The 72,089-nt window shown below is 38.6% G+C and overlaps 2 protein-coding genes across 4 annotated transcripts; both read right to left on the bottom strand.

Annotated features, from left to right (window-relative positions):
• Positions 1–13,131: 13,131 nt before the first annotated feature.
• Positions 13,132–14,496, bottom strand: Hus1b (HUS1 checkpoint clamp component B). Its single transcript, XM_090357142.1, has one exon. It carries the CDS (start codon positions 14,440–14,442, stop codon positions 13,609–13,611), a length of 834 nt encoding a protein of 277 aa, XP_090213268.1. The 5' UTR covers positions 14,443–14,496; the 3' UTR covers positions 13,132–13,608.
• Positions 14,497–24,971: 10,475 nt separating this feature from the next.
• Rab3ip (RAB3A interacting protein) lies at positions 24,972–51,971 on the bottom strand. Of its 3 annotated transcripts, none has more exons than XM_090328236.1 (11): positions 51,822–51,971; positions 43,266–43,546; positions 41,819–42,077; positions 39,079–39,174; positions 37,467–37,544; positions 36,666–36,869; positions 33,360–33,488; positions 31,600–31,712; positions 28,583–28,682; positions 28,428–28,497; positions 24,972–25,320 (listed from the first exon to the last, which is right to left on the bottom strand). In XM_090328236.1, exons 2-11 carry the CDS (start codon positions 43,514–43,516, stop codon positions 25,238–25,240), a joined length of 1,383 nt encoding a protein of 460 aa, XP_090184362.1. In that variant the 5' UTR covers positions 43,517–43,546; positions 51,822–51,971; the 3' UTR covers positions 24,972–25,237. The 3 variants fall into 3 exon arrangements, with proteins under 3 accessions (XP_090184362.1, XP_090184363.1, XP_090184361.1); XM_090328237.1 differs by having other exon boundaries at positions 43,266–43,541; positions 51,822–51,928; XM_090328235.1 differs by lacking the exons at positions 24,972–25,320; positions 28,428–28,497 and having other exon boundaries at positions 28,592–28,682; positions 33,365–33,488; positions 51,822–51,905.
• Between the last annotated feature and the right edge of the window lie 20,118 nt (positions 51,972–72,089).

Below are 72,089 nucleotides of genomic sequence, written 5' to 3'. Positions count from 1 at the left end.
GAATTTCAATGAAAGCTTTTAGGCTAAGGATTATAGGTACAGAGAAAAAGCAATAGAGAGGTTATTCTAAGCAAAATAAAATGCATTATGAAATTCCCTAGTGAAATCCCTTGGTCCTATTAATATACACTAAAAGAAAAAACTAAATGACAGTTAAGTTGACCACGCTGTGCTGGGAGAAGGCCATGGGTACCAGCAGGAGGGGAAGGGAACTAATGAAAAGAGTGAATGATGAATAGTCGAGGTTTATTTGAATGTATGAAAAACAAAATAAGGAAATCTACTGAAATTGTTTTAAGAAGGGTATGTGGGATAAGGGAGCAAGGCTGGGATACTTTTGTACAAGTGGGTAGAAATGTTACAATGAAACTGCCCTTGTATAAGGAATGGATGCTAATGTTTTTAATTTCAAACAGTGTCACCTCTTCCCTCCTTTCTCTCCGTTTTTCCCTCTCAAATCTCCTTGCCAACAAGTTGTCTAGTTCACTTTCAACACAGCATCCAGTGAGTTCCACTGCTGCATGTCTTCAGCCTTTGTCCCTCCATTTCTGTGCTGCCCTTTACCCTTCCTAAAACAAAGAAACTTATACACAAAACAAATGGCACAGGTATCAAAAACAGCAACAAAGGGAATAAAACAGAAAAGGAAAGAGAAAAATAACCTAGGAGAGCATCACAAAAGCTCAACAGCTATGTGCGTCTGGGTAACAGTTGCAGCTAAGATGGAGAAAGCAGTGGGAATTACATTAGAATTAAATCCGATTAAGATATTAAAATTTAGCATAAAATGTCTCTGAACATTTTTCTCAATGAGGTTCCCATCAAACATTGATTATAAACATCCTCAATAATTTCAGCTACAATTGGGATGTATAGAGAAGACACACTATACAAGTATAGACTACCAGAAAGGCGGGCAAAGCCATAAGACAGTATGAAAGTGTTAGAATCTGATTTTGTCTGGCAAGATTGATGACTGTCTCGGACAAGATGTAATTTACTAGAGTTAAGGCAGGCATGGTACACATACATATAATTCCAGCATTCAGAAGACTGGAGTAGGATGATCTCAACTTTAAGACCAGCCTAGGCTCCACAGTGAAACCAAGTCTCAAAAAAAGTAGCTTTTAAGCATGTAGCTTTGCATTGACTTCTCTAATGATCATACACAAAATCTTGCCTATGATAAAGTCATAAGTCATTTAGTTGTTTTTTAATGAGGAAATATTAGACAAAATCTTATATTGGTTATAATAATGAAATTATTGAATATAAAATTAGGATGAAGCTAGGCACTGGTGGCTCACACCTGTAATCCTAGCTACTATATTAGTAGGCTGAGATCTAAGGATCACAGTTCAAAACCAGCCCATACACCAAAGTCCATGAAACTCTTATCTCCAATTAACTGCCAGAAAACCAGAAGTGGCGGTGTGGCTCAAGTGGCAGACTGTTAGTCTTGATCTGAAGAGCTCAGGGACAGCACCCAGGCCCAGAGTTCAAGCCCCCTAATCAAAAACAACAACAACAACAACAACAAAACTAAGATAAGTTTCTAGTTCTTATATGACAGGTCAAATATTGATGACAAGAGAGGAATTCAAATAGTAGAACACCCAGAGGAGGTTTACCAGTGAAAAGAATCACAAGTCAGTCCAACTGAGAAATGGTTGATAAAGAGGAAGAAAGGTTCTTGGTAAGCTGAAGGAACACATTGTGTACTTATACTGTGTGAAGCATTGTACATTTATTTTCTCCTAATCTTCACATCCATCTTATTCTACCAGACAGGTACCATTTATTATCTTCATTATTCAGAAACAAACAGTTTTGATGAGCTTAAAAATTAGTCAAGTTGCACAAACCCAGTTGTCATTCCATGGACTTAGGTGTTTTCTACATATCGCACATATCTTATTTCCCATAGGATCATACAAATTAATAAGAGAACATAGGGGGACACTGAAGGTTAAGAAAAATTTAAACATTACTAGTAGAAGTTAAACATGTTAAATGATTACTAATATTGTGAAATATCTCACAGAGGGGAGTTTGGTTGCAAAGAATTGATGTTGACTGAATTTCTAAGACAAGAGAAGAGTATCTTGAAGTTAGGATACAGAGTTTGATTACAATCCATCTAATAGAGCCATGTCAAAGCTACCCTTCCTGGATTCAAGAACTCCCCTCAAAGTTAGTTCGGTGAGCAGGAAAGAAAGCATGATGACATTTTCCACAAAAATCAGTGCATCTAAGTTTCCTCAACACTGATATTATTGAAATTCTTATGAATATCTTTTATTGCCTTTTCACAAACTTAAGAGTCTCAAGTTAAACAATAAATGATTGTTGATTGACTCAATGTCTTTGGAGAGCTGCTTTGTTAAAAATTCATATGGGGATTAAAAAATGGGAAGGCTGGGCCAAGAGTTTGACCTAGTGGTAGAGTGCTTGCCTCGCATGCACAAAGGCCTGGGTTCGAGTCCTCGGTTCCACATACATAGGAAAAAAAAGCTGGAACTGGTGCTGAGAAAGTCCAAGGACAGTGTTCAGGCCCTGAGCTCAAGCCCAGGACTGCAAAAAATAAAAATAAAAAAAATGGGAAGGCAGAATGATGCCCAATGTAAAATATAATTTCTATTATGAGAAAAATATTTTAGTATTTTCACTAGATGATTTGTTAAGTATATATACATTCCACCTTTTAAATTAGTGATCTGGAAAAGAAATTAAGCAGAATCCTCTGGACTTTTGGGGTATGTGTGAGTCAGTTTCTCCAGTGGGTTTAGATTCACACAGCTAAGCCTTTTTCTAACCTTATAGCATGAAGATTAAACTTTCATGCTTCATTCATTTTCTTGACAATAATAACCCTTAATATTTATATATACAGAAATAACTAAAGCTCCTGAAGGGAAAGCACAATTGATTGGATATTCTTTAACTATAGAAAGCTGGTACATTTTCTTTACGTGGCATAAGAACATGTTAAGAAATCTCATTGATTTTTATAGTACAAGATGTACTTTATAATGCAAGAGTATTATGGTATATTAGTAAGTCTAATACTGCCAAAAAGCTGAAAAGGAGGAAAAAATAAGGACTTGAAACTGGTAACTCATGCCTATAGTCCCAACTCCTCACACCAAAAGCTAGATCATTCATCTTGTTTACACACACACACTATTGTTCCAAAGGACATTTATTCTCAGCAGAGAGCCTTGACTTGTTGTTACCTCATGGAATTATAATAGTTTGTCAGTTTCTATTCTGTTTCTTCCCACATATAGAACATTTTACATGACTTTTCAATAGATTTGTTTCAAAGAAACAAGTTTCCCTAACTCAACAAGGGAAGAAAATAGTGGATCATTATCTCCATTTTGCATTTATAAACTCCCATAAGAACATAAAATGATATGGGAACAAAGGGCAGTACAAGTTCACATAAGATTCTAATCTGCTTTGATACTGATTTAATATAGATGAAGAGAGACATTGCCATGCAAATTTTAAAACTGTTTTCCATATGTGCTTTTACAAGCTTTTAGAAATATGAGTTATATTGGAGTTCTTTATAAATTCTTAAGCTGTAATCTATTCTTTTTGAACTTCCAGGTTTTTATCTACTTATTATCAGTGAATCAAACCCACAGATGTAATTAAAAGTTTGATCTCATTTAAGGAAGTTGAAGATTCAATTTAGTTATGAGCCTTAAAATTCCAGATTCACAGAACCTGTCTATGGCTTAACTGAAGTCAGTGGTTACCAAGGTTAACAGATAACATATTTTCATATGAATTTAACCCCACCTCAGCCTTTCCTTAGTACTATGTATAGCTAAAAGGACTGGTTCTTACTATAACTGAAGAGATGATATGATCAAAGTACATATATGTTAGTGAATACCACAATGTAATCCCCTCACTCTGCACAATTAAGGTGTGATGACAAAAAAGAAGAGAGGAACAAAAGGTGCATGGTATCCTTAATATGTGGCTATTAGATCCAAACAGTATAAGAGCGAGGACTCAATATTTACATACCCAATGCTATGGACGTGGTATTGGAAATATAAACACAACTACATAGACATAAAAATCTATGACTCTATATAGACCTAATGTTTTATTACATAGATTAATATGTATCTATGACATACAAACCCTCAGCCTAATTTTAATTATGTTCTAAAATCTAAGTGCCAGTGACTGTACATAGATTCCCTTCTTGAATACTTGTTTAATACGTTATTTGAAATATGATGTAAAAAATCAATGTTAATAAATTCCTTAATTTAAAAAAGTAAGAGAGAAAGAGAGAGAGAGAGAGAGAGAGAGAGAGAGAGAGAGAGAGAGAGAGAGAGAGAGAGAGATAATTCTTTGAGAGTAAGAGCATTACAGAATATGGCAAACACAAAAAAGTATCCTAGAAAACAAACTTGCAGTCTCTTTGCTGCAGAACTTCTTATAGCTTTATTGTGCAATGATCACCAATGCTTTAGAGAATGCAAGAATATGACCCTAAGAACAGTGTATTTCTTTCAACTTTGATCTGTAAGGAACTCCAACTAAGCCTTCAAAATGGGGTTATTTTCACTATTCTGGAAAATGTTGATTTCAAGACCAACATGGAAAAGTTGAACCTTTTGCAATACAAGGAAATACTCAGAACTTTGTCCCTGTTGCTTGGCAACTAAGGGCTATAAATGGATTTTATGATTATAAAGTCTCTAGAATTAATATGAGCATGGAAAAGTTACAATAACTCTCTGGAGACAGGAGTATTTCCTTGAAAAAATTATGGATGTACCTTATACTCATTATTGTTTCAAAAGAAATAAAGTAAGCAATTTCATTTTTATATTTGCAATATAATTAAACTCAATAACTACAATTTAATCATTAATCCTCACTACCCTAAGAAGAAGGTATGATCATCTGCATTTTACAGATGGAAAGAAAAATCCCTAAAACTCAGAAGCTAAGTATTTAGCTCAAGATTACACAACTGAGAAGCAAAAGTACCAGGACTCAAAGCCAAATCCACTTGAAAGTTTATACCATGAACCAACATGTCATAGTGATTACTAGCCAGCATTTTTCCAATTTTTAAAGCTATTGATAGCTTTAACCCTATGAAAGTAACATCAATTATAATTAAGTCACATGATATTCTCCTTAGAACACTGAGGTGCCAACTGCTCACAATCCAGAACAATTTTATATACAAATTGGAGAGAGAGAAAAACAGAAAGCGGGAAGAGAGAGACAGAGACAGAGACAGAGACAGAGACAGAGACAGACAGACAGACAGACAGACAGACAGACAGACAGAGACAGAGACAGAGAGGCTTGATTAAACAGGATCAGCATGTTCCACAAATACTGCAGTAGATATTTTCTCACAACGAAATTAGGACACAACAAATCAGTGTGTATGATAGGTAGGAACATAGGCAACTCCTATATTTCTGTGCAAGCCTAATACATTAATGGTATTGCCCTGGACAGGGTTTATAACTTCTCTGAGTCTGCTTCATTGTTTGGACATGATGATGACAGGTATCTTTGTTGTATTGTGCATATTAAATATTAAGAGGGCTGGGTATATATCTCAGTATTAAGAGTGCTTGCTTACCATGCGTGAGGCCTTGGGTTTAAAAAGGATATAAGATATAGAAAGAAATTAATACAGCTAAACGCCTTACATAAAGTCAAATATTGTCTAAAAGACAGTGGTTTTCTCTCACAGGAAAGCTGCTGCTTCAGGAAGCTCTGTTATAAGAGTGAATATTTTTTCTTATTATTAATACCACAAATACTACTTCACTGGATAATAATTATACATTAGGCACGATGCCAATAACTTCACATATTTCATCTTACTTAATTCTTACACATCTCCTACGAAGTGAATATCATTCCCATTTATATGAGGAAACAAGCATGCCCAAACATTTGCCAAGTAGCAAAGTACTGCCAAATATGCCACAGAATAAGAATATGAAACCAGATGCAAACCTATGCTATAACTGCTCAGTCACTCCATTATCACATATGCAGTCTGGAATCAGGAGCTTGAGGGTAGGGGGTGATTTACAAAGATGTCTGGTTTCTAGAACTGAAGAGAATGGCCTGTTAACTAGGCTCATGCCTGTAATCCTAGCTACTCAGGAGGCTGAGATTTGAGGATTGTAGTTTGAAGCCAGGTCAGGCAGGAAAGTCTATGAGACTCATATCTCCAACAAACTACTCAGAAAATGCCCGAGTGGTGCGGTGGCTCAAGTGGTAGAGCACTAGCCTTGAGCACAAAGAAGCTCATTGAAGCTCAGTGACAATTTCTACGCACTGAATTCTAGGCACTGAACTCAAGCCCCAGATTCAGAAATAAATAAATAAATAAATAAATAAATAAATAAATAAATAAATAAATAAATAAAGGCCCAAGTATTGATCCTGCTTCTCAGCTCAGCTCAGCTCATGACCCTGTTTGATTTTTAACCTGAACATCTTCCCTATGGACTTTAGTTTCTTTTTCAAAACAATTAAATGGTTACTTTATTAACCATGAAGTATTTTAACAAGCTTAGGAGAAGGTTTGATTTTGAAAGCCACAAGAAGCATTAAGAATAATACATAATACTATTTAATTTAAAATCTCAAAACACAACAACAACAATAATAGCAACAAAACTTAGTACACAAAGCCTAAAAGCAATCTATGTTAGGGACAGAAATATGGACTTTGGTTTCTAACCCTCTCTATTCCAGGTAACATCTCTGCCATGTTTTCCACTGAGCATCACATCACCTCCATTTCCTACTTGCTAATAAAGAATTTCTTTGAAGGAAAACTAGAGGGTCTCTACCAGAGGAATAATCACCACTATGAACGAAAGGTTCAACAGGAATCCACATGAAATGCATTCAGAGGAGCTGAGAAAACTCTCTCCAGAGTTGTTTCTCATATTAAAATAGCTGTAAAGGAAAGGAGTACAAGCCAGATTCTATGGACAGCATAGTAAAGGCCTCTGCTCTTCCACAATAAATATTGCTTGTCTATTCATTTAACACATTTAAATTTATTACCAGCAGTTTTTAGTAGTAGTCTGTAACACACTGAACCTGCAAAGATGAATACAACAAAGCAAAGTCCTCACTCAGACTATTCACTGTCTTCTGAAGAGACGGGCAGAAAAAAGGGACAGTAACAACTCACAATTATGAGTGTGACGGGTTCTTTGCATAGATACAGTCTAACTTACTGTCTTTGTCCAGAGCTTACTAAGTGAAGAACCATCCAGAAGTATTCTGGGGAGAAAGCACAGTCAAAGCCTCAATATCATAAATGCAGAGTATTTAAGAAAGTATGAAAATCTCCGTGTACGTGACGTGTGGATAACAACATTACTGTTGGTGCTGTGGCTGCTGCTGCTGACAACAATTAGTAGTAATCTAGGTACTCATTTGAGCCTCAGGCATGTCAGACATTTTAACATTCATAACGCAGTGGGTATAGTCAATTATCAGTTTTAGAAATACAGACCTAAGGAACAAGGAGAGAAAGTAACTCTCTCAATATTACACAGCTAATGAAGGGTGGTATCAAAATTAGAACTCTGAAATCTCTTCTCGTTGCTAGCTTAAAGACTTCAGCTCTTATTCTTCTCTGGGCTTTGTCACTGTCTCTTCCTGTTTATTCATGGAAACTCTCTCCTATTTACTTCTTCTTGGTTCTCATCCAGCCTTTTTCCTCTCTCTTTCAGTCATCTACCCATTTACCCGTGTGTGTGTGTGGGTGTGGGTGTGGGTGTGTGCCTATGTGTGTGTGTTAAAATGCTTCTGCCTCGGGCAGAATCGAGAGGAAAGTGTGTTAAAAAGTGAAAAAGAAGTGAGGATGGAATAGAATAGGTATTCAGGAGAGAGGGAGAGGGAGAGAGGGAGAGAGAGGAGTTTTTGGAGAAAGAAACAGGTGAAGAGAGATTGTAAACCTTCTTGCTGAAATTGATACTTAACTTTCACCTTCCTTCAAGGAAGTTCTATTACTCTCTCCTTCCCTGTGTTTTAACTTCTGTAATAGTATTGAAGGTTTCATGTCAGCTGTTCCAAGGATCTCTTTAAAGCATCCATTTGAGGCATAGGTAATGAATGTTGGCCCACTGTCAAGACATTCCTCCTATCAGACTCAATACCAGCTCATACTCCAGAAACACCACTTCAAGTGTCTCTGGCATAGGATTTTCAGCACAAAAGAACTACTCCCTTTCCCAGTCCTATCATCTTAAGAAGTCTTCTGTTTTTTATTCCAACTATTATAAAACTAGTTGGGCCAAGAGCTGGTGACTCATGCCTGTAATCCTAACTGCTCAGGAGGCTGAGATCAGAAGATCATGGTTCAGCCTGGCCAGGAAGCCTGAGCAATTTTTATCTCCAACTAATCCCAGAAAAATCCCAGAAGTAGAGCTATGGCTCAAGTGGAAGAGTGCTAGCCTTGAGCAAAAGAGCTTAAGGATAGCTCCCAGTCCCTAATTCCTACACACACACAAACTAGTTGGCAGATGTTAGAAAACTTTTGTTTTTAATTGTTGTCATTACAATATTGCTTTGAAATAAGCACGGACAGATGTTGTTTTATGTCAGAATATAAAGAAGAAACAGCAACTTTTATTAGCCTTTAATCCCTATTAAATTACCTTTTCTCATCCCTTAACATTTGGAATGGAATCAATTTTTCTCTTTAGACTCTGACTGCTGGAATATTCTCTAGCCTAGAATGAACTTCCCCTTGAGGGCGACGTCATCTTTGCTGGTTGCAGGAGAGGAGAGGGAAAAGTAGCAGCCAGAAGCCTAAGACAACTGTGGTGATTTCTAACCAATTCTTGGTACGAACCTCACTAGACATTTGGTGAAAGCCATGGCACTTTTCCTGTAACTTCCTATCCATAAATACATATTTCTGCTCAATTTCACATGGCTCTCCTTCCCTTCCCTCCACTCCAGAAATTAACGCTAGTCAAGAAATCTGGGCACTGAGAAACTTGTCTTGCAGGAAAGAGGTAGTGGAATGTGAACTCAGGGCTTTTTGCTTGCTAGAAGTACACTTTGCCATTTGAACTACAATGAAAGATAAATTAATTAGGACCCAGCCACCCAGGACAGCATCTTAGCCAATTCAGATGCAAAAAAAGACATTGTGTCAAAATATCTTGCCTTTGACCTTCTCTAGATCCCTGGAATTTCAATAACTTGCTCGTGATCCTGATGAGATTAGCAGAAGGAACTAACAGCCAAAAAGAATGTTGTGAGACCAAACTAATGAAGGGTTACCTTTCCCAAACTCCTAATTCTAACTGGGATAACTAATAAGAGCACAACTCAGGCCATAAGAACTCAGAACCATAAAAAGACAGTGTTGTAGACACCCAGAGACAGAAAGAGCCATCTAAAACAGGGAAACTGGATAACTGACAAAATATATGATGGATATAGACAAGAGCTGCAGTAGCCACAATCTTCGGTCTAAATACTTCTCCACTTCTCTGGACTTCACTGAAATCCTGAGACAATATCCCGAGGACACTGAGCAGGACTGAGAGTGGAACTGCAGTATGAGTAGGCACTGCTTATCGCTGAGCTGCAACACTGGCAGGCGTTTAAACCACACACTTTTTGCTGTTATGGACACAAACTCTCATAGACTTCACTGCCCATCTAGCTGGCTTCAAACCATGATCTTGTGATAGCTAGGATTTGGGGAGTGAGTCACCAGCACACAGCTCAGATCATTTTTTATTGGCTGATTAAATAAAGGAAGGAATCAGTGCTGAACCTGCAAGTACTAACTGTCCAGACTACTCCTAAGAAAGCTATTTAACCACTTGATTCCCCCAAGTTTCTCACAGAAGAATAAAAACTTGGCTCAGAATTATTTTGATGGTAAGTGGAGAAAATGACAATTAACAATAACCATAATTATATCTACTGATTACTGGTCTCTCTAAGCTACAATACTTTATAACCAATTTTTTGAGATGATTATTTCTACTTTACAAATTTAAAAGAAAAAAAGTTATTCAAGCCAGGCATGGATGGCTAATACCTGGAATCCTAGCTACTCAGGAAGCTGAGATAAGAAGATCGTGGTTCAGCCTGGCCAGGAAGCCTGAGCAATTTTTATCTCCAACTAATCCAGGAAAAATCCCAGTAGAGCTATCGCTCAAGTGGAAGAGTGCTAGCCTTGACCAAAAGGAGCTCAGGGGCAGTGACCAAGCCGAGTTCAAGAGGAAAAGAAAAAGTTATGCAAAGGGCCACTGCTCCTAGTCTCAGGTGGTAAATAACAGAACCAGGATTCATATCAGCACGATTGATTCAGAAACTGAATTCCTAGGACTACATACTCAACACATAATAAATTCTCAATAAAGTGCTAACTAGGTTAAAGATAAGGGGTGGGGAATATTCTCTATAAAGAATCAGATAAGTAGTATAGTTTTTTTAGTTCATCTGGTCACTGCTGAAGTCACTCAGCAATGCCACCATAGTATTACATGTATCCACATAAAATTCACTAGTCTGTTTTGGCCAGATTTGACCTGCAGGTCATAGTCTGTGAACCTCTGTTGGAGATCAGCATGGATAACGAATGAATGCTAAGGGTTGTTCACTCTAGCATTGCAAAAAAAAAAAAAAAAAAGGTTCATTACTAAAGAGGGAAGTAGAGCTGTGGCTAAAGTAGTAAAGCACTGGAAGTTGAGGCAGAAGGACTCAAATTCTAGGTCATCCTGGACTATTAATGAGATTCAGACTTATAACATAAAGCAAGAAACACACACACACACTGAATATGTCGTGTGAATATGAAACTAAGTTACTAGAGATGATTTACTAATGACACTTGAAATCATTATTGGTGATGGCTATCTTTTCTTCAGGGTTATCTAAAATTTCCATGCTCAACTACTGAATATTTAGTTTCTAAGACACATAGAAACTACTCAAAATGTCAGTAATACCAATGATGATAATGAGTATGTCTTCCTTAGCAGGTTTACTGTATGATTTCATTTCAGGGCTTCCAAAGATGGTGGTAAGCCTGGTGGGTTTTCACCTCAGTGTGCAGGTCAGCTTTGAGCTTATTATAGCACATTTTAAATTCTAATTGAATCTCCCTTACCTTGGGATTCCACAGTATGAAAGAAGAAAGGGGATTTGTTCTTTTTTTTTTTTTTTTTTTTTTTTTTTTTGCCAGTCCTGGGCTTAAGCTCAGGGTCTGAGCACTGTCCTTGGATTTTTCTCAAGGCTAGAACTCTATCACTTGAGCCTTAGCACCACTTCCAGCTTTTTCTAAGTATGTGGTACTAAGGAATCGAACCCTGGTCTTCGTGCATGCTAGGCAAGCACTCTACCACTAGTCCAAACTCCTGGTCCCCAAGGGGATTGGTTCTTGATGCATCATGCCAAGTCAACATTGTCTCTCAGACAGAAATGTACAAATTTGTCACCAAGGGCTCAGGTCCCTAATTCTAGCTATTTGGGAGGCTGAGATCTAAGAATTGTAGTTCAAAGTCCTGGCAAGAGAGTGTATGAGATTCTTAGCTCCAAATAATTACCCAAAAGGAGATGTGGCTCAAGTGGTAGAATGCTGGCCTGGAGCAAAAAAAGCTCAGGAATAGTGCCCAGGCCCTGTGTTCAAATGCCAACACACACACACACACACACACACACACACACACACACACACACACACACACAGTACAAATAATCCAAAATCACTTACGATTGGCTGGCTCTACTTGTTTTCGGTTATGTTTAAGTTCCCAGTCTCTTAGAAAGCTTTTGCTATCTCCACAGAGAAACAGAGGCTGCTTTACAGAACAAAATCCTGCTTCTCTGGAGTAATTCCAGACACATTGGATGTGACATGGAGTCTAAAATTCCATGCTAGATTATCAACCAAATTTACTCTGGGAGAAGATGTTAAATGATCTCTGATAGTATTTTTTATTTGCATTTACAACTTTAATGGCTTTTCTACAGATTTTAAAAATGTGGGGCAGGGAGTTTGGCCTAGTGGTTAAAGTGCTTGCCTAGCATGCATGAAGACCCAGGTTCGACTCCTCGGTACCACATACATAAAAAAAAGCCGGACGTGGTGCTGAGGCTCAAGTGGTAGAGCTCTAGCCTTGAGAAAGTCCAAGGACAGTGCTCAGGCCCTGAGCTCAAGCCCAGGATTGGCAAAAAAAATAAAAAAATAAAAAAAATAAATAAAAATGTTTAGGGGCCAGGAGTTTGGCCTAATGGTAGAGTGCTCGCCTAGCATACACGAAGACCCGAGTTTAATTCCTCAATACCACATACATAGAAAAAAGCTGCAAGTGGTGCCGAGGCTGAAGTGGTAGAGCACTAGAAAGTCCAAGGACAGTGCTCAGGCCCTGAGCTCAAGCCTAGGACTGGCAAAAGAAAAAGGTTTACTATAGGTATAATTCATTTCTGCCAATTATGTAAAGTGATTTGTAATGAGTTAACTTTAAAATTATCTTTTATATACTTCACCTCTACTCTGTTTCCCCACCAACAAATCCATTGTCTGAGAGTCCATGGAACATTAGAATCAACAGATGTCTAGTGTTTCCACTGTCAATGCTTTGTCTCAGCTTCTATTGTTCTATTCACTGGACCTTCTATGGGTAGACAAGGTTTCCTTCTTCCTACATTGAACATGGTAGGTGTCCCAACCCTAGAATTCAACTATTACATTTTGAACAGTGTAGTGTTTTTGTCTGTGCATTCATTTATTCACTAAATATTACTGCTATAGGCTGGTGCAGTACAAGCTACAACTCTCTTCCACTAAACAAATTTGCTTCAGTTCCCTTGAAGACTTTTTAGAATGATCCCCTCTGAGCTAGGCTTTTCTGTCACTGCTTTTCTGCTCCAGAGCTTTAGCATTTTATCAATTTTCCTGAACATTAAGGCCACCATGTATAGCTATGGAGAGATGTTTTGTCTTTCCTGAATCCCTGGAGAATTTAAATCTTAAGAAGAAAGGAATGAAACATTCAAAGTTTATTTGATAGCAGTTTCCTGGAGAAGCTCTCATGTCTCAGAGATCTCAAGGGCTTCCTGGTAATTCCTGCTCTGAACAGCTTCTAGTTCTAAGAACTACCCCCCACAATTCTACAAAGGAGCTGGAATTTTACTGTGCCTATTTAAAACAAAAATTAACATCACCATGAGTTCTGCCAAGAAACCTCTTTAACTGAAGATGAAGTTGTCAACCCAAGTATTCTTTAATATAAAAGGAAAAATGCATTATTTACAGCTTCTCTTCTTCTTTCAAGTTCAAAGGCATCTTAAGTGTTACAATCCTTTTTTTATTTAAAAAAAAGCTGAATAAGAAAGTCATTCTAACTGTCAAAGTCAATAAAAAAAATGAACTGTCCAATTGTTTCTGAATTGATTTCTTAATATGATTTTGCAAAGGAAAAGTCACAACGAAATATGCACCCAACATAAGCCCACCGGGGATACAAACTCTAAACTCAGAGACTGGAAAGATCTGGAAAGATCCTCTGCTTCTCTTGAAATTCTAGGCAGGCTGAATTTTCATGTGGCAGGAATTAAGTACTGGAGAGAGACATTTTCATGAACCAAAACAAGATGGAGCGCATTGCTCAAAATATTGCACACGACGCTGGCAGGCGGGATCTGCTGTGCCTCAAAAAACTGCAGAAGCTTCCGGCTATCCACCCGCACTTGCACCATGCTCTGGGCGTCTTGGTCTCGGGGTCTGTCCAGGGCAGACTTGGAAGGGTTCTCAAGGTTGTCAAAACGACTCTCCACGCACACGGTATCCGTCTCGACGCTCAGGTTCATCCGGCCGTTCCAATTCGCTTCTACCAGCACGCGATCGCTCATGTGCGCCATCTTTTCCACGATGCTCTTCAGGGTCTTCAGGGCAGGCAGACACACGCTCATGTCGGCGGCCCGGAGGGCGGGCTCTGGGCACTCGGCCCACCATCTCCTGGGCAGCACCCGGACCGGGACGTCGTGGACGGCCTTGCGGAGGCTGCCGGACACGGACACCAGCTCCACGGACAGCGTGAGGCACGGGCCGTGCTTGTTGGTCAGCTGCAGCTTCAGCAAGATGGCTTTGGCGGCGCTCCTGGCCGCGCTGGACAGGAGATCGGCCTTCAGCTCCAGGTAGATGTCCTCGAGCTCCTCGGAGACGCCCTGCATGTGGAACTGGCCGAAGATGTCCCGCCGCACCTCGCACCACAGCTGGGCCTCGCCGGTGGCCAGGGGGCCCGTGGGGCTGAAGCACAGCCTGTCCGCGGACACGCGCAGCACACAGACCTTCGCCAGCCTCCCCACTGTGACACTGACCTGGATGAACAGCTCGATCAAGTCCTTGCTGACGATCTTCGCACGAAACCTCATAGTGACACAACGTTTGCTGGCTGCGGCCGCGGGCTTCACAGTCAAAGGAGAGACGCCAAGCCCACTGCGCGCCTTTCCAGGCTCCTCCACGTGCACTTCCGGTACTCTCGCACACACTTCCGGTCCCCCCTCCGCACGCCTTTCTATGGCTTTCCAGGCACCACAGTGCTTCCCCTCTCGCCAGCACGGCCTGCACTGGTACCACCTGCCTTCAGGTCTGCATTTGCCTGATGCCAGCGTGTCAGTCCTCACCTTCCCTCCATGGCCTGCCTGCCTGCCTGCCTGACAAAAGGTCTTCTGGTTTCTACTTTCACTATGGAAAGGACAGTGCTTCACAGACTTCTAAATACGCTACCTAGTGTGAAGACAAGAGTACGGTTCCCATGACCAGTGCCGTTTAACGTTAAGGTGACCCAGGTAGGGCAATGCTGACTCGGCCAATGTGTCAGGCAGAACCGGATGGAATACATTATGAGGCAGTAACGCGCATTAAGTATTTTTCCAAGTTTGGGCACCGCGAACCAAGAACTGAGTAAAACACACACAAGTAATGAGAAAAGCATAGGTTTTCTGAAGTGAAGTAAGAGTTAAGTGGGAATACAATCCATGGGGAGGTGGGGGGGAGTACCTGAGCAAGAGAGTTGTAAGACCCGAAGGAATGGTGTCCCAGACAATTTAAGACTGGTTTGGGTTGAACCAAACAAGCTTTTATTTCAATAAATCTATGCTGTTCTCATACTCATGTTCTTTTTGCTCAATTTTTTGTTCACGACATTGAAAATCGGTGATCACACCTGAGATTATCGCCCAATAACAGATTGTAGGGAATATGACAACTCCCTTAGTCATATGCTCCTGTTCACCACTTCTAGCAAAATCTAGACCACAAAAAACAACTGTATTGTGATGATTCTTTCTGATTCTGATAGTTTCTTAGCTATGACCTGTCATGTTTGAAAAATTCCACTCAATTTTTAAACATCCATTATTTGTCAAGTACTTTTACTAAGCATAAGAAATGCCAAAACTAGGGACTGGGAGCATGGCTTAGTGGTAGAGTGCTTGCCTAGCATGCACAAAGCCCTGGGTTCAAGTCTTGAGTACCCGCATACATAGAAAAAGCCAGAAGTGGTGCTGTGGATCAAGTGGTAGAGCACTACCTTGAGAAAGCAAAAGGACAGTGCTCAGGACCTGAGTTCAAACCTCAGAACTGACCAAAAGAAAAGAAAAAAGAAAGAAAGAAAAGAAATGCTAAAACTATTTCCTTGATGTGCTGCTGACTTCCCTGGAACACACAGGCCCTAAAGCACCCTCAGCATTTCCCCTGGCTCCTGGAAAACACCTGGGGAATTACAGCCACATTGCCCCACAAGCAAAGGCCACACTGGTATGGGGTGTCTCAATGGCACATTTCAAAGGTGCCTCAGAGGTCAAGTTCTTGCTAACATTTCCAACACAGCCACCATCAGAATATGAGTCCAACAGAACATGAGCAGCTACAATTCCATTTTAGGCTCTTAAAAAGGAAGTGATTTAGTGGGTTAGAGTGCTTGCCTAGCTTGCATGAAGGCCTAGGTTTGATTCCTCAGCACCACATAAACAGAAAAGGCTAGAAGTGACACTGTGGCTTAAGTGGTAGAGTGCCAACCTTGAGTAAAAGAAGCTCATGGATAGTGCCCAGGCCCTGAGTTGGAGCCTAAGGACTAGAAGAAAAAAGAAAAGAAAAAAAGGAAGTAAGCCTCTGTAGCCATGCCCGAGTATGCCTTGCCCTTGGAGGAAAATATATTCAACTTCAAAAGCAAATCATTACTCAGTTACACATTTTTAAAGTATCTTTTAAAATAAGAAAGATAGATACAGGCCATGGAAGGAGGTGCTTCTTTGCAGTTTTAGGCTTTTTTGTATTTAATTCTACTATAAAAATGTTTTAAATAAAATCTCTCACTTTTCTTGTGCCATAATAATTGTAGAGATAAGACAAATCTGACTTCTTTTAAAAAATACAGATTATAAAGAACAAACTTTAACACAAGGATACAGCTTATTATTACAGAGAGTCATAAACACTCAGACTTCTTGCTTACTTTTATTAACTGAGCTAGAAGATGAAAATTCTAAACTGTTTAAAATGACCGCTCATGCCAGCATTTTTGCTACCAGCAAAATAACACTTCCAGTCTTAGGAGAGTTATCTAACCATGATAACATTTCTTTTGGTAGAGAGTTTAGGTAAATGTTAAAAAGGTAAAATCATGATAGTATAAAATAATGTGTCCCAGAACCAGGAATGTCATGTGAGAAGCTGGTCTCTTACCTTCAAAGAACTGCTGCAGGGCTTCATTTTCTCCTACCACATCCATGGTGCTGCGTCCCAGTAATATGTGTTCTTAAAGCAAGGATTATCAGACCTCAGGAAGTAAGTGCTGTCCTCTAAACTCAAAGCCTATGAATGCTCTTGAAAAATCGTTATCATCTTGGTACTGAAGTGGAATGTATCTGCAGCCATCTACGTGCCTCCAGGTAGATGGTTAAGTTCTCAAATGTGACTATAAAACCAAAAGGATATGCAACCCTATAAAAAAAATTCACGAAGAGGGAAGTGGTAGCAGATCCACCTGTCTTAATATGGGGAACTGTTTCTACTTTGCCTTTTGTCTTTGTTTTAAGGACCTTTGTCCTTAGTGACACATGTAATTACACAAATGGGTAATAAATGTATAGTCTTATCTCTTATTTGTCCTTTACACCAATCTATTTCAATCTCTACTTTTATCAGCTAGATCCATTTAGTCACCATCAAGAAAAAATAGTTATTTTCTTCTTTAACCTAAAAATAGGGACAAATCAATATCACTTTCTTAGATTAAAAAAAAAACAGGCAATGAAAAGTTAGGACTTGTCCATTATTTTCAAATTTATAGTGAAAGCTTACCTTCCTCAATACATATCTCTTCTACCTTCTCTAGGGTTTCTTTTCTTTTGCCAGTCCTGGGCCTTGAACTCAGGGCCTGGGTACTGTCCTTGGGCTTTCTCAAGGCTAGAGCTCTACCACTTGAGCCACAGCACCATTCTGGCTTTTTCAATGTGTGTGGTACTGAGGAATTGCACCCGGGGCCTTCTTGCATGCTAGGCAAGCATTGTACCACTAGGCTAAACTCCTGGCCCTAGAGTTTATTTTCTTTAGAAGTGTAACCATGCATGAAAAGTCTCTCTTATTAGCAACAAAGACTTCATTATCAATTTACTAATTCTTACAATTGAGCATATGGCTCATCAGTTGTTTTCACTTCAAAATATGAAGCTAGACCCAAATAAATGGGCTTTCACCTTTTATCTATAATTTATTGAGTAAATCTAAGGATACAACTAGAACATTAAATGATTCTTCTAGTCACTTCTTTTCTCTTTTTTCCCCAATCTTTTATTTTGAAAAAAATGTGAACCTACAAAAACTCAAATATTATGAAATACCTATAAATTCTTCTTTTAATCATTATTTTCTTAATACTCTTGCTCTTTTATTCCTCTTAAAAGAATCAATTCTTTTTGCTGAGCCACTTGAAAATAAATTGCTGATTGTATGTTACCTTAAATAATTCAGTATATATCCCACAGCCACAGGTCATTCTACTCATTGTTATGCCAAATAAATCCAGTATTAATACTACTATCTCATATATACTTTCCACCATTCCTGAAAATATCTCTTTTTTGACTTCTAATCAAAGACCCAATGAATGCCCATAAGCTGCTTTTGAAAATATGAGATGTACTGTGTCACTTTAGTTACTAGGACGTTCGTAACTTAAGACTTAAAAAAAAAAGTCTAGACCCATTTTCATATAGAATAACTCTTCCTGCAATTTCCTATTGTTTTAATATTAAAATTAGCACATTAAGAGTGGTACACAAAAACCATGTAATATGCTTCCAAACATGTATTTAAATTTTTTTCATAAATACACTGGTCTTTGATGATGACCAAACTAATTTTAGTTGGGTGGGGGAGGCTTCCAAACCCCTTTTGATGGCCTTATACACCCCAGATCCATTAAGACATGTCATCGAGTTGTTTAATGGAATGAATTTTCTATTTGTTTCAGTTCAACTTGCATGAAGCTGTCCCCTAGCTACAGGAAATAAAAAATAGATGAGAAAATAATGGTTCTTGCAAAAATAAGCTCAGATCCAGGTATAAGGAAAAACACAAATAACTATCTCAAGGCAGACAGATAAGACCTGGGGAAAATATCCCAAGAGAACACAGGAAGGTAAGATTAATTTGATCTGGGAGGATCTGGCAAAGTGCCACAAAGAGCTAAATGGGTTGTCTTTGAAAGTATGAGCAACTGTTTGGAAGGGAGTGAGCACAGGTAAGGAGAGTATGCTTAATCCAGTGAAACAGAAGATAGGAAAATGGCTGAAGGAGAAAGTGTAAACACTAATGTAATTTGATTCCATGAATATTCATTCTAAGTATATCTACTGATAGTTTCTGTTTGGGTGGGTGCAGGCATGGTACAATAACAAGCATTATTAGGCTATGTTGCTGGTACTAGTTTGACCAGTTTAGAAGCTGTTGGAAGAATCTAGGTAGGCAATTGCCAAGTCTAAAATAATACAATGTATAATCAAGAATTGGCTACGGGGACAGGAGTTTAGCCTAGTGATAAGAGTGCTTACCTTAGCATGATGAAGACCTGGGCTTGATTCCTCAGTACCACATACATAGAAAAGCTAGAAGTGGCACTGTGGCTCAAGAAGTAGAGTGCTGGCCTTGAGGAAAGCCCAAGGACCGTGCTCAGGCCCTGAGTTCAATCCCCTGGACTAGCAAAACCAAAACAAAATGAAACAAACAAAAAAACCTGCCTACTAATTGTAGATGGAGTACAAGGACAAAGATAAGTTTTTGAAGGATTACTCCTTTAGATAAAATAGCAATAAGCCTGAAACCTTTAGCTTCTAGCTAAATGGTTCTATCAAATGAGCTAAGAAGCTAGTTAGAATTGGAGTTTCAACTCACGCTGTTGGAGCCAAGAAGTGAACCATGCAAATTAATAACAGATGGATGAGCCTAGATGTGGGTGTCAAGGAGACAACTGAGATAAGGGGGTATAACACAAACTAAAGAGCATAGGCCCAATTAATAAGTGTCTTAACCAATCTCATTCAACCGTTCTCATGTAAGAATTTAGGCTCTGGACCAGGAGCAGAGTCTAGGAGTAAAGTGCTCAGCTAGCATGCATAAAGCCCTGGGTTCGATTCTTTGGTACCATATACACAGAAAAAGCCAGAAGTGGCACTGTGGCTAAAATGGGTAGAGAACTAGCCTTGAGAAAATCCAAGGACAAGCCCGGAGTTCAAGCCCCAGGACTGGCAACAACAACAACAAAAAATTCAGGCTCTGTGTTGCCCCAAAAGAAGGACAGTTTTAAGAGAGGCTTGGAATGCAAACTATTTCAATCTCTTCCTTTATAAAAGTTGAAAACTGATTTGTTTTAAAACAAAAGGAAATTCAGAAAATTAAACCAAAACGGCGAGCAGAACCAATAGCACACATGTGAAAACTTAGCTGGGCCTGCAGCTCTTCAGAATGCTGCTCTGGGGAAGACACATACCTGTAGTTGTATTTGGAGTCCCAAGAAAGCAAGGGGGATTTTAACAGAAGTTGATAGGATTGGAAAATATGCCTGAGTTGGTGTGTCCAGAGCAATCATCTGAGGATACAAAATGTGATCAACAGGGTTTAAGTGGAACTTCTCCCTCTCCATGAACAACAAATGCTGCCAATAATTCCTTGACTGTGCTGTTCAAATCTTTCTTAGTCTCTTTGTATCTTCATTATGCACACCTTCAGTGGGAATGCAATCTTTTGAATGGTAATGTAATATAGCTGTGGTTGGGTTTGTTTTGGGATTGACATTTCCTAGAGAACTCTGATAAGTAGGTAAAAGTTGAGCAGCTGTTAAATCTGTGGCAGTGGTTAAAGTTCTGACGGTGGTGACAGGAGCCTCACCTTCCAATCAGACAGACCCTGAGATGTATAGCTGTGGAGTCCAGCACTCATAAAACAAGTCTTTCCTCTTGAAGCAGATGGTGTCCTATCTTCTCTATTATGGCACGTTTATTTCCCTCCTTTCTTTTTACTGTTCATGACTTGTTGTGTAAAGCTGACTTTATAGTTATTTCTCTATTAACCACCACCATTGTGAAACTATGATCAAAATTTTGTTTTTTCTTCTTAAATGTGGTGGGAAGCAATGGAAAGAGTCTAAGAAAGTTAGGTGACATTGTGCAACTATGTGACAAGGATAGATGAGTTGTTGCAGGAATCCCAGGGGAAAGTCACAATGGCTGGCACCGTCGTAGTAATGGTGGAAAAGGGTTACTTCAGATGTTCTGAGTCGATGGAATTTGTTAATGCCTAAGATTGGGAGTGGTGATGAAATGGAGGATCCAAAAATAACCCTTAAATTCTGCTTAAGCAAATGGTTGAGAATTCAACTATGTTAGGTTGTGATGCCCAACAGAACTGAAGAGAGGCTGAGAAGGCAAACAGAAAATTCTGGATTCAGGTATGGAATTATATCAATGTTGGGAGGTTTTTATAGTTTTAAAGCTAGATGGCATGATCTAAAGGAAAGTTAGATCTCCAGGAACATTCTGGAGGTTTTAGTATTTCAAGGCTAAGAGCCAGCAAGTGAAAGTACAAACTTGCACAGAAAACTCTATCTCCCTAGTGATGTCTTACAAAGATTTACCTGCCTACCTCTCCAACTTCCTCCAACCATTCTTCCTACCACCTGTACTATAAGTCTTTTTAAAATATGAATATGCCAAGGGAGTACACAGGAGGCATAGATAGGCATTGCAGTTTGAGGCTGGCCTTGGGCAAAAAGCAGGATACTTCACCTGAAAAATAGCTAAAGCAGAAAAAATTGAGGGTGGCCGGAAGTTTGGCCTAGTGGTAGAGTGCTTGCCTAGCATGCACGACGACCCAGGTTCGATTCCTCGGAACCACATACATAGAAAAAAGCCGGAAGTGGTGCTGAGGCTCAAGTGGTAGAGCTCTAGCCTTGAGAAAGTCCAAGGACAGTGCTTAGGCCCTGAGCTCAAGTCCAGGACTGGCAAAAAAAAAAAAAAAAAAAAAAAAAAATTGAGGGTAAAGCTAAAGCTCAAGTGGCAGAGCATCTACCTAGCAAGCATACCTGGGTTCAAACCCAGGTATTTTTTGTCTTATAAGAAATTCAGTTTTTGATATATTGAATTTATTTGTATTTGGTTATTTGAAATTTGATAGGGAAGGGGGGAAAACCAAGATGGGTGGGGGGTGTGGGGGGGGAAGGGAAATGGGTACCAAGACATGTGAAAGGGTATCAATGTATGTGAATTAATGCACCTACTATCTGGCAAATATCATGTAACCCTTTTACTAATTACAATAAAAAATGCAAAAAAAATTCAGTTTTTATACCTATTATATCCATTATTGTTTTCTTCATGAATCTAATTTGCAGCATTGTGCAATAACTCTTCTTAATAATGCTTTTGTGGGTAAATATGCAAGCACACATGTGCGCCAATCCTAGTGCTTAAATGCAGGGCCTGGGTGCTGTCCCCAATCTTTGATGCTCCAAGCTAGCACTCTGCCACTTGAGCCACATCTCCACTTTTAGCTCTTTTGCGGGGAGAGGAAAGTAGGAGTGGTTGCATTTAATTAGAGGTAATAGTCTCAAACTTCGCTGACTTGGCTGGCTTCAAACCATGATCCTCAGATCTCAGTCTCCTGAATAGGTAGGATTACAGGCATGAGCCACCAACACCCAACTATGAGTCTAACAATGTGGCATACTAGTTTTCTTCTGATAGTTCCTACCTTTTTTCTACTCTTGATTTTGACCTTTCCATATAACCTTGTTTTGTAGATAAACACCAAATTTTAACCCAATCCAAATATATTTTTTCAAAGCAAACTAGCAAATGCTCTTTTTATTTCTGTAACCTTGTTCCTCTACTTGGTCATTCATTTTCATTTTTTAATTATTATTATGTCCTCATATTAGAACTACTATTTATTTAGACCTAAAATTCTAGGTTCAAAGTTCTTTTCATGGCCCATTTCAGATCCTGAGCTGGGTATGATAGTTTTTACTGTACCATCCAGAAAGGTCCTTTTTGTTGTGGGTCCCCATCTAATCTGGTGACAGACTTCTACAGTTATGATTAATCAAACATGAACAAGTCTGAAAAAAAATTCAACTTTAGAAAACTGGTTCTTTCACACATTGATGCTGTGACTATAAACTGGCTCAAATTTTCTGGAGTATCATCCAGCCAATACCTTGACCTATATTTTGCTTTCAGCCATGTATAAGAAGAAGATAAACCAATAACATTTAAAGAAGTACATATACATATATATAAGAAAATTACCACTGTGATAGGAAAACTGAAAACAATCTAGTCTCCTTTATAATTTAATAGTCTATAATCAACAGTGATTAAGATAACAGGAAAAAATACTTCAAACAAACAGCAAGGTCTTTTTATTTCAGAAATATGCATATATAGGTAGGAAACATCTGAAAGTTGAAAAAGTTAAGATACTACTGAGTTTGTCTACATATCAAAAAGACACTTGTCTGTTGAAATAGAAAACTGTACTGCATTTTTTTTCCCTGTACTGGGGATTGAACTCAGGAACTCATATCTGCAAAGCAGATGCTCTACTACTTGAGTCATACTTCTAGGACCTTTCTGCCTTATTTCTAAGGTAGGGTTTTGATTAATGGATCCTGTGCTGCGGGAAATGACAGGTGGGCATCACAATGCCCAGTAATTGTGCTTCCCCATGTAGCTGGGATAATAGATCCATGCTACCATATCTAGCCATTGGTTGAGATGTATTCTCACAAACTTCTATGCCCAGGCTGGCCTGGCTCTTTAACAGCTCTCTATTTTGGCCTCCCAAGTAGTTAGGATTATTGGCTTGAGCCGTCCCATCCAGCTGTTAATTGTATTACATTCCATAAAGATAAACGATTTTATAGCACAGTGTTAGACACATACAAATTCGTACTGCTTTTGTTTTAAATGTTGTTGCTTTAAAAAACTAAAGAAACATATCACATTATTAGAGGTGTTTGTAAACTCCATCTACGGAGAGTCAATGTGCAGCATGTAGCTGAGTTTTACCCCATTTGCTGTCCTGCAATTGGAATTACATAAGCATACCCCTTAAAGATGGACATAGGGATTTTCCCCATAATATCCTGTTAAGTGTATTTCCACTGTTAAGTGGAAAGAAGTCTGAGAACCAAGAACCATTATCCAAAACTATTTACAGTAGCTTTCTCTAAATGGTCATTTCTTTCTTCCTTTCACTGTTCTAAACTTACCATAATTCTATTTTGAACCGCTCTCCCTTTATAATTTGAGTTTTTCCCACATAGATCAGTTTTATAGTAAATAGGTATAGTAAGTCAGTGTGCCAGTCATTCAAATCACAGCTCTATAAGCCTCCTTAAGCACACAAACTAATTTATTTAGTACTGGGGTTTGAACTTAAGAGCTTCACAATTGCTAGGTTTTACTGCCTGAGCCATATCTCTAGCCTTATTTCTCTGGTTATTATTTTTGTCTGAGTGGATTAAAACTGTGATTCTCCACAGGTGGAGTAACTACACACCACTACAGCTTTCTGTTGAAATGGGGTGTTGTGGGTCGTTTTGTCTGAGCTGGTGTGAACCAAACATCCTCCCAATCTTGGCCTCTCAAGAGGCTGAGATCATAGAGCATGAGTAGATATTGGCTGAGATGGATCTCCTGAGCATTTTGCTTTGGCTTCAAATCACTATCCAATTCCAGTGTCACCTATCCCAATCTCTGCCTTCCAAGTCTGGGATTACAGGTGTAAGCCACCAGTGGCTGGCTGGAACTTATCATTTATTTATTTACTTATTTATTCTTGGCTAGTAGCAGGGAAGAATTCCTACCCTAGCTCAGCTTTCTTGCTCATGGCCAGCATTTTACCACTTGAACCACACATCTAGTATGAAATTTTGGTGGTTAATTGGTAATGGAGTATCTCAAGACTTTTCTGCCCAGGCTAGATTCAAACAGTAACCCTCTAGGTCTCAGCCTCTTGAGTACCTAGGATTACAGGTATATGAGGGCACCAGCTCAGCTCATTTATCTTAAAGTATCTTCAATTCCATGGGAATTCCCAAGATCTATAAAGTATAATCTTATATCAAGATGCACATGACTGCATTTCTGAGATAAAATGTGACTGGTATTAAACAAACCACCATAATTAAGTAAGTCTTTGAATTACAGAAAGCAGAACAATAAAGATGGTAACTTTTTACCTTCTTAGTATACAATCTTTTCTAAAGCCCAATATATAAAAAAAGAGATAGAAATGAATCCTACTTACTCAAATCCTCTTTCTTGACTTTCACAGGTTATTATGCAATGTGAAAACTACTGTTTAATATATTCTGCTGACTCTAAAACAGAAACACACATTCAATCTAATATTTATTTATTTAGTCGGATTTTTGGAACTATAAATTACAATCACTGGTATACCTGTGATTCTTTATAGCGTGTTCAACTATAGTATAGGCAAACACAGCATGGGTTTAAGAGAAATCATGGTATTTCTTAGTGTAATTTTCAAGGGGGAAAAGTTTGGGGCCTACTCCTTGGAAATAAATATTTAGTAACCATAAAAATATTCAGCCACTTTTCATTTATTCAGGGAAGTTCATGCATGGTCCCACGCAGAGCATCAGAGTTCCTCTTTGAAATATCCCAACTTTGCCAGCGACATCTCTTTTCTCAACTGCATAACTTCCCAAAACATCTGATCAACTACACAAATAGAAAAGAGAGACACACAAATCTTATCTTACCATCGTGATCACTGCTAATGCTTCACTGAAAATGTAAGGTTAGCTGAAATGCCAAAGTGGTAGTTCTTAATGATGTTTTAATCCCTAGATTTTCTTTCAGTATATCTCATAGTATATCATATGTACTTTTGGGCATCCCAGTTAAATCAATAAACAAACAATATTCACTCAATTTGTCATCCTTATATTTTAAGCATCAAAGACTATATCACTTTAGCCTAAGAAAGCATTTCAGTGTCATAAGTAAATGTCAATTTTGTCCCCTTCAGTAGTAAATGTTCAAGTATTCAAGACTGCTTTTACAACTAGGAATCTGCTTCTTCTCTACATTGGCTATTTTATTTGTTATTACCATTACAGTGCACTGGAAAAAAGTAAAAACAAGAGAATTCAGAAACTCAGTAACATTCTTTGTAATCAGAGAAAAAAGTTTTTGTGTGGCTCAAATTATAAATAAAAATGATTGCTTATCATGATCTATATATTTCAACTAACTACATACTTCTATAAGGTTCTACTGTACATGGGGGAAACTTTAGACAATAAAAGGTCTATGGCCAGATTACAATTGTTTATCAGTGATTCTCCATCAGGGGACTTCTGTTCCCTCCCCCTCCCACCCAGGATACATTTGGTAATGCTTGGATACATTTTTGTCATCTAGTGAATACATTTTGTCATCTATTAAATACATTACATGTCACAAAACATCACCCATGATGAAGACTTATTCAGCTCTAAGCTAAATGTCCTTTATCTAAAGTTGAGCATCACTAAGAAGTAGTTCAGATCCTACATATTTTTTTTTAATTTTGGGATATTTGCATGTACACAATAAAAATCTTGAAGAAAGCATGAAATTCATTGGTATTTCATACAAACCATATGGACATGGCTCAAAGTTTATCTGAATTCTGACTCTGATCACATAAGAGTCAGGTGGGTTATCTTCTCATTTTGGCATCATGTAAATATTGAAAAAATCTGGCATTTTGAACTTGTAGATTAGGGATCCTGAAATTGTAGTATAAAGATAAGAAACTCTATCTAATACTTAGTTGCCTTTTAACCCTTTGTAGCAGCAGGCACAGAAAATTAAACTTCAAAATATAAAATAGATACAAATGGTCCCATAAAATATATGACACACCATATATATATATAAGGTACGGAGTGATGGAAACTAGAGAAGATACAATTTTCTTCCTAATACAAGAAGGCTTCAATGTCCTGAATAAATGCTACTACCACTTGTGATACTTCTTGTTTTCATACAATTATATACCAGACTTCCTACAGATCTTATTTTGTTTGTTCATGTTGGTCATGGGGCTTCAACTCAGGATCTGGATGCTGTCTCTTAGCTTTTGTGCTCAAAGCTAGCATTCTACCACTAAGCTCTGCTACTGGGTTTCTGGTGGTTAATTGGGAGATAAAAATGGCCTTTCCTGCCTGAACTGGCATTGAACCCCAATCCTTAGATCACAGCCTCCTGAGCAGCCAGGATTACAAGTGTGAGCTACAGCTCCTGGCTCATTTTTTTAACAAAGAGAAAAGTATGTTCAACAATTTAAGTTAACACAAATGATCATTTTCCAACTTAAACATTATCCACCAACAATTTTCAAAAGGATTCCAATTTATAAAAAGTTATTAAAATATTAACTTAAAGACTACTTTTGTTATGTAGCCCTTTGAATATCCACATTACGTGTTCTTGTCGGTATTAAAATTCAATTATATGGGAGTCAAAATAAATATGATTTAGCTAACACATCTGAACTTAAGAAAAGCTACACTAAATTTTTACCAGCATGACAAATGTCCTATAGAACTGAGATTCACTAGATTGTGCTACTAAAAAATAAACTTCTGCTACTTTTTAAGCATAATATTTTCAGCATTTATAAAATAGAACAGGAAAATTTCCCACAACTTCAAATACAAAACTGGCAAAGACTTGTTCCTAACCAAATATCTAAATTACAGTTTAGAAACAACTACATGACCTCAAGAAATGCTTCTTTGGTGCTATTGGTTCAGATCAGTTTCTATGTTTGGTATTGAAGATATATCATCAGCCCTTACAGAAGTCTATTAAAAAATATAACAAGGGCCGGGAGTTTGGCCTAGTGGCAGAGTGCTTGCCTAGCATGAACAAAGACCTGGAGAGTTCCATTCCTTGGTACCACATACATAGAAAAAATAAAAGCCAGAAATGGTGCCGTGGCTCAAGTGGTAGACCTCTAGCCTTCAGAAAGCCCAAGGACAGTGCTCAAGCCCTGAGTTCAAGCCCTAGGACTGGCAAAAAAAAAAAAAAATATATATATATATATATATACACACACACACATACATTAACACACTGGCATGAGGTGGTTTGCTTGACTGTATCATCTGCACATTTCTGCAGGCTTTGAATGTGGTCATCTTTATTCTATTGAGAGCTATTTTATGGCTGCTTTATTAATTCAGGCATGAAAGTAGAAAACAGAGGAAAATTTTATTGTTGACTCTGTTTTTCCTATCAATAAATCTGACCACTTCTTCAGCCTGCTTATTTTCATCTTTAAAGAGTAAATATGATTCTCAAGTACCAGATTTTTATGATATATTCCTTATAAATTAAAACTAGTCTTCTTTAAAATTCAAAAGAGTAAAATGAGGCAAATAAAAGAATTAAATGAAGTATCTTTAGAAGAGAAATTGGTTCCTAAATTATCCACACATCTTACTAGAACTAAAAAGGGGATTTGAAATAAATGTAGAGTTAAATTTAAGCATTATTACTTGTCCTAAACATTTTGCTAAACTTAGATGCACTTATTTATAATAAATTAAGAACACTGGCTGGGAGATTGGCCTAGTGGTAGAGTGCTTGCCTAGCATGCACAAAGACCCAGGTTCGATTCCTCAGTACCATATATATAGAAAAAAGCTGGAAGTGGTGCTGAGGCTCAAGTGTAGAGCTCTAGACTTGAGAAAGTCCAAGGACAGTGCTCAGGCCCTGAGCTCAAGCCCAGGACTGGCCAAAAAAAAAAAGGAGAATAAATTAAGAACACTCACCATCCTGCTGTTTTACTAGTCCCTGCTGAATATATCGAATATACGTAAAAAAATTACATACAGACGTGATCTAAGACAAAAGGGGAAAATATCACCATTAGTTTAGCATCTTTCATCAAAACAAATTTTATTAAAATGTATGGTATGTCACTTACCCTATATCTGCAAAAAGGAGAAATATAGTAATAGTTGCTCGAGTCACCTAGTTTAATTCTGTGTTTACAGGATTTACTCTGGCCCGTAAGAGCACATTTTCTGTAAAAATAATTATAAATTTCACTCACTTTTTAAAAATTAAGAGCATTTTCCCCTTACTTTCAGTGTAAAGTGTCTATATTCACTCAATAAGATGATAAATACTTGAGAACCTACCATTCTATATAAAAGCTTTGTTCTAGACATTGGCTACAATACTGAAAAGGAACACATTTCTACCATGTTGAGACTTAGTTTCTAGAATAAGCTAATAAAATAACACCAACCACAGTTCCAGAAATAGAAGCAATTCACATGTCATATTTGCAAATGTGTAAATATCACTTAGCTTTCTACCAGCTCTTCAACTTTTCACCTAAAGAGAACTTAATCATGATTGTTCAAGTTGCAAAACCTTGACAGCTTGCAAGGTAAGAGAGTCCACATGGGGTGCTTTATGCATGTACTGTGGGATAGGGAAAAGCACAAATGAATAAGCCACCTAATAAACTCACTAAAGAATACACATTGCTTATACGCTGCCTTTTCTATTTGTACTATAAAACTGAAAATCAGGCAAAAGGATTCAGGTTGGAATTAGGTTATTAGCTGATGAGGATAGGGATTGTTTTTTACTTTTTGCTGGTTCAGGAGTTTGAACTCGGGCCTCATGCTTATATGTTTGGCTAGCATTCTACCATTTGAGTTATGCTACCAGCCTGGCTTTTGCAAGTTATTTTGGAGATGGAGCCTCATGGTCTTTTGTGACCCGGTTGGTTGGTTTTAAACCAAAATCCTCTGGATATCATCCTGCCCAACAGCTAGGATTATAGGTGTGAGTTTCCAGCACCTGCCTTACATTGATTCATCACTGAAGCCTGGCACATGCTTGGTGCCTGGCACACAGAAGACATTCATTCAGTGAATATGTGATGAGCCACCTATCACTCAGCTGCTTTGGAGAAGAAGCAGGCTAGTCTCAAGCTAAACTTGCAATAGCCTAGCTCTCACTTTGCAACCTGGAAATTCGAATGAATACAATTATCACTCTTTGTCAATGCAAAATTAGCATCACTGTAAGTAAAATAGTCAATGACATTTATGAAATCATAAGCTGTGTAATAATGAAAATATAGAGCTAAATTAAATTTCAGCTGTACCTATAGAACTATGACACAAGGAGCCAGGTTTCAGTGGCTCATGCCTGTAATCCTAGCTACTCAGGAGGCTGAGATCTAAGGATCAATATTCAAGCGAGACCAGACAAGAAAGTCCGTGAGAGTCTTATCTCCAATAAACTACTCAGAAAAAGCCAGAGGTGATGCTGTGGCTCACATGGTAGAGCGCTGGCCTTGATCAAAGAGAGGCTCAGGGACAGAGTGCAGGCCCTGAGTTTAAGCTCCAGAACTGGCAAAAAGAAAGAAAAAGAGAAAGGAAGGAAGGGTGAGGGGAGGAGGACAGAAAGGGAGGGAGGTGAGGAGGGAGGGAGGAAGGGAGGGGGCAAAGAGGGAGGGAGGGAGGGAGGGAGGAAGGAAGGGAGGAAGGAAGGAAGGGTGAGGGGAGGACAGAAAGGGAGGGAGGTGAGGAGGGAGGGAGGGAGGGGGCAAAGAGGGAGGGAAGAAGGGAGGGAGGGAGGGAGGGAGGGAGGGAGGAAGGGAGGAAGGGAGGAAGGAAGGAAGGAAGGAAGGGAGGAAGGAAGGAAGGAAGGAAGGAAGGCAGGCAGGCAGGCAGGCAGGCAGGCAGGCCACAAATGTGAAGGAATCACATAGACAATGTGTTACGCAGAGTAAGATCATTTTGGAGGTGTCTATGTAAATCACCTATTCTAACTTTTCAAAGAGAATTTGTTCATTGTTCCTTTATTACCCAATTGCTTCAATGATATTCAAAAGCAACAACTACTAGCTTAGGGAGAATAAAAGATCAATAAATTCAACCTTCAAGTGTTGGAAGTCCTTGAAACTTCCAAAAGTATGATTTATTCAACATGAAAATGTACTACTTCAGGAGGCTAAGATCTGAAGATAGTATGTGAGACTTATCTCAAATAAACGCCTCAGAAAAAGCCAAAAGTGGTATTGTGGCACAAGTGGCAGAATACTAGCTTTGAGCACAAAGAGATTCAGAGACAGTGCCCAGGCTCTAAGTCCACACTCTATTACTACTAAGCAATAAAAATCAAGGTGATGCCAATGGGTCAATGCCAATGGGTCTAGCTACTCAGCAGGGTAAAATCTGAGAATCATAGCTGAAGCCAGCTGGAATAGACAAATTCTTAAGATTTTTATCTCAACTAGCAAAAGGCCAGAAGTAGAGGCATGGCTTCAAGTAGGTGAGCAGCATCCATGAATGGAAAAAGCCATTGTTATATGCTACATTTAAAGTAAGATAGAACACAGTCATTCAATGTACATAAACTATTATCACCTCATCTGATTCTTCATTGGGGGAAAGGGCTAAGGGACAAAGGTAAAAATACTTGGGTGTTTATAGATTTAAGAATGTAGTCAATAGTCGGTAATCTTCCTGAGAACATATGTTCATCACAAGAAAGACAACTATGCAACTTCTAGAACAGATTAACACTGCCTTTTCTTCTGGTATCACAATAATGGATGGGAATCATTCACTGTCTTCTATGAGCTCTTTTAGGTTTTCCAATATTTCCTATCTACTTCTTAACCTCTAAGTTAAGTAGCTTCTTCAAGATGTTTCCAAGTCATTTCTGTTTTGCGTGCCAGTTCTAGAGTTTAAATGAGCTCTATATTCTCACTCAGCTTTTCCATTTATAGCTGGCACTCATATGATGCGAAATCTGAAAGGCTATTTATTTCCCTCATTGCCTTTAGGCTAGATAGACTCTAAACAGGAGAAATATAATCACATGTAAAACAACAAAAAATAAATGAATGACCAACTGTCGCACGTGAAAATGTTGGCTGCCATATCTTCCATAAGTCACATGTAAAACACCTACTTTGGTCCTCCACATTCAACTGCAGAAGCTTTCACGAACCGAATTGGTTGTAATCCCACTGGCTCGATGCTTAGAGTATTGTTTTCCACAGCCTCCAGGACAGCTGAAGCCAACTTAAAAACAAAAAGAAACCATGAGATGCTACATCTGCCAAAAAAAAAAAGACATGAACTAGTTTGATAAATTATTCTTGTGTTTTACTGACGTGGCCTTAGCCAATGCACAAAAAAAAAAAATCGGTCTTGATTTAATTTCATTTATAATATAAACACTGACATAAAAGGCAGTTCAGTTACAGTAAAATAAACTTCTTTCATTACCTGAAAAAAAAGCAATCTTTATTTTTTATCCATAATTAACATCCACTGTAAATGCCATTTCAAAATATTCTAATACTTTATTCTGCTATTTATAACACAATAAAAGATCTTAATTGTAATTATATATTATCTGATATTTTTTTTTTTTTTGCCAGTCCTGGGCTTGAGCTCAGGGCCTGAGCACTGTCCTTGGACTTTTCTCAAGGCTAGAGCTCTACCACTTGAGCCTCAGCACCACTTCCGGCTTTTTTTCTATGTATGTGGTACCAAGGAATCGAACCCGGGTCTTCATGCATGCTAGGCAAGCACTTTAACCACTAGGCCAAACCCCGGCCCCCTATCTGATATTTTATATGCACAAAAATCTACAAAAAAAGCTGAATTTTAAAAAATCAAATAGAAATGGCAAATTTCTTCAGTCTAGCAAAATGGCTAACTTGCATGGCCTACCAGAAGCTAGCTACGGAGCACACTAAAAAGCAAAGTGTTATTTCAAAGTATTAACTCATTTTCAGTTCTTCTTACAAGAAATGTTTTAAAAAAAAAAAAAACAACCTACGCAAGACTCTTAGGATTAAATTTCTTTCTTTCTTTTTTTTCTTTTTTTTTTTTTTTTTTATTGGTTGGCTGTGAGACTTGAACTCTGAGCCTGGGCACTGTCCCTGAGTTCTTCAGGTCAAGGCCTTACCCCTTGAGCCACAGAGCCATTCCAGTTTTCTGGTGGTTAACTGAAATAAGAGTCTTACAGATTTTAGTGCCCAGGCTAGCTTTGAACCTTGATCCTCAGATTTCAGCCTCCTGAGTAGCTAGGATTGACAGGTGTGAACCACCACGCCTGGCTAAGATTAAATTTCTTAAACATTAATTGACAGCATATATGGAGACAAACATTTCACATGTGAGGTCAAATGAAATTGTGATTTTTACATTAATAAGTTTTTTTGTCTCATCTACCTACTCACTTCTTCCTCTTAATCCTGACACCAACATTGTTTTTTTTCTGCTTTAAAGCTGGGAAAACTAAATGTGCCCTTTCTGTTATTTTACTGTGTGGTGCTAAGGATCAAACTGAGGGCCTTGCAACAAGCTAGGCAAAAGCTCTAACACTAACAAACACCCGAAATCCCATAAACCTTTCGTACTAATACAAAGATAAACTCAACAGAGTATAAGAAACTCCCCTCAAGTTGTAAGTCAGAAATAAGCCCTCTGCCCCAGGCATATTTATGCTTCACTCCAACACAGCACACATTTCAGTGTGAATGACCCTCTGCTCAAATGGAAAGAGATGTTCAGGAACAGCAACAATTAGGATCCTAATATGAAATGGAAAAAAAATGACAAAACATGACACTTCATAATTAATTTACAAGGTACTAAAATATGTAACATGACCCAAAAATATACAACTATCATATTCCTATTAAAATAAAAAATTACCTCACTTTTTGAGAATGTTAAACATGGAAAAATATCTTCCTGATAGATTTTGTCCAAGAAAGGACATGTTCTGTCCATTGTAGGCTCATCCTTCCAAGATCTGAATTCATTATATAGAGATAGATCAGCCTAACAAACCAAAAGAAAACAAAACAAATTTTAAAAACTACTGAAAATAATCTACAGATTCAGTGCAATCTCCATCAAAATCCCAATATTATTTTCACAGAAATAGAAAAATCAGTTCTAAAATTCATATGGAAGCATGGAAGACTCCAGAGAACCAATGCAACCCTGAAAACTAAGAAAGACAAAGCACTACTGGATGGGTATACCATAATGCCTGGTTTCAAGTTATACAACAAATCATAAGAACAAAAATAGCACTGACACAAAAACCAACAAGCAGACCAAGGAAATAGAATGGATGATCCAAAACTAAGTTCACACAGTCATAGCCATCTGATTTTGACAAAAAAAAATCAAAAAAAGAATGCTTATTCAACAAATGGTGAGGAGAGCTATATATTCACACATGTAGGAATGAGATCCTCTCAATCGTTCTTTATAAAAATTAACTCACAATAGATTTAAAAATTAGTGTAAGACCCAAGACTTTGAAACTACTGGAGGGAAAAAAAATGGAAAACACTTGATGATTCAGGCATAAAAAACTACTTTCTGAATAAGACTGATTGGTCAAGACAATAAGAGCATGAATGGACAAATGAGATTATATCAAATTTAAAAGGTTCTGCACAATAAACCGAACAATGACCAAAATCAAGAGACAAGCTACAGAATGGCAGAGAATCACTGCCAGGTTGTCATTAGATAAAGGATTAATAGCCAAAATATGTGAAGAGCTCTAAAAACTAAATAGCCAAAGAATAATCCAGTTAATGAACAAATGAATTAAACACAGTTCTCAAAAAAGTACAAATGGCCATAAACACAAAAGAAATGCAAATAACAGTAACTGAAATTCCATTTCATCCCAGTCAGAATGGCTATCACCAAGAAAACAACTGACACTGGTGAGAATGTGGTGGCAGTTAGGGGACCCTTATGTACTGCTAATGGGAATATAAATTAGTGCAGTCACTGTGAAAATTAGGATGGAAGTTCTCAAAAACATAAAAAGAGAATACATTATCCTTTACTACATTATCCACTACTAGACATATAGCCAAAAGAACATACATCAACATACAACAGAGATACCTGTACATATATTTATAGCCGTCACAATATCTCAATTATGGAAGTAGCACATATGCCATCAACAAATGAATAAGCAAAATGTAAACAAATACAATGGAATATCACTGGAAGAATGAAATTATGTCAACTTTAGGAATATGAATGGAACTGAAGAGCATAATGTTAAGCGAAGTCAGTCAGACTGATAAAGTACCATATGTTCTGTCAAATATGCAGAATCCAGGAGGAAAATGATATCATGTAAAACAGTGGATCATATGGGGGTGAAAGAAGAAGGTAACAGAGGCTGACTACAATCCAAGTACTTTATATGCATTCATAAAAAAATAAATTCCCAAACCTGATGTTCAAAGGTAGACGATGGATACAGAAAAGAGCAAAAGAGGGCTGACTTTTATATTCCTATACAGAATTATCAAAATGAAACTCCTTCATACAACATTAATTTTCTAAAAGGTATGTTATAAAATGAATTCCAGGTATTTAATGGGTACTTAAAATGTAGAGGAAATGGAACTAGAGTGGGAGAGGGGAAATGTAATAATAATATTCAATGCATATTCTATAAAATTAAAAAACTAAGGGGAAAGTTTGAGTGGGGAGGGATGGGGAGAATGATAAAAGGGGTGACATTGATCAAGATGCACTACATCCATACACTTATTTGTTGAATGGTTATCTCCTTTGTACAACTACTTAATAATAAAAATGTAATTTTTTGAGAAAAGGTATGTTGCTAATATAATGACTGTCTTGTCACATTTTTTTTTTTTTTTTTTTTTTTGCCAGTCCTGGGCTTGAGCTCAGGGCCTGAGCACTGTTCTTGGACTTTCTCAAGGCTACAGCTCTACCACTTGAGCCTCAGCACCACTTCCGGCTTTTTTCTATGTATGTGGTACCAAGGAATCGAACCCGGGTCTTCATGCATGCTAGGCAAGCACTTTAACCACTAGGCCAAACTCCCGGCCCTCTTGTCACATTTTATACAGACACATATTTCTATGTTTTGTCTAATAATCTTCACAAAATACAAAAACACATGACAAGTACATATGTGGACCTATTCACATTTTCAAGAATTTGAAAAATAAAAAAACTTTAAAAATGTACCATGAGAAAAATCACTTTAATGTAACAGTAGGGTACAAAATTACATCAACTGAAAAAAAATGTAAGTTGTCATAAGCACTTGAAATTCTATTGAAATTCAAAGAAATCAGAATCAAGGACAGTGCTTCATAAATTACCAATCAATCCACTTCAAAAGTACTTTTTTTCATCATTAAGGACAAAATTATTTTTGTGCCAGTTCTAAGGCTTGAATGCATTGCTTGGGCAGAGCTTTTGTACTGAAGGCTAGTGCTCCACCACTAGCCTTTTTTTTTTTTTTAACTTTTTGATAAGTTAATTGGAGATAAAAAGTCTCACAAACTTCTGTCCCTGGGCTGGCTTGAACATGATCCTCAGTTTTCAATCCCCTGAATGGCTAGGATTACAAGCAGGAGCCACTGACACCTAGCACAAACCTCTAAATACTTTGCAATTACACAATTTTTAAACTCTCAAAATATTTATATTTATATATTTTGTTACTGTTACAACTTGAGTTCTAAAGTGTAAGGCTACCACAATTTTGATTTTTGTCACTTAATTCCATGTATGAACTCTGGGGAGTCCTTATCAATGTAAAATTCTGCTGTTCTAGAATTGAAATCAAAGCAATACATTGGATTTTAAGAAAATCACCTATTTTTTCATATATCTTATATTCATAATATCACATTCTAGGACATTAAAGCCACCCACTGTCCCTTCTGTAACACATGATATTTTGTTTCCTAAATGAAAAATTGAGCTTAAGAAACTCACCAAATTTCCAGCAGGTACACTCCAAGGTCAGCCAAGTAGAGAATGGAAGTGAAGAATCCCTGAAAGCAGTCAGGTCTACATAAAGCCTCCCCCATTTTAATACTGCATATTTTGTACTAAAGATTTTGCTGGCATAATATCATAACGGATACCTCAGTGATGAAAACTATTAAGTATCAACAGAGTCAGAGGGGACAGTCCTTGGCGAGTTACCTCTTTGCAGTCTTTTACAATTGGTTGTATCACACTGAGGTCCTGGGGACTGCCACTCATAGCACTGCTTGTACTTTTATTTCTTGAATGTCCCTTTTTAAAAGGTGTCTTTACACCTGGCAGAGGCTCTTGTGTAGGTGATGTTGGAGAACTGGACAATACCAGCGTCTTTAATGCGGCCACTTCAGCTTGCAGGACATCAATCTTGAAAGAAATCAACATAGTCATGCACACTGAATGTTCTAAGACAGATGTACCCAAATGTAAGCAATTTGGTAAAAAAAAAAAAAAGCAAAATATTTCCTGTGAAGTTATAAAGTAAAATTATACCCAAGTTTTCTGATATGTCCATATGGTTTGGATTGGATTCAGTGACAAGTATGTCAAAATAGAGTTTTTAATTGTCAAAATTAAACTAATGGTTAATTTATATGAATTTTCCAGATCATCACAACTTATAATACATTGCAGTTTACTCCTAAAACAATAAAATCTACCAACAATTAAATGTCTGTTTCAGTGAACTAAGAAAATACATATTAATATTAAAATGTAACTATGTAATTCTTTTGATGTAATTTACAAGGCTTTAAATCACCTGGTTCCAATATAAATGCACATTAATGTTTACTATTATATTTATACAGCAGTCATTTCCTTTATATTTTTCTATAGCTTCCAAATCTAAACTAGGCACATTTATGAAAGTCAGAATAAAATGCAGTAGATATGAAAATACCTTGAAAATGACAATCACAAATTTCTTCCTATTTTATGCTATTCAAGACAGTAAAAACTTACTTTCCCTTGTGCCTCTTTCAGCTGTTTTTCTGCTGTTGCCTGCTTGACATTTGCTTCTCTCACCATCTTATGAGCTTCCTGTAAAAGTTAATATCTCAAATTTTGGAAACAAAGTGCTTTCACAAAGTATTTACAACACAAGGAAAGCCATACTGCCAAAATTTAGTCTAAATCTAAGAATCTGAGGTCAACTATAGAAGTGACAGTTGACATAAGATGCTAGATAGACTCAGGAATTAGCACTTATTACCACTGAGGCAGCCAAGTTTAGTTCAGAGCTTTCTTATGTAAGGATTGTGAATGGGATGAAAGCAAACAAACAATAGCCCACAGGTAAAAGCCAACTTCTGCAGTTACCTATATCACAAATTGATCACTATTTACTTATTTATATCATTAGTCATAAAAAAACATACAGAAGGACAAGCAAAAATATCAATACATTAATAGTAGTGCAGTTTACAGGAATGACAAGTGAGAAGCTTTAGAAATTCTAGTAAAGCTTTCACAAAATATTAGGTGAAATTTTTGTACAGAGCAATTCGAAAAAGTAAGCCAGAACACCTTAATTGTTTTAATACCACAATTGTGAAGCTCTATATATTGAGTTTATATTCTAACTAAGTCTAGTAAGTGAATAAACATTACAGTAAGAATTCTAGATAAGCCAATTCCTTATAATAACAAATGCCTCAGAAATGGTGGGATAAAGAGTAAACAAATTCAGCAGTGATACTCACTAGATAACTATGTTGAAAGTGAACTACACTGCTTATGGGGGAGAGGTGTCAAAAGGGAAAATCTGGGAGAAAATGAGGAAGGACACAGGCACAGTGGCTCATGCCTGTGATCCTAGCTACTCGGAGGCTAAGATCTAAGGATCAAGGTTCAAAGCCAGCCCAGGCACAAAAGGACACAAAAGGACCCGAGACTCTTATCTCCAATTAACCTCTAGAAAATGGAAAGTGGGGCTTGGCTCAAGGATAGGACGGTAGCCTTGAACTCAGGAACAGCAAGGCTGAGTTCAAGCCCCATGACCCACCAAAAAAAAAAAAAAATGGAGATGACAATGTTCAAAAACAAATATACCAATTACCTGACTTATGTAACTGTAACACCCACCTTTACAATAACAATAAGCAAAGAAAATAACAAGTATCTCTGTCTCTGTTTCTCTCTGTTAGTAACATATGCTATTGTTTCCATGCCCTGTATAACCTCCAGCAGGAATCAATGCTTTAGGTAGGTAGAAATTTTAGAGATAAAGGGGTATGTCTTTTAACATTTCCCAAATCACCCTATCTTTGTTACAGAATCATAAGTGTAGCTCTCAGCTAGTCCATAATAAACAGTAAAATTCAAATTAGAAACACTTCTTTTCTTTCCACATGTATTTTAAAACTATTTGATACTGGTAACTCCATGTTTTATTTTTTTCCTCTCTATTCATTTTAAGTTATAAACTTCACATTCTTTGAAGTTAAAAAAAATTTGCTTAGAAGATTTAGGAATATACATGCAGTCATAACCTTTGCAAAATTCCTTCAAAAACAATTCTACCATTATATAAAAATTTAGATGTTGCCGCTAGCCAAGATGTACTCAGACTAACCTCAAATAAACTAGCTGTGAGTTCTTCCAGTTCTTGCCCAAGCTGATCTCGTACTTTTGAAAGCCTCTCACATTCTTCATCTTTTAACTTCAACTCCTACAAAAAATGGATCATTTTATTTTGGTAATTATTTGCTAAATTAGGCAAGTCTAAAATTATTAATACTCCTCATTAACATATCAAAACTGCCCAGTTCTTTCATAAAGCATCAAAGATCAACTATGAATATATATTGCATATGAGAGTAGGCAATAAAACAGGAAGAAATATATAATAATGCATAAAGGCTGGAGGGGAAAATAAAAATATACTTTTTTGTGTGCTAATCTTGGTGTTTGAACTCAAGATCAGGGCGCTGTTCCTGAGCTTTTTTGCTCAAGGCTAACACTACCAATTAAGCCACAGCTCCACTTCCAACTTTGGAGATAGTCTTACAAACTTTCCTGCCAGGGCTCACTCTGAACCACAGCTCTCGGCCTCCTGGATAGCACAGATTACAGGAGTAGGCTCAGGTGCCTGGAATATACTTTTGTAGATTCTTACACTGTATGTAGATAGTGTAATATCACTGGAAAGTAGATATTTTACATAAATCCTAAAGCAATAACTAATACAATAAAATTAGCCAAAGGATATAAGATAAAATTACTTTTTAAAGACTGAATACGAAAGAAGACATAACAGGAGGGAAAAGGAAGAAAAGAATCAGAAAACCAATACTAAGATATTAGATATAATGAAACTTTATAAATACCATATTGAATGTAAATGGTCTAATTAAATGACACAGATTACTGTAAAGGATAAACAGCAAAATCAAACTACATACTTCCTGAAAGAATATCAATGCAAAATAAGAAAATATAAATAAATTAAAAGTCAGAAGATAAAAAGTCAACTAAGAATAATCAGAATGAAGAGAATGGCTGTTGATATAGTTTAATTCACAAGTTGCTATAATTCAAAAAAATGTTTTCATATTTAAGGGTCCACATTAAGACTTGAACCTAAGTAAACAATAAAACTATCTTGTAACTCTTCTAATAAAATTTACCATATATGTAAATTGTATTAACATTACAATTTCAAGTAATGCAATAGTATTTCTAATAAAGCAAATCAAAACTTGGTATGGCACATACTATATTTCTAAAATTGCACAATCCAATTTGCTACCTCTATGCTTAACTTACAGCAGTAATTTTCTAACTAAGCTAATAAACTAGCACTCTACCCTGATCTGTAAGTAAAAACATCATGTTTTTGAAGATGGGATATGTATGAGAATAGCCTACCTCTATATAAGCTGGGATTTCAGTAACATATTACATATCAAGACGAAGTCTAAGCCAAATGGCAGAAGCAAAATGTAAACACATCCCACTACATCCACATCCCTTTCATTTAGGAAAGTTTAAAAGGCTCATAAGTTTTCTTCTTGATGAAATATATTTTAACAAAAAACTTTAATTTTATCTGAATGGCTGTTTAACCATTAGCCAAGTCATGAATAGAAAGACATGCCACGTATTGTACACATTAGGCTAGGCAGCAGCAATTTTTTTTTAAAAAGTCATGTCCTTGAAAGCCAAATATGGAAGGGAAAGATAAAATAATGTTTGGGAAGTGTCATAGTTTGTAAGAAATTATACCTATAGAATGTTTGCCCTATTTTCAATTTTCCATGGCTGTCAAATTTATGTATGCTCACTGACACTACTGTTTTACTCCTACTATTGATAATCGGAATCTTTTTTCTGTCACTCTTGTTAGAGGTTTGTTGATTTTACTGATCTTTGAAAGAACCAGAATTATTTGTTTCATTCATTTTGCTTCCCTCTTATCATTCTCACTGAGTTCTGGTCTTGTCTTTATTATTTCCTTATCTACTTTCTCTAGTTTTATTTTCTTCCTCTAGACTCTTAAAATAAGTTTATACTTGAATATAAATTTAAAAGTACATAAGTATACCAGTCACGATGGCTCATGCCTGTAACCCTACTACTCAAGAGGCTGAGATCTGAGGATCAAGGTTCAAAGCCAGTCCTGGCATGAAAGTCTGGGAGCCTCTTATCTCCAATTAACCACTGGAAAACCAGAGGTAGTTCTGTGGCTCAAGTGATACAGCACTAGCCTTGAGCTGAAGAGCTCAGAGACAGCATCCAGGCCCAGAGTTCAAGTCCCACAACCAACAGCAACAACAAAAAAAGTATATAAGTATACTTGAGACTTTCCCTGTTTTCTAATGTTATATATTTTGCACTGAAATTCGGTAATAGTCTCAGAACAGAATGGTAAAATGAAGCCTCAATATTTGAAATAAATAGAAATTTTAAAGACCAAATGAGAAACGGCCTCATGAAGGAAAAAATTCAGTAAGAAGATATCGAAAATGTTCACTCCCAACAGAACCATAAAGATGCTACTAAAATAATTCATCAAAATAAAAAGAATCAGACTGATTAACTTGAAATAATCACTTATAAGGGAAAGACTTACAGAATATAACCACAAATAACTTAGGATAGAGAGCAGTCTATATAGAGGGTATGAAAGAGTTTCAGAATCTCATTTTTCTAGTTATTCTATTAAGGCTTTCCTATTCTTTATCCAATTTGTCGATAAATTCATAAGTACCATGAAGGGTACATTAGAACTGTAACAATGTCATTTATGTCTTGTCCTATTCCATTGAGAAGTGATGATTTCTAATATGTGAAAGAACAATTCTTATTCTTACCCTTTGAGCTTTCGCAAGTTCTTCTTTTAATCTTTCATACCCCTTTTCTCTAACCTCCAGAACAGATGGGCTTCGCAAGCGAGACAAACTATCTGTACTCAACCCAAAGATATCATCACTGCCAGCACAGGCCTCTGTGACAGTGGCACCCTGTAAAAACTCCCTCTCTGCATTACAGTTGTCCTTCCTTGTAGTTAATTTAGTTGGTTCACTTGTGACTCCAGAGGTAATACAAGATGCCAGGTCTGTAACATGAATGCTGTGAAAGAAAGGAATAATTTTCTGAAATTATTACCATATGCTCAAAAGAAATGACCCATGCCATACCTCTAGATTTAATTTACAGCAAGTCCTCCATCACAAACTATGTTTCAAGTGCTCAAGAGCCCCATATAGCCAAAAGCTACAATTCATACTGGACAGCACAGAAACACATTTTTATCACCACAGAAGTTCTTTAGGATGGATAATGCTAGTCAAAAACAAGGACAGCAAGCTGGCCACAAACCAAGAACTACTTTTATATTTTCAAATGTAAAATACAATATAAAATATAAAAATTACATTAATTCAAAATTCTGTCCATTTATAAATGTGTATTGTTTGTTCACTGATATACAGTATATGGATGCTTTCAGACTCTAAAGGCAGACTCTGTATCACTGAGTCGGAGGCTAGACAACAAAGCCTAAAATATTTCTAAAATATTTCGTCTGGCCTTTTCCATAAGATCTGCTAATCCCTGCTCTAGAATACTAAAATGTATCATCTGACAAGCTTATAGTATGCAAATTTTCCTAGAGGAATAAAAACTTGAGTCGGGCTTGGTGGCTCACACCTGTAATCCTAGCTACTCAGGAGGCTGAGATCTGAGGATCAAGGTTCAAAGCCAGCCCAGGCACAAAAGGACTTCCTAAGACACTTATCTCCAATTAACCTCTAGAAAATGGGAAGTAGGGCTTGGCTCAAGGGTAAGGTGGTAGCCTTGAGGTGAAGAGCTCAGGGACAGGACCCAGGCTGAGTTCAAGCCCCAATGACCCACAAATAAATAAATAAATAAATAAATAAATAAATAAAAGGTTACCAAGAAAATTATTTATTCAAAACAACAATCCAGATCGGGGCACCAGTATCTCACACCTGTAATCCTAACTATGATCTGAGGATCACAGATGAAAGACAGCCCAAGCAAAAAAAAAAGTCCAGATTCTTGTTTCTAATTAACCACCCCAAATCTGGAAATAAAGGTGTGGCTTAAGTGGTAATGCACCACTAGCCTTGAGCAAAAGAGCTAAGGGATAGTGCCCAGGCCCTGAGTTCAAACCCCAGTATAAGTACATATGTGCATGGGAGTGCCCATGTGTGCACAAGCACGTACACACATGTACACAAACCTACACACACACACACACACACACACACACACACACACACGATACTCCCCTACCTGATACCAGAAATTTCTGTACAGTTTAGACGTCTGGGCGATGAATACACGGGTTGGGTAGGAAGATCAGAAGCATCCAATGCATTAGCCTGGATAGGAGCAGAACATAAAGCTGAAGGATGCGGCCGGTAGATGACACTGGGTGAGGTAGTCTGCTCTTGATTTCCTGACTCACACACACCAAGAAGGTCCGGAGAAGTAGGTGAGGCAAGGTTTACTTCATGGAATCCTTCCAAGGGGTCATTAGCCATAGTAAAGGCCTCATCATAAGACAACCTATACTAAAAACAAAAGGATATAATTACTACTGCAAATATTTAAAGCTAAAACAGGTACATTATAAAACATGTTGAGCACCCATAATAAAGTATAAGTTTATAATTTTAAAAAGCTTTTGTGATCTCAGAATAAAATTCCTCCACAAAAGGCAGATAAACTGTTTCAACTTTGCATCATCTGCAACTTTGGGTAGAAAAAGTAGAAAAATGCAGAAAAGATATATATACACACACAAACACAAAATTTACACATATTTACCTATGGACTTAAATTCAAATACTTCTATTTTGCCTCATATTGGGATGTGACTTTGGAACAGTATTTTTTGTTGTTTTTCTGAAATAATTTACACTTTACATAAGAATCACAGTTTTATCTATCATACACTTATCTTGTCAAATTATTAACATTTGTGAGCCATTTAAAAATGTTTCAGAAACAATGTCAACTAACTCTTATTATCTCAGTGTGTATATATAATAAAGCACATATAAACTAAAAGTATATAGTATATTCCATATCCTAAATATTTGGATGGTCTAATAACAAAATCATCATCACAACCTGGTATTAAACAATTGATGAAAGTTTCCATCTAACAGACAGGACCCACTGAAATTTAACTGTTTTAATACCATTTATAGGCCCCGATCCAGACCTGGGTAATGTGCTTCATTTCCTAAGCCTTGAATTTCTTCTCTGATGGGATAAGAATGGGCCCAGTACTACTCTCTCCAGTGTCCCAGTTGCCATGAGGACTAAGGGAGACAATCCCTTACAGCACTTACTGGAGTACTATGAACCTGAAAAACCCAACAGACTCATCTCTGGTTAACTATCAATGCACCAGCATGGAGACATGGCTCCATAAGCAAACAAGTTTGCCATGAACAAGCAAACTAAGTGAGCTCAAGATCCTGAGTTCAAGCCCCAATGCCAGCAAAATAAATAATAAGAAATAACAACAACAACAAAAAGAATGATGAAACAAAAGTTTTAAAAATGAATCCCTAAAAATTAACCATATATCAAGTGGTAGCTTAACAACATAAAAATTATTTCTAAATGATTTTGAAACACAGTAATATAAATGTCAGTCCCTAACTAAGCAACAGAAACTGAGTCAAGATCAAAACAGCCAATAAATAAGGCCTAGGATTCAAGTCCTGATATGAGAGGTCTGACTCCACTACATTTAAGACATACTTTAAAGTTGATAGCAGTTAAAAGTCAGATCAGGACGAAAGATCTCTAAGGTAGATCTCATTAATGCCAACTGTAAGAAGTGAAGTTCAAACAGAAAAATACCACTTTATCTCTGAACCTTTTTTACCTTTGGAAAGAGGAACTAAAATTTCCCTAATGCCCAGCTACTAAAATAAACATCTACTATCACATTGAGTCCTTCCCATTCTTTTTATCTATATTATTTTTGCTTTCATCATTTCCTTCTTTATTTTACTACTTGGTTCAGATATTAAGTTATTGAGGTCCCTATAGGATTTTGAAGAAGTGACAAATCAAAACAAACAGAAGCTTGATTTTATGAATGTAAATATATTCCCATATGAATATATTATGAATGTATTATGAAGTATTTATTCATCCATAAAAAATTGAAGTCCTGTCATTCATGGTAACATGGATAAAGCTGGAGGCTATTACAAGTGAGAAAAGTCAGGCAGAGGAAGAGAAAGACTGAACGTTCATTCATATTTATATGTGGAAGCTTAAAACATCCATCTTGCTGGGTACAGTGGCTCATAACTGTAATCTAAGAGACTCAGGAGGATAAAATTAAGTGAATGAGGTTCGAGGCCAGTCTCAAGAAATGTTTGCAAAGATCGCAACAGTAAAGGGTAGGGATGGTAGCTCATGCCTATCATCCTACCTTACAGCCAGAATGTAAACAAGATTACTATCCAAGTGTGCCCAAGGAGAAAGTGAGATCCTATCTCAAAAATAAGAAAAAGCAAAAATAAAACTAATCTTCTAGAATTCTAGTCACAGTAGAACAGTGGCTGCTATAAGCTGGTGAAAATGTGAGTGGGTATGTAAAGGTAAGTGGAGAGGACAGTTAATGGGTACACAGGTACAGTTAGAAAAACTTCCAACATTCTATAGCACAGTACAACACTGTAATTAAGTATATTTCAAAATAAATTTAAAATGAGATACTAGATATGACAAGTAACCTAATCTGACCATTAAATATCATATGCATGTATTGAAATATCACACTGTATACCACAAATCCGAAATAAATGATATCTGATAATCATGTACTAGCATTTAACTTTGTAATAGCATTGCATTTAATTTCTCTTACCTTTTAGAACTAAAATATTATACAATGTAATTATCTAATATCTGCAATTTGCTTCAAATAATACAATAATGAAGAAGCAGACGAGCAGGACTATTGATGGTCCCTGGGCTATGTAATAGAACTCTGCAGTTACTATTTACAGTTTACTTTCTCTGAAGCTCTCCACAAGAAGATTGAGCTACAAAAAAGTTTGAGGCCTATTCAAATGCTGTATGAGAAAACAATGAAAATTTGCACATGTAAGTCATTTTTCATTAACTTGTTATGTGTGCACACACAACTGCCTATCCTAGGGCTTGAACTTAGGACCTAGATGCTGTCCTTGAGCCTTTTTACTCAAGTGCTCCACCACATGAGCTTTTTTTGTGTGGTTAACTAGAGAAAGAAGACTCACAGACATTCCTACCTAGCTAGCTTCAAACCATAATCCTCATATCTCAGGCTCCTGAGTAGCTAAAATTGCAGGCATGAGCCATAATGGCCACCAGCACCTGGTTTTCCTTTGACTCATTATAAAATGGTCTCACAAATCAGAGGGGGCCTTATGTGAGACAACAGACAGGGGAGAAACTATTCTTTTTGAGGCATTCAGTTCAGTTATGATTTTTTTCCTAACAGGAAATTAATACATTTTTCTTCACTGTTCTTCAAACTTATTTTTACACTAGTGACCAAAACAAATACTAAGCACTATTACCTTTTGTTTTGTTTTGTTTTGTGGCTGCTAAGGGGATTGAATTCAAGGTCTCATGCTTACTCAGCTTACTTGCTTAGAATTCTGCCATTTGAGCCACGCCTCTAGCCCAGCCTTTTGCTGGTTATTTTGGAGACAGACTTTTCTGTCTGTGCTGTCCTCCTTACACAGAGATCTTCTGGATCTCTGCCTCCTGAGTAGCTAGGGTCACCAACACACCCAGTTTCAGTATTATTATGCTCATATAGGCACATCATGTTGACACTTCATTTACTTCATGGATATTAAGTTATGACCTATATGCTCCTTTATGCTTCTAGGTCTCTCATTCTTCACTGGAGCTTTTCACTCCATGGCCATCCGTGCATTTATATGTGCATACTTACATCTACCAGCAAAATTTCATCAGCTTCCACTCTGCTTACATTTACAATCCTGTGCTAACCACAAGGAACCAATCTCTCATAAATGATCTATTCTGACAATTTTCTTTACTTTTCCTCTAAGCCTGGGATGGGGAACATTCGGCTTACAGTTTCTGGAAAGCCTGAGAAATCATTTGGTGCATCGCGGAACAGTATGTAAAGCTCCTCATCGGCTGCCCGAGCCCATCTGCCCACACTGATGTTATAAATATCTAAATGGCCCTTGTCAGGAAAAGGGACTCCCAATCCTGCTAAGTAATTTTGGCTGATAGCTAAAGCTATTTAATTTTGTGCTATCTTCTAAAATAAGTCAAGATTATTTTTTCATACTTTCTAACCAAGACTATATATGACTCAAGCTTATAAATTATCTCAGTTGTAAACTGAAACACAGAAAAGTAAAAGGAGAATGCTAAGTCAATGGTGCGGGTTGTAACTGTCCCTCTCTTCCCTAGCCCCTCAGTTCTCACTCTGAGCATCAACTCAGTTTGTGTGGCTAGCTCTATTGGTGGGTTCTGACCACTCATCACCAACACAGCTTAGATCCTACCTGAAATCAAGTTGGTGGCAAAGATGATATAAGTCCTCCCCTCCAAGTGTGTGCAGACTAGAGACTACCTTAACAAAGTTTTACATGCAGTAGAAAGCATGTACATACTCTTCAGAAATCCTTTTATTATATTTTTAAGCTACCAAGTCTCCAGTAAGAAATTCCCTGTTCTTACTGACCTGCATGTTAATCAAAATTATACCAGACAAAAGTTAAAGCTGAAAAATCATATTCCCTCAGAACATCATTAAAAGGTTCCCTCATTATCTCAACACAGAAAGATCTCTAACAGCTACTCAACATTCCCTTCCGCCTCACTACCCAGCTGTTCTAGCTGTCATATTTGGCACTAAGACACTATCATGTATGTATATAACCCTAAACTCTGAGAAATGTATGTAAACTATTGGTACAATTATATGTTCTTATCATCCAGACTCTTTAGTTTCCTTTAACACCCACTGGCTCTTTGCAGAGTAGATGTTTTGATTTATAAGTCTCTGATGATGTAATAAAAATTACAGATTGCACTCACATTGAATATCTCATAAAAGCTAAATTAAAAACACTTCTTCAACATTACAACATATATGTAGTAGTACAGTAATTAAGAGCCATCTTTCAACATCATAACCTATACACGAAATGGCAGAGTGTAGTAACAAGGAGAAATGATTATTCAACATTACACCCCACATATTTAGACCTGATGGCATACAGGGCTAAAAGCACTGGTGGTGAGGATGACTGCCTGACTTCTAATGTAGGCCTGCCACTTAATGAGCTGTGCAAGGGAAGCTGGGCAAGCTACATCACCTTTCAACTCTCTCAATTACAAAATGGTAGTATAAATGACCTAGCTCCTGGCTCAGGAAAGTAAGCAATTTCGTATAGCCTCTTAGGCCAGAACCGATACAAGAGCAGCAGACTGAAAGAAAAAAACAATAGTAGCAGTGATGGTATGTAAATCTTGGATTTTTTTTTTAAACCAGAAACAGAACCTTTCCATGCCTCCTTGAAGGTACAAAGCCCCTCCAGAAGGTATAAACCAACAGCACAAGGACCACACAAGAATTATGAGTTCCATTTTGGGTAGTCACAGTTTTTAACCCTGGCTTTGCCATTCGCCAGCTATAGAAGTGACAACTAAGTAACTACAGCCAAACTCTCTGCATTTCAATTTCCTAATCTGTAAGGTTTGATAAACTACCAGTGGAGAAGATACCTTTAAAAACAAACACAGTGCCAGGCAGACTGTCAAGCTAAAGTTTCATCTTCCCTCCCTTAAATGTCTTTAAATGCTTTGTTTTTCACATGGGAAAAACAAAAGCTCATTAAATCCTCATCCCACCATCGTAAAGCTTATAATAAGATAAAATAAATTAAAACCAGCCAAGTACTGGTATTCCATGTTTCTACCTGGAAAAAATAATCCAGAGAGTGGTAAAGGCCTCCCAAGCATCTGCTTAGTAAGTGATAGCACCTAAAGTGATAGCAACTAAGCAAAATTTCAGCAACCCAGTTTGTTAGTCTGTCCTATGAGACTTCCTCAAGAGAAAAGAATAAATGTATATTAGTTACTGCAATACATACAAAACTTATGTAGTCTAAAAGTTTTTGTTCTGTCACATTTAAAAAAAAAAAAAGGAGTAAACGATGATAGCCTGAAAGCCTAGCTACCTGGGAGGCTGAGATCTGAGGATCACAGTTCAAAGCCTGCTCAGACAGGAAAGTCCATGGCATTCTTATTTCCAATTAATCACAGAAAATGTGGGAAGTGGCCCTGTGGCTGGTGACAGAGTGCTAGCCTTGAACAAAATAGCTCAGGGACAGTACCCAGGCCCAGAGTTCAAGCCCCAGGCTAAAATAAAGGAAAAAAGAAAAAAAAGTAGCCAAGGTGACTTATACCTATAATCTTAGTTTCTCAACAGGCTGAGACTAAGGACCACAGTTCAAAGCCAGAGTGGGCAAGAAAGCTTGCGAGAAAATAATCTCCAATTAAGCACCAAAATCTGGAAGTGGAGTTGTGGCTCAACTGGTAGGAAGCTAGCCTTGAAGACAAAGTGTCAGTGACCAGGCCCCCAGAGTTCAAGCTCTAGGACTAACACTCTCCCCACCCGCCATTCCACATACATCCACACAGGTACATACACAGAGGACTGAACTGTTCTTAGAACTTTTCACTTTACAAGATTTTAAGACTGGACATGGTGGTACATACACACAAGCCCAGCTACAGTCTAGACTGAGGCCGGCACCTGGCCAACCTACACATCTTCTCCAAAAAGTAATTAAAGAAAAGCAGAACTAGGCCGGGAGTTTGGCCTAGTGGTTAAAGTGCTTGCCTAGCATGCATGAAGACCTGGGTTCGATTCCTCGGTACCACATACATAGAAAAAAGCTGGAAGTGGTGCTGAGGCTCAAGTGGTAGAGCTCTAGCCTTGAGAAAGTCCAAGGACAGTGCTCAGGCCCTGAGCTCAAGCCCAGGACTGGCAAAAAAAAAAAAAAAAAAAAAAAGCAGAACTACTCTGGCCAGGCTCAAATAGTAGCGTGCCTACATAGCAAGCAGGAGTCCTTAGGTTCAAAACCCAACCCAAACCAATGCCCCCCTCCCCGTGTGTGTGTGTGTGTGTGTGTGTGTGTGTGTGTAAAACATCTGTGTGCATTGGGGGCACATATATACACACACAGAGAGAGAGAGAGAGAGAGAGAGAGAGAGAGAGAGAGAGAGAGAGAGAGAGAGAACTACACTTATTCATACAGTACAATTGGGTCTAATTAGAAACTTCACAATTAAAAACTTCTCAAAGAACATCGAAGAGATGTGGGAGGTTAGATGTCAATACCACAGATGATTTGATTGGTAAAAGAATGCATTACAACAAACATACTGACTCACTAAGGCATACATTGATACATATATATATATGACTTTTCTAATGGTAAGTACTACTGTACTCCAAATTGTGAAACAGTTCTAAGTTTACTTCTATAAATTCCACAAAGGCTTTCGGATCAGATCACACAGACCACACATTCGGAATACAGTATCTCCAAACATGAGAAATCCTATCAAAATGCACACTTCTAGTAAATAAATAACAAATGTGAACAGAGCAAGGCCCCATAAAACCGGTGAAATATTTAACAGGATCAAATATTTACGATGATGATCTACAAACCTATTCAGCCTCTTTTCTCCTTGATTTGTCATTCACCATTAAAAAGAAAAGACAGGAAGGAAGGAAGGAAGGAAGGAAGGGAGGGAGGGAGGGAGGGAGGGAGGGAGGGAGGGAGGGAGGGAGGGAGGGGAAAAATCCCTCAAGAACAAATTATGAATAGTGAACAGAAACTGGGTCTTCGACGGGATTTACAATAGAACAGCTTGTTTTAAGCCTCTTACCGGGCTCTCCTGCAATTATGCAATCAATCCACAGCAAGATTACAAGGCTCTTTAACACTGAAAGGAAGAAATTGGGGGAAGGGGGGGGGGGACGTGGGCATAGGCAACATCTTGCAACTAAACTGCGTCCCGGGAATCAGTAGTATCAACTCGGCCGTGGAAGGGATCCATTCTTAATTCCGAACACTTGGCAAGTTTCGGAGCTGCGGATCGCCGGCTTTGGAGAGCGCGGTAGAAAGCAGGGTCGTTCCAATCTCGTCGTCGCCTCAACTCCTTCCAAACCCTGTCTGCCCCGGCGGTGCGACTCCGGGCGCGGGTTCTTCCCGCCCGGTGAGGGTGACCCCTCCCGGGAGTACCGTGCACGCCCCGGCACGGAGCCCGGGCGCGTCCGCACAGAACCCCCACACACAAGCCCCCCCCCCCCCGCACCGGCGTCCGCCCGGTTCCAGCGCAGCCCATCCCCAGGACGACCCCGGGTCTCGCGGGCTCCCGGCCCGCCGCCGCGGACGCTCGGGACCTCGTAGTTACTGAGTAACGCGCCCCGGCCGCGAGCCCAGGAGGAGAGCCTAGGAAGGGGCGCCGGGCCCTGGCACCCACCCAGCCCCTGCGGAGGGGGCTCCCGAGCCCGCGCGCCCCGGAGAAGAGAGGACGCCCGCCGGGCCGGAGCAGCCGGGCCGGAGCAGCAGGGCCGGAACTGCAGGGCCCGGGAATGGGGGGGGGGGGCGCCGCGCCGCGCCCTCCGCCGCGCCGGCACCTGCACCTGCTGCGGCCGCCGCCGCCGCTCCCGGTACCGCGGGGCGGAGGCGGGCGGGCGCGCGGCGCCGAGGGGGGCGGTGCTCCACAACCCGGGCCTCTCCCTCCCGCGGCCGCACTCACCTGACGACCCTCCACGGCAGCCACTGCCTGCGCTCGGGGGCGCTTGCAGAGCCGCCGGAGAGCGCGTCCCGAAGCAACGACGGACGGAGGAGGACGGCGAGCCGGCGCCGCTACTCTCAGCCACGGCGGGCGCCCTGCGCTGGGGAGCCACCGAGGAGAGTGGGACTGCGCCTGCGCCGGGAGGGGCCTGCCCTGGGGAGAGGAGGTGGGGCTGAAGGCGGGGCCTGGCCGGGGCGGGGCGGGGCCGGCGTGGGCCCGGAGGGCCCGACGCGCTTCCGCGCCCCCTGGCGCCCAGCAGGACTTGTGGCAATTTCCCTCGTGGGGTCGCAGGTGCCAAGGCGGGCGGTTTCCCGGGAAACGACCGCTGGCTGCCCTGAGCCTCGGTTCCCCGGCGGGAGACACAGCAGTGGGCTCACACCCAGTGGGCTGGACTGGGAAGGAGTTGAGCGGCGCCCATAGATCTCTAAAAGTCCTGTGAGTGAGTGTGTACCTTGAGTTGACTTGGGGCCCATGGATATTTAAAACATGGAGGGGGAGGGAGGGAGAGAAGGAGGGAGAGAGAGAGAGCAGAGCGAGCGAGAGAGCCGTTTCCCACCCTTTGAAATGCTGCCAGAGCATTTGAGGTGTTTCTGTGCATACTTCTCTTCTATATGAATTGTTTTCATTAAGCTTGCAAGCTCTTAGAACACACAGAGCCCAGCTCTTAAAATCTGACAAAACAGAAGCAATCACCTTCGATACCTCTTTGTATGTCTGGCACATTGGAATAGGGTTATCATTCTCTATATTGATCACATCTGAAAAGTAATTAAACTAGGTGTGTGTGTGTGTGTGTGTGTGTGTGTGTGTGTTGGCATCTGAATTCCTTGGCTTATTAACCTGCTACCTACTACTTCTGTAGCACTGGGAAAGTTAATCTCAATCCCAAGTTTCTCACTAAGGAGTATAATAAGAATATCTACCTTTGCCAGTTGCCAGTGCCAAAAGCCTGTAGTCCTAGCTATTGAGGAAGCTGAGATCTGAGCATTAGGTCCTGGCCATCCTGGGCAGGAGAAAAATTGATAAGACCCTTATCTCCAATTAACGACCAAAAGAAGCGGAGCTATCCAGGAATGGCACATGCACGCAACCCAACACCCCACCCAAGAAATCAATGTCTTACAACAATAAAGGTTCATTTCTGACTCAAAGAAAAAAAAAAGGTGGAGCTATGGCTTGAATGCAAAAGCTAGCCTTTAATGCAAAAGTGCAGGGACAGTGTCCAGGTGCTAAATTCAAACTCCAGGACTGGCACACACACAAAAAGAATATCTACCTTACCTTAGCAGGGCATGGCGGCACAGCCCACTACTTCTAGCGCTTAGAAGGTAGAAGCAAAAGTATCTCAAGATCAAAACCAGCCTGGGCTACATAAGACTGTCTTATTACACACAGGATTTGAAAAAAAGAAAAAAGAATACCTCACTAAAGTTGTTGAGAGTTTTAATTGCTTAATACATGTAAACAAAGTACAACAATCCACAAAAGCATCGAATGACTTATTATCAATAACTGCTATTATCCTCTACCTATAATTGAACAGAAACCTAGAAAGTAGTATTTTACTTTCATTAACCTACTTTCAAAATATTACCAATTTCTATCCCTTCTAATTCCCAAAGATTAAATTCACCTTGTTTAATTGCTTACTACATAAGATATTCCTAATTAATGGGCTCTTTAACTTTCCCTTGTATCGCCAAACATTTACTGCACTCATCTATGTGCCTTCTGCTAGACATAGGAACAGAAAACAAAAAAAGGACTCAGATGCAAGGAGGTAAGAATTGTACTCATAAAATGGTATGTTGAGTTGAAAGTTGTACAACTACTTAAAAATGCATTTAAAAATAAGTTAATCTAAAATAAAACGGAATGAAGAAACAATTCAACATACAATAAACTTGGTCTATCCAGTTTTGCCATATACTCGTGTATTTTTGTCTTGACACGGTTTCCTTTTAATCAAGCTTTGTTTCCCATCTTAGTGTGGCTATTTCCTGCTTACACTCCATTACCAAGTCAGGCTTCAATTTCATTATGAATCTTCCTGCCCTCCTCTCTGTTGCTTGTCACACAATTCTATCCTGACCACCCCAGTATTCAATGCCCTTGCTTGTCATCCCATATCCTCTTATTTCTAGCACTGTGTGAATCATAACTTGTAGTTTTAGTTCTCCCTTTTTCTAAGAAGATCATAAGCTTCTCAAGAAACTTGACACACTCAACAAATACAAAATGAATGACGTAAATGCAGTATACAATCTTTCAGTGCAGTCAAAAGACTAGGTGATGGGAACTCATTAACAAGATGCTTTAAGGTCAAGGGCTTAGGGGAATTAAAGACCTCTCAAGAGGCCAACTTATTCAGCATGCAGGGACTCAAGAGACTGTGTTTTCCTCATGTTCTGATGAAACATCTGAATAGATTGAACTTGAAACTGCAGGAGAAAGGAAGGGGGCTTTTATTTCAGAAAATGAAAATCTCAGGCTTAAACCAAGCCTGTGAATTGAACTCAGAGTTTTAATGGGATTATGGATTTTCAGGAGTTGTGCTATTTTGGTAGACATCAAGTCCAAAGTGAAGAATATTCATATTTTGATGAACATGAATCATACTTGTAAGTTTCTGCAGCTGCTTTTGGTATGCAAACCTCAAGATGTGTTTGAATTACCAAGTAGCTCTCCTGTGGGTACAGCTTGGTTGCAAAAGGGATTTAATTTCACAGATTGGAAAGGCAACTATGCTGTCAAAAAAGACATGATTTAATTAGAATTCAAGAAGTGGCAAATGACTAACAAAATCACCCTAGGTTTTAGATGGCATGGGCTTCTTTCATGGTATCACCCTGCAGGTTGACAGTGACCTGTCAAGAACGAAATCGGAAGTCTCAGTTCAGTGACTTTCTGCTTTACTACAGTTCAGACATCTCAAGAATTGTTCAGTTGGGTCCACAGCTGCGTTGTATTTGAAACAATCAAAAGGAAAGCATTTCTGTTTTTAAATTTTGAGGGCCAGAAAGACTTTACCATCAACATTGTGTTAAACATCCTTTGCAAAAAAGAAGACACTTTTGACAGCAAGGAATAGATATCTACCCCAACTCCAGCCCAACAATTCCATTCAGGACTCAGAATGATTCTAGAAACTGATCTTGATGAACGAAGTAAATGTGGAAAGTAGCTGAATATTACGTTCAAGGAGTAGTAATAACTGGACAGTAGTAATAACTGGTCTGTCTGTAGGGTCTTGTACTTTTTAATAATCATTAGGCATCAAGTAAGACCTAGCCAAAAGATATGACCCATCCCTGTGTTTAGTAGACTATATTTTGTAGACATCACTAAAGAGTGAGAAGGGAACTAAATAAGAATTAGAAAGGACTACTTCCTTCTACATTTAGAAATCATTCATGAGCTAGGAGCAAAAACAGCACAGGCAAAACCCCAAATCTACAAATCCATTTTTTTCTCTTGCAAACTAGAACACAAGTATACAGCACAGATTTCAAAAAATATGTACAAAAGTGAATATAAAGAGTCATATTAAGCAGGAATTATATATCAGAAAGTTGGAGCGGGAGGAATAGATAGACCTTAGCAGCAACAAGACTCAGAGAGACATTGCTAACAAAAGTGTAACTGGTGAGCTACGTGTGTGGCTTAGTGGTGAAGTTCTTACATAGCATGCACAGGGGTTGGGTTTTACTCAGGCACCCTCACCCCAAAATAAATATAACTCCTGCAGCTAAAACATACTTTGTTTGCAAGTGGGGATAGAAGAACTGGAACAACCTGTGCTGGCAACAAAAGCCACCCGTACTGCATTTAATTCAGAAAGACTGGCAATTAAAACTGATGAATGGATCGAGCAAAAATTCAGATAGATAGACAGACAGACAGACAGACAGACACATACATACATACATACATACATACATACATACATACATACACATACACAGTGAAATGGTATTCAACCATAAAGAAGAATGAAGATATGTCATTTGCAAGGAAATGGATGGACCAAGAAACTATCACAGTTGGTATGTAGCTCAATGGCAAAGCGCTTGCCTAGCAAATGCAATGTCCTGGATTCAATCCCCAGAAGAAAGAAAGAAAGAAGGAAAGAGAGAGAGAGAGAGAGAGAGAGAGAGAGAAAGAAAGAAAGAAAAAAAAATAAGTGAAGTAATCCAGTTTCTGAAGGGCAAAGGATATCATCCATATATGGATGTTAAACTTACTATTTGTTTAAAAGTGTTTGCATGTGTGATAAATATGACTAAAATATATGCATGTGGAGACACCTGTATGAAACCCCTTTGGACAATTCACATGCACTGTATCAAACTAGAATATAGAAAGTTGGAAGGTTTCTTGCCTAAGGTTAGGAATTAGGGGGTGGGAAGAAGAAAAATGGGGGAAAAGAAGGAGTATAAATAGAGACAAAAATACAGTGTGTGAAAATGAACAAGACAATAAGACTGGTTGGAGAAGAGGATGGGGAAAATGGAAGGAGGTGATTATGATCAAGAAGCATTGTATATATAACCGAACATGAACAGCAAATTTTTTTAAGGAAGAAAGGCAAGTAAAGCTGTAAAGGAAATCATACAGCTAATCTAGACTTGCAAGAAGCAATCTGTTCATGTGGCAGAAGATAAGTGAGTCTACACTTAAAAAAAAAATCACCTCCCTTCTCACCCCTATTCCCACCCATAACACTGGAAGCTCTTGGAATGGCAGATCTAAGAAAACCCTGACTCAATGATGAGAAATAAGAAAGGAAATAGTCCAATACCAACATATAAAGAAAATATAACACAACTTTTGGGGAAAGGAACAAAACAGAACAGATTTTTATAATAAAATGTTTCTATGATAGATAATATTTTAAACAATTCCTCCCTGAATTGATATGGGAAGGAGACAATCACTTCTTTGTAAAAAGAAAAACAGAACAGTAGTGTAAAGATTCAAAGAAAAACACAGAGTAAAAACAGGAGGTGATGAAACAGATTTAGAAGGGCTACCGTAAGGAAAAAATATCAAAAAGGAAATAAAATGACAAAGAATTTTAAAAAGACTTAAGAAATGTAGAAAAAGAAATGAGAAGTAAGCAAAATAAAAGAGTTAAAAAAAAAGAAAAAGATTACAGCCTAGCACTGGTGGCTCATACCTGTAATCCTAGCTACTCAGGAGGCTGAGATCTGAGAATCATAGTTCAAAGCCAGCGCAGGGAGGAAAGAGTGTAAGACTTGTATTTTTGATTAGCCATTAGAAAACCAGAAGTGGCAGAGGACTACCTTTGAGAAAAAAAAAAAAAGAGCTCAGGAATAGCACACAGGCCCTGATTTCAAACTCCATGACCAACAACAACAAAAATATTATAAAAAATATATGCAGAATATATACAGAGAACAAAAGAAAGAAGACTCAAGAACCATAACTGATAGCCCAAAGAAGAAGATAACAGGACAAATAAATATTTAAATATATAAATGAAAACTTTCCTCAATTAAAAAAGTACATATCTTCATTAAAAGGATCCGTTACATGTAAGGGAATGTTTTAGCTTATTAGTACAGCTTCTGAGTTAGCTACTGACTACAAAGAAAAGCAATCCTTTGGAGAGGTCACAAGCCCTTATAAAGGAGAAATTTTTAGACTGCACAACAGTCATTTCAAGAAAACATTAAGGCAACATATGCTTTCCCCTCCAGTGGAAAGCGGACACAAAGCCTTCGTCTAACCTAGCTGTCTTCTGAGTATAAACAATAACAATGACTTTAAAATACACAAAACCCAGGGACCACTGCTCTTGTCAGCCCCTAAGAAATAATTGTGAAACTATTCTGGACTGCTGTCACACATAAAATCCTTCCTTTACAGCTATGTCTGGAATTCATCCATCTTCAGCCAATTTTCCCACATCCTCATCCTCCTCTCAAAAACTTCTCACTCACCTCCTCCCTTTAGTGTGCTGGCTCTCCCCTTCAGGGACACTGCTGTTCCAGCAGCCATCATAAATGGTAATCATGCTTTCTCCCACAGGTCTTAGGCACATGCGTCTAAATATCCAATCCTCATTGACCTCCAGACTCTTCTCACACTTATCTCTAAAAGCCCCAGCTCTAAGTTTTATGTTAGCAGATGAAGTCACTCAAAACTATTCAAATTTGCTTTTATCTATTGACACCTGAGGCAGTGTGTGTGTGAGGGGGGGAGAGAAAGAGAGAGAGAGAGAGAGAGAGAGAGAGAGAGAGAGAGAGAGAGAGAGAGAGAGAGAGAGAGAGAGAGAGAGAGAGACAGACTAGAATTTGAACTCGGGATTTCACTCCTTTCTAAGCATGAACTCTGCCACCAGAACTATACTCCTAGCCCTTTCTACTTCAGTTATTTTTTTTAAGATGGTTTTATGTTCTGGGCCAACCTTACCCATAATCTTCCTGCCTTTGCCTTCTTTGTAGTCTGGTGACATGGGTGGATCCCACTCACAGGCTATTGATTGAGGTGAGATCTTGTTACCTTTTTGCTTGACTGGCCTTGAGCCATTCTCCTTCTGATCTTTGCCTCCTGGGTAACTGATATTATGGTATAAGCCATGACTGCACACTACCACTCTTTTATTTTATTCCAGTCTGGCAATCTCTCTCGTTAGCCTTAACTCTTGATAACAGTAATATTATCATGGTCCGTTTAACACCAGAGCGTCAGGTTTTTTTTAACTTCTCTACCCAACTAACCTTGTTTGCACCTGCACCTCAATCACTTATTCCATGGTCATTCTCTAGATTTTGCCCTTATCGATCATTTCTTAGCCTTAGTTTCATCATCCTAGTTTCTGACTCATTTCCTATCTTTACCACTTCAGTTATCATCTCAATAATCATATATATATATATATATATAGTCATTCATTGCAACATTTTGTAGGGAATATTGGGGAAAATCAAATATACTATTTAAAGTCTTATTTTAAAAATTATCTAAGGAATGGAGCATTTACTTGGGCCAGAAAACAGAACTTTATGGAAAGGGCTGCCTGATAGCAGTCAACACTTTCACTCAGGGGATGCAGTCAGTGTCAGGTGACTCAGCAAGGGAAAGGACACAAAACCAAATGCTCAACCTCTTTCCTGTTTTCTGCCAGTGATTCAAAATTTAGATAATATGTACTGAAATATATTTCAATGTAAAAATATATGGTATATTATATATTACATGCAATATAATATGCTTATTATATATCATGTTTTCTCATATATGTTATACATCATATCATATGTTATTTATTACATATGATGTATGATTACAATATATAATGATATATTGTATAAAATATATTGGATGGGCTGAGAGTTTGGCCTAGTGGTAGAGTGCTTGCCTAGCATGCACGAAGACCCGAGTTCGATTCCTCAGTACCACATACATAGAAAAAAGCTGCAAGTGGTGCTGAGGCTCAAGTGGTAGAGCTCTAGCCTTGAGAAAGTCCAAGGACAGTGCTCAGGCCCTGAGCTCAAGCCCAGGACTGGCTAAATAAATAAATAAATAAATAAATTGGATATGTATAATTTGGGAGAGGGTGTGTACACAAGTCCTGGAGCTTGAGCTCAGGGCTGGGTGCTGTTCCTGAATTTTTTTGTTCAAGTAGAACCACTTCCAGCTTTATGAGATAATTTCGTTTGAGATAAGTCTCATGTGTTTTCCTACCTCTGGCTGGCTTCAAGCCAAGATCCTCAGATCTGAGCCTCCTGAAAAGCTAGGATTACAGGCAAGCCACCAGAACCTGGCAATAATATTATTTATATATATATATGCTTAATATATAAAACATATTTATATGTATATATATTATATATATTTATAATATAAGAAGACATAGGTATAGTGATGTTGCATTTTCTAGTTTTGAACTGGTATAATATGAACTTCAAAATGTGAGGTGGTTCTATGAACCAAAAATATATGACATGTTGTTTTATACAGCATTCATTAATAAATGAAGGCAGATCATTTTAAATATAGAAAGAGCCCCATATACAGATCCCAAGAGTAAGAAATTGTTATTTTAGCACTTGATTTTAGACAATCACTGAATCTATGAGGTACAATTTATATCTGTAAAATCATACTTCATTTACTTGGAAGTATTGACTAATTATCAGTGTTTAAATTATTTTTTTCTTTTTTAAGATTACAGAAGCATTCTTGGGTTCCTTCAACATCTTTAAAGTCTAGATTATATTACCACTTTTGTATTTTCTATTTACTCTGATCAGCTTTTTAAATGGCTTCATATGGTATTTGCTTTTCATTTTACAGCAGGTCCATGTTCTTAAACGTCTCTGAGAAATAAAAGAAGGCACTGGAATAAAGAATCTATTGAGGTGACAGATGGTGACAGATATTATCCTAGCATCTCAGTGGTTAAGGCAGGAGGATTGTGAGTTCTATGCCAGCCTGGATTATATAACAAATTTGCCTCAAAAATTGTATTTGTAATTCAATTACTGTCTAAAATTTGTTGACTAGTAACAGAAGAGGATTTATTGAAGTCAGGAAAATTGCTGTTTTCAAAATATCTTAAGTCATCCACTCTAATGGAGAAACAATACCAAAAGGATATTCAGAAGTTTAGCAGGATGTTGAAGACCAAGGAGAAGAACTGCCTAGAATATAGAAAATGCAGCCAGAGTTCCTGTTTCTCCTCTTAAGGGATCATTAAGTTCAAAACTGTCCAAGTGTCAAGGCCTACACAAGATTAAAACCAGAAGATGAAAGTATTTTCTTTCAAACTATGCCTTTTCAGGAGTGCTACATGCAAGGGTAGTATTTTTCTTATGAACAGTTGTCAGGAAAAGCACAGTGTCATCTGTCTCCCCAGGTGTCATCCTTAGCCATTGCTTTTCTACTGTCATCTGCCAAGATGACAAAGTTCCCAAAACCCACACTGAGCAGGCGCAATCAAAAGAAGTTTATTTTTTTTATTTATTCAAGAGCGTTATTCACTGACAGGATAGCTCAAATGGAAAAGCTTGGGGCATACGCAAAAAGGAAAAATAAGCCTCTTGGGAGAGAAACATACCTTATTTTTGTCATAGACCTCCATTTGAAAAGTCAGCAGTTCCTAGACAAGGAGAGAAACTCACACTATAGACCGTGGGCAAAATCCAGTGGCATATAATGAATTCAGTGACAGGATCTGAACAGGAAAGCTCCACAGAGGTATGATGACTGATTTAATATAAAAAGACCTTTCTTTTCAAATTATCCCTAGCTCTTTAAACCTGTCCTTCTGAAAACCTTTTTACTACGCTTTGAATTTTGGTGGACAGTCTGAATACTCATTGATCAGAAAAGGGTAAAATAAATGTTGGCATATTCATTCCTTAGGCATTTGTTAAAAGAATGAATTTCATCTCATAATACTCACAAACAGCAATTGCTGACATTTTAAAAAAAAACAGAAAAGCAAATAGAATAATGTGTAGAGTAGTCCATTTTGCGAACAAGTGAATTGGATGGAATCTTTATATACCTTCTCAGATTGGCTCACTGCTTCATTTTTCTCCTGAGGATAGCCTGGACATCCCTAGTGAGCTCCTACTGCTTTTGCTGAGCTCTTTGAGCTGCCTGGAGTCTCAGCTGGGTCCCTAGGCCTGTGTGATAGCCTCACTATCCCTAGACAAAAATATCAGGCTGTCATTCTCCTTCTAGATCTGTATGAAATGCCACACTGTGGAACAGGGAAAAGGGCTTCCGTAGGTGGCTGAAAACATTCAAAGTCACTTCCTCATGGGAAACAACTTACAAGATGGGAAATGAAAAGTGGGAAGTACTGGACAAGAAAAAAAAGTCCCCTCTATTCTCTCCATACATGCTCGGTAGGATTTCTTCTCCAACCTTTTGCACAGGGGTCTTTGCCAGCTGTGTGGCACACCTGTGAAGCCTCTGCTACATTTATGCCAGGCCTATTGTGAAACAGTGGCTTATGTACTTTTAGCTCATGTTTTTCGAGAAAGGGTTTCTAACGTTGCTGCCCTTCTGCCTCCACCTCCCCAATGGGCCTTCATCAGCCTCACTTAAGTGGTATGTATGATACATATTTGTTTTATGATTTTCACACACTCAATTCCTGACATCCACACCAAGCTCACCATTCTTTGCACTGCACTGACCAGGTCCATTCCTTTCAATCTACAATTTTCCTGTTCCATGTCTGGCAGGAGGTTAAGTAATAGCAGCAAAGAGAAAATACTAAAACTACAATCGGAATCACTTCTCATTTAAAAAAAAAAAAAGATCTTAAGGCTATCAGGGAGATAACAAACAAAACTAGTTAGCACATGCATTATTTAAATCATCATATTGCAATGCCCCAAAGCTAAAAAAAAGCTGCAGAGATTTTTTTAAATTCTCATAACTACATTATTTCCAGATATAAGCAATGAAAACTCCAACTTGAAGCATAGTTCTGATGTGGTAGGATAATCATAGTGCTTGAAAAGCACCAAGATGTTAAACTTGTCAACAGAACTTGACAAGATGCCACAAAGAAGCGAGGGAGCAGGTAGAAGTAGCAGGAGTCACAAGTTGACACAGGGCTACTCTTCAGTCCCTTCCACCAAGGCCCATGTTCTAAACCTGACCTGACTCATCCCTTATAGGTTGGCCTGAAGTTACAGACATGAGGGGGGAAAGAGATGACATAGGCAAATATATTCATTTATTGGATATCTATTACCCTGGTTCTGTGTGCAGGGAATGTTCTAAGTGCCATAATTTCCTACAAAGAGAACCCCTGAGAATTACATGTCAGGAAATAGAGTCCTATCATTCTCTCTACCAGCACTCCATCTCTAACCCCTCAGATTCCTTTTGTATTGAAATTAGCTTTCCTTCTACATCTTTCTTGACTTACTCTGCACTATGTGTGTTCAACTAAGTATCAAGGTTTGAGATGGAGACTACTAATCTGTGTTTTTTGTTGCTGTTGTTGTTGTTCTAGAAAGTTCTCTAGGTAGTTCCAATAAGCAGCCAGCCTGCCTCAGTCTTCTCCTTGTAACCACCCATTTACATCTACCCAGTTTGTGTCATCTTCCCCAGAACCTGCTCACTGCATTCCAAGGTAACCATGTTAGCTCAAGCTAATAGATGACTTTATTTGAATAACTCCATACACTACACATAGATTTTGCAAAGTGTTTGTATTTGCAGAACACTTTCACATAGAGTAACCATTTTTATCCACACCATCAGCCCATTAGATAGCCAGGGCCAATTTTATTTCCTCCTTCTTCTTATTGAAGTCACTGAACCTTTGAGAAAGGTCCTTTCCCAGAGGGGCCCTGCAAGGCTGAGCATGAGGTTCCTTCTAATTCCTGAGAAGGGCTGCTTTTCCGGTTCTTGTAGGCTGCTCTCTCCACAAAGAATTTTAATCATTTTTAGAACAAGTAATTCTAATGCTGGAACTACTGAGCTCCAGAATAGGCTGATGGAAACGATCTGGGGAAGGTGCAACTTGGATATCTTACATCAACTAGATAGGCTCTCTTTTCTGCCTTCAAGTAGAGCCAGAATCACTGACACAAATAGATGCACAACTGATTAGACAAAGTAACGCTGCCTACAGGCCAATGGTTACAGTGAGTGTAATACTTCATGCCCCTTCCAAGTGTAGCTGCCAGCTCCTCCTCTGTGTGCTGCTGGCTAGCTGAAGGGAACCATTTGCCCCACTGCCATATTTTGACTCAAGAGTCAGAGTCTAGATGCTATTACTCAATTCTCTCCAATGGACTCCCATGCCTTATGTTGTGGGGGCAATCTCATAATTGACTATCCACATGAAAACAATTCTGAGAGGAAGTGGAGCTGTGGCTGGAAGTGGAACACTGGCCTTGAGCACAAAAGTTCAGGGACAGCACCCAAGCCCTGAGTTCAAAGCCCATGATCAACAAAGTAATAATAATAGTAATAATAATAATAATAATAATAATAATAATAGCTCTGGGAGAAAGAAAGGAACACTTAATAAGTATATCAATATGACTGGTACAAACCAACATAGTCCTAGGTAAACCAGGAACTGAGTTATTATTGCCAAAATAAGAGATGAAATGAAAAAATTGAGAGGAAAAAAAAGAACTGAAGTTGGTTTTTCTTTCTCAGTGTGTTCCTTATAATGTCATGTATAAATGTGCACAATGTGTACAAATGTGTCTATTTCACCAAAAGAAGTCCTGGTGCCACCAAAAGAAGAACTGGGTGTTGGTGGCTCATGCCTGTAATCCTAGCTACTCAAGAGGCTGAGTTCTGAGGATCATGGTTCAAAACCGGCCCAGGCACGAAAGTCTGTTAGACTCATCTCCAATTAACCACCAGAAACCAGAAGTGGCGCAGTGGCTCAAGCAGTAGAGTACTAGCCATGAGCTGAAGAGCTCAGGGACAGCACCCAGGCCGAGTTCAAACCCCATGACAGAACATAATAATAATAATAATAATAATAATAATAATAATAATAATCCATCTCTCTTATGGATGGTGGTAGAATTTCCATTTTCTATAACACACTCTCACTATATGACAATTTATATTTAGCATTGTTATATGGTTATATGCCGCGGATTATTATTCACAGAAGTCCTGGAAGCAGTGTTCTATGGAGGACACTAAAATGGAATCCATCTTGTTGTGGTGTCATGCCTAAACCAGACAGAAATGCCCAGGAGGCTGAGATTCAGAGGCTCATGGTTTGAAGCCAGTTCAGGCAGAAAAGTTTATGAAACTCCATCTCCAAAAAAGCAGGGAAAAGCCTAGCTGGATATGTGGCTCAAATGAGCCAAGTAAGCCTGAGTACCTGGGGTCAAGCTCCAGTATCATCAAAACACTCTGCCACTAGTCCAAACTTCCAGCTCATATGTTCTTTCTTTTTTTTTTTCTTCTGCCAGTTGTGGGACTTGAACTCAGGGTCTGAGCACTGTCCTTGGACTTTCTCAAGGCTAGAGCTCTACCACTTGAGCCTCATCACCACTTATGGCTTTTTTTCTATGTATGTGGTACCAAGGAATCGAACCCGGGTCTTCATGCATGCTAGGCAAGCACTCTACCACTAGGCCAAACTCCGGGTCCAAATGTTTGTATTTTATGTTTATATTTTAAAAGAATTTCAATTTCTGGAATCTATCTTTAAGATAGACCATGAAATACAGAAAAAGATTTTACTACAAAATGTTCATTGTGATATTATTTTTAAATTATATCATTATTATTTTTATGTAGTTGTACAAAGGAATTACCATTCGACAGGTCATTTTATACTTGTAGTACATTTTGGTAGATGTCACCTCTTTCAGCATTGTCTCCTACCCATTGTGACATTATTTATAAGAATTTGGAAATAATTTCAGTGCTCTACTAACTGGGAATAGTTAAGTACCCAAAATGTTTCCTACATAATAGATTACTGTGCATTTTAAATCACCCTTATGAATAATTTATAATGATATGTGGAAAATGCATGTTCTGTAAGTAAATAGCAAGATTCATTTTATATATAGTATGACCACAATCAAGTACAAAACAGTTGTATGAATACAAATATTTGGAAAAATTTATTCCAGAATACTAATGATGATTATTGATAACTTGAAGATTCTGCTGATCTTTTCTGCTTTTTACTTTTTAATATTTTTCAATTTGTTTTCACAATGAACATGTACTACTTTACAATGCTAAGAAACAAAACAACCTTGATTTGAAAAAAGACAGTTACTAGTGTCACAGGCTGAGTTTCCTGTTTGCCCACCTTGGGCCTCAGTGTTGTCAGGACTCTCTCATTCTTCCCGATGTCCATGCAGATGCAGGTGCTACTGCTTCGTTTTGTAGAAAAGAAGGCAGGCGTGAATTGCTCGGGGTCACATGAGTGGTAAAGAGTTGCAACCTTCCACTAACACATGCTTTCATGAAGTCAAAGGTTAAGGCACGCTGGTAAAGGAGAGAGGAAGGCATGTGGAAGCGTGTTAGACTGGGAGAGGGGAAGGGATGTGGAAGCATGTTAGATTAGGAGAGGGGAAGGGATGTGGAAGCGTGTTAGATTGGGAGAGGGGAAGGGATGTGGAAGCGTGTTAGATTGGGAGAGGGGGAAGGATGTGGAAGCGTGTTAGATTAGGAGAGGGGAAGGGATGTGGAAGCATGTGAGATTGGGAGAGGGGAAGGGATGTGGAAGCGTGTGAGATTAGGAGAGGGGAAGGGTGTGGAAGCATGTAAGATTGGGAGAGGGGAAGGGATGTGGAAGCGTGTTAGACTGGGAGAGGGGAAGGCATGTGGAAGCGTGTTAGACTGGGAGAGGGGAAGGGATGTGGAAGCGTGTTAGGTTGGGAGAGGGGAAGGGATGTGGAAGCGTGTTAGATTGGGAGAGGGGAAGGGATGTGGAAGCTTGTCAGATTGGGAGAGAGGAAGGGATGTGGAAGCGTGTTAGATTAGGAGAGGGGAAGGGTGTGGAAGCGTGTTAGATTAGGAGAGGGGAAGGGTGTGGAAGCGTGTTAGATTAGGAGAGGAGAAGGGATGTGGAAGCATGTAAGATTGGGAGAGGGGAAGGGTGTGGAAGCGTGTTAGATTAGGAGAGGGGAAGGGTGTGGAAGCATGTAAGATTAGTCGTGATTCAGGGTTGGGACCTGGTTCGCTGGTAGGGCTCCCGCCTGGAATGGCAGCTCTAAGTGTTAAGAGGTGCCACGACAAGAAATAGAAACAAGAGGCTCTAGTCTCTGTTTCTCTTTTTATGTCCCGTCTTATTTCTCTGTCTTTGAGAGGGTAAGGGGGAATTGGCAAGGGTGAACAAACACAGCAGCGGTACTCACTAGACATTATGAGGGAAATGAACTCTACAAATTGTGAGTGGGGATGGGAAGGAAAAACTGCAAGAGAGCGAGAGAGGGAAGGGGTGACATTGTCCAAAAGGAAATGTATTCATTACCTGATTTATATAACTGTACCCCCTCTGTATATCACCTTCAAAATAACAAGAAAACAAAAATAAAACTCCACCCATAAGCTCTGACTCTTATTTTACAATGTTCTTAAGAGTTTCTACTTATCCCTGGAGGGGAGGCAGGGGAAGACTAGGCACTATTTTACCTGAGGGGCAGTGTGGCACAGTAATCTAGAATTCCAGGCCTGGAAATCCATACCCCCGACCTGTCCTTGCTACTTGATGCCTTCATGACCTGAGAACCTCATTCCCTGCCTCTTGCCCTCAAGCCCTCAGCTGTGTAAATAAGTAGGTGACAAGGTTACACAGAGTTGGAAGAAGAGTGAATGAGTTCCTACACCATAATGTCTGGCATGAGGAAACTATTCAGATAATGGTAGCTATGGTTGATGGTATTGTTTGTAACCAATGACAACTCTACCGGAATCCCCATTTTACTGATCAGAATAATGCTAATTATAAAAACACAACTCAGTATTCAAACCTAAAAAGATTTCAGGCTATTGGTGTGAACCGTGCAATTGGGTTGGAAAACCCAATCAATGGATGAAATATCAAAAGTTAAAGGAAGCTGATAAAGTACTTCTTTTTTTTTTTTTTTTGCCAGTCCTGGGCTTGGGCTCAGGGCCTGAGCCCTTGGACTTTCTCAAGGCTAGCACTCTACCACTTGAGTCTCAGCACCACTTCCGGCTTTTTGCTATGTATGTGGTACCGAGGAATCGAACCCCGGTCTTCGTACATGCTAGGCAAGCACTCTACCACAAGGCCAAACTCTCAGCCCTGATAAAGTACTTTTATCAAAATGAACACCAGAAAGGGAAGACGAGCTTTGAGGAGTAACCAAGAGGAGGAGCACACGAATGGAGGGAGGAGGGGTGAACAAATGTACTCATTATATTCAATGTACCTTATGTAAAAAATCAGCTATGAAACTTGAGACTAGAGATGGGAGGGGGAAAACGGGAGAATAAAGAAGGAGGTAACACTGACCAAAAAACATTATACTTATAACTTGACCTATGGGATTATAACCCCTTTGTATAATTACATAATAATAGTAAAAACAAAATAAATAAATTTCAAAAGAAAGTATGGTGACACACTTGCCTAGAATCCCAAGAATTCCAGCCCTTGGAAAGTGGTGAAGGAGAATTGAAACTTCAAGGATAGCCTTGGGTTATGTAGTGAGACCCTGCCTCAATAATTAATCAATTTTAAAAAGGAAGTAAATTGTAGTTTTTAAAAAAACAATGTATCTTCAGCAGCATTGAATATGCAACAAAAAGTATGCAGCAATTTTTAAATGTCTCTGTTTGTACCCTAAAGAAATCTTAGAAAAAGACTGGACAGCACTGCTGGCAGATATTATAACAATTCTTGCTTTACTATTTAAATGCCACTTAACCTATTCTTGAGAACTTGAATGGCTTGTTGCAGATGCCAGTGAGTCACACCTATAAATAATTAATAGATGCATTAAAACATATTTTGTGCATCAACAATTTGCTTTGATTTTGAATGAAGAGTGCACACTCCATTTTTCTTTTAAAAATCAATTTTTCTTGAGAACAACCATGCATTAAAATCCTCCTTTTCCAAAACCCCCTGGCATGGACTGGGGAAAACAAAAGCCAAAGACAATCTTGTATACATGGAGATCCAGAAAACTTTACCAGTGATTGGCAATTGCAACATGATAAGCTTAGGAAAGAAGAAAAATGCAGAGGACTATGACAGAAGACAGGAAGAAAAATGGCCAGAGGACCAAAACAACATGAAAATCAACAGACTGGTAAGTCTTGCCTATTCAAAAGGAAAACAAGCTATTGAAGAGATCTTTGGTCACTAAACCATTGCCAAAAGGTTATTAAAGTATGATGTACACAAGTGCACATGTATGCACATGTGTGTGTGCACACACAACACAAAAGTGTCTTAGATACTCTAAAATGATTAATAATTACAGTAATGACACATACTACTGGACATGAAGCAATCTACTTATCTACATAGAAACTTAGCCAGTGGCTTGCCTGTTTTGGTCTTTGTTTTGCCAGTCCTGGGCTTGAGCTCAGGGCCTGGGCAATGTCCTTAGGCGTTCTCAAGGCTAGCGCCCTACCACTTGAGCCACAGCACCACTTCTGGCTTTTTCTATGTATGTGGTACCGAGGAATGGAACCTGGGTTTTTATGTATGCTAGGCAAGCACTCTCCCACTAGGCCAAACTCCCAGCCCTTGTTTTTTGTGTGATTGCTTTGTTTTTTAATCTACTGGGATGTTTTAATCACTAGGGCAACCATATTTGTAACTCTGAAGAAATTAATGTATGTGTATATATATAGCTATGTTTATAGCTTGATGTGCTCTGAGTATTTTTTGTGCCCTTTGGCTCCCTAGATTTCCTTAAATTATCCTAGAGATAGTTGACTTTTAAGTGAGTCTTGAGTCTCCCTAAGAAGTAAAATAAAAATGTAGGGAAGATTCATATGGGTGGGATGTTGAAAGAATTGAGGGAAGAAGCAGATTGGATAATGCACCTGAGAGGATAGCTCTTTCCTCCGGACCCTTCAGGTTCCCTAAGCACACCACGTTGCTTGACACATTGCATTTGTGTTACTAGAGCAGACTGCAATCTCTCCCTTCCTGACAATGATTTGTTTCAATGCCTGCCTTCTTTACACACTGAATTTCTTGTGAGAAAGAATCAAGTCTCATTCATCTATATATCCCAAGCTCCTGGCGCCAGGCCTGGCATATGGCTTGTACTTAATATCTCCTTGTTGAATGGAGGAACTAAATGCTCAAATACAGTTTTTCCTCTTTTTGCCTCATGAAACCAGTTGCTTATAAAACTTTTTTTTAAAATGCTAAAGTAGGGCCAGGAGTTTGGCCTAGTGGTAAGAGTGCTTGCCTAGCATGCACAAAGACCCGGGTTCGATTCCTTGGTACCACATACATAGAAAAAAAAAACAGCCAGAAGTGGTGCTGTGGCTCAAGTGGTGGAGCTCTAGCCTTGAGAAAGCCCAAGGATAATGCTCAGGCCCTGAGTTCAAGGCCCTTGATTGGCAAAAAATATAAATACTAAAGTAAGGGAGAATGTATGGCTTTGTACTCCAAATCACTTGAGACTTTGAATAGTCTATAGAAATGTATACAGTCTTATGATTAGTGTCCAAATTTGCAGAGTCAGACATGAACTGAAGGGTGAACCAATCAATCAGAAGAGGCAAGGGGGCACAGGGGCACTGTACACAGTGAAAGATTAATATAAATTTGAAAATCATTAAAAGTTCACATGTTCTGCAATTAACCCTAAAGTTTCTTAGTTGAGAATCCACAGATCCACAGCAGGTCTAAGGGTGATCTCCAAAAGAACGTCAGTGAACCTCAAAAAGTAAATGAATATGTGTAATTCGGAAGGACGATGTCCCATGCTCTCTTATGACCATGCTCTCTTATGACCCCCCTAGTAAATAAAACACATAACCTCAAAGAGGTTTTTGTAGAAGCCAAAAAGAAGTGTACACAGGTGTTCAGGCTAATATTGCTCATGAGAGAGAAAATTAAGAGAACATCTAAATAGATTCCCATGAGGGAGTGTGAGCTGAAATGAAAATATAGTATATGCAACATATGGACTGTGGTGTCTTGTTGCATAATAGAACAGATTATTACAGCACGTGTATGGTCTGCCCTCCTTCAGGGAAGGATGTGTATATCGCATAGAATGTGTCTAGGTACAGAATGACAGTCACCAAATGACAGCAATCATGTTTCGTGGTGGAATTTTTTTGGCAGGTCCTGGGGCTCAAACTTTGGGTTTAGGCCTTGTCCCTGAACTATTTTTTTTTCTCAAGATTAGCACTCTACCACTTGAGCCACAGTGCCATTTCCAGATTTTTCTGTCGTTAACTGAAGATAAGCGATTCATGGACTTTCGTACCAGGGCTGGATTCCCAGAACAATCCTCAGATCTCAGCTTCCTGAGCAGCTAAGATTATAGGTATGAGCCACTAGCACCAGGCTGTTTTTGCCCTTTTTATAGTTTCTAATTTTTTTTAAAAAAAATTATAGGGAATGTGTTATCAAAACAGAAATAATGTATTTTCAAGAATTGGAGGAATTATTGAGAGAAGTACACAGAAGAAAGAACCATAATTGGTCTTAGTTATTAGCCTTAAGCTGGCATCATGGAATGAACTTCCATTCCCCACACAGAATGCGAGGGGTCACAACGAAGGCTGACTCAGTCTAGCAGCAGCCGCGTCCTTCATTTCAACATATTCAAAGGGAAGCGACAGCTGCCTCATCATTGATGAGTCCAGGAATGGACTCATCATTGTGAACTGAGGATGGGTTCCTGTGTAAAGGCATCGTACTTTGGGCAAGGAGGAAATTACGTGCACCCGAAGCAAAGGTAATTGTATATTATCACTCCTGGTTGTGCCTGTCAGCCTGGTATGTGGCATAACCAGTTCCTAAATGGCTTATGCACTCATCCTCTGAATCACATTAGAATCTTCACTCCTCCTAAGTAGACAAAGACCCACTCTCAACCTCAGGATTCAAATGTGAAATTCATTCATGAAAATCACTCTTCGAGAAAGACTGTGCATGAGTAAGGGCAGGCCTTATCCATTCTTCTTACCAGAAGCTCTTGTTTGCTCTCATAGGATTTAGCCTCAAAAGCTATGCTTTTTCAAAATGTCCCTCAATTTGTGCCTTCAAGAATTTCACTCCTTGATTGTTGTCCTTAATGTACTATGTTATCTCTCATCTCTTTTGCTGTCCCTTGGTTATCTCATATTGTTACAGTATCTCACTTTGTTATCTGATATATTGGATATATTTGTATTTGGTTATTTGAAATTTGGATAGGGAAGGGGGGAAAACAAGATGAGGGGAGGGGGTGGGGGGGAGGGAAATGGGGACCAAGACATGAGAAAGGGTAGCAATGTATGTGAATTAATGCACCTCCTATCTGGCAAATATAATGTAATCCTTCTTTTAATTATAATAAAAAATATATGAAAAAAGAATTTCACTCCTTGGGCTCTAAAAGATGAATAAGGGATATGCTTTGTATGTATGTTTCTATCAAGTAGGAAGACGATTACGAAAGACAAAAAAAAACAGTTTTCTAATAGGAAGCTGTAGATCTGAAGACTTATCTGCTTAAAACTATTTCTGCTCACCCACTTCCCAAATACTCTTGTGTAAAGGTAGAGGTATGTGTAAAC

The sequence above is a fragment of the Megascapheus bottae genome, chromosome 2 (genome assembly GCF_031878675.1).
Source record: "Megascapheus bottae isolate mThoBot1 chromosome 2, mThoBot2.hap1, whole genome shotgun sequence".
Classification (NCBI taxonomy): domain Eukaryota; kingdom Metazoa; phylum Chordata; class Mammalia; order Rodentia; family Geomyidae; genus Megascapheus; species Megascapheus bottae.
Note: the sequence above shows the minus strand (reverse complement) of the source record. Positions and strands in the feature narration are given on the sequence as shown.

Coding starts and splice junctions, on each gene's coding strand:
- Hus1b (XM_090357142.1), bottom strand. CDS start 14,442: ATGAGGTTTCGTGCGAAGATCGTCAGCAAGGACTTGATCGAGCTGTTC.
- Rab3ip (XM_090328236.1), bottom strand. CDS start 43,516: ATGGCTAATGACCCCTTGGAAGGATTCCATGAAGTAAACCTTGCCTCA. Junction 42,078..43,265: donor ACAGAAATTTCTGGTATCAG/GTAGGGGAGTAT, acceptor TTTCTTTCACAG/CATTCATGTTACAGACCTGG. Junction 25,321..28,427: donor ACTAGTAAAACAGCAGGATG/GTGAGTGTTCTT, acceptor CTATTTGTGTAG/TTGATCAGATGTTTTGGGAA.